The sequence below is a fragment of the Anastrepha ludens genome, chromosome X (assembly GCF_028408465.1).
Source record: "Anastrepha ludens isolate Willacy chromosome X, idAnaLude1.1, whole genome shotgun sequence".
Classification (NCBI taxonomy): domain Eukaryota; kingdom Metazoa; phylum Arthropoda; class Insecta; order Diptera; family Tephritidae; genus Anastrepha; species Anastrepha ludens.
In genome coordinates this window covers 12,309,498-12,370,445 of record NC_071503.1, presented here as the reverse complement: position 1 = coordinate 12,370,445, position 60,948 = coordinate 12,309,498, and the positions used below count along the sequence as shown (strand labels likewise).

Sequence of the window (60,948 nt, the reverse complement as noted above, 5' to 3'; positions counted from 1 at the left end):
GATTCTGTCGAAGAAATAAGAGAATTCAAAACTAAGCTTCAAATACAGTTTGAATATGTAGAAGAAGCTTTTTCTAAAGACTCAATAGAAGAACAAATGGAGGACTTCCGAGAAAAATACAGCGTTAACATTGAGAAGTTAACAGATAAATTGAAAAGGTGCACGCCAACACAAGCTGTGTCATCTACGATGAAACTACAGAAGATTAAGATTCCGATATTTTATGGCGAGATGAATCAATGGTCATCATTTAGCGATCTTTTCCAAGGTTTGGTGCATAATTCGAAGTAGAAAAGATGTTCCGGCTGAAGTCGTCATTAGGAGGAGAAGCTGGAAGATTAATTCAGCATTTACCGGTAACTGAATACAACTATGAAGCCGCTTGGCAAATCCTCCAGGAAAGATATGAAAACAAAAGGCTGCAATCCACAACACAAGTGGACAGACTTTTTGATCAACCAACAGCAAATGGGGAAAGTGCGGCAAGCATGAAGCAGCTTTTGGATACCACCAAGAAATGCATTTATGCTCTAAAAGGGCTTAAATTGAATTTAAATGACGAGCAAGCAATTATAGCTCGGATAGTTGTTCGGAAACTAGACAAAGAAAGTCTCCGGTTATATGAGCAGAATGTCAAGAAAACTAGGGATATCCAAAGCCTAGATGATGTTTTCCGTTTTCTGGAGCAGCAATATCAAGCTCTAGAAGCTATACGAGACAGGAAAACAACTAAATGGAGCAATCAAAAGCAGCCACAACGAGCACCCACATTCTATACAGCTGCACAAAAGACCTGTATATATTGCAAGATTCCTGGGCATCAAATTGTTGAATGCAGAAGGTTCCAGGCATTGACTACGATAAATCGTAGAGGTTTCATAGTAAACAATAAGCTATGCAATATTTGCCTCGACCACGTATATGAAGGCAATTGCAAGAATAAGAAAAAATGCAGTAAGTGTGGAAGAAATCATCATAATTTACTGCATTACAATGAATTCCAGAAGGAAAAAGGAGCAGTTGAAGAAAATGCTATAAAAAAAAAAATCATGATGACAAAAAACTCCGAAACAGCAATAATTCTAGCAACAGCCCAGATAAGAGTGAAGGCGGCAAATGGAGAGTACGTGACATTGCGAGCACTAATCGATCAAGGATCACAGAAGACTACCATTCCTAAAGAAGCCGCTCAAATACTACACTTACCAAAGAGAAGAGAAGTAACTGAGCTACAAGGGCTAGGAATTACTACAGTGGGAGTCTCCAAATTTAAAGTCAACATTGAAATCAGGCCGAGATTCCTAAGCAACGAAGTATACAATGTCGAAGCACTGATTTTGCCGAAATTGGCGAGTGCACAACCTGATAAAACATTTAAATGGGATATAGAACAATGGAGAAACTATACCTTAGCTGATCCCAACTTCAATAGGTCAGATCGAATCGACGTCGTTATTGGAGGAGATGTATATGCTGACATATTAGAAGAAGGCATATTTAAGAAAGATCGAATACTAGGCCAAGCTACGAAATTAGGATGGATATTGTCGGGAGTTTTACAACAACCGAGAAAAAATGGTAGAATTCTAGCGGCGGTGACCACAACGTTGGAGAAGTTTTGGGAAATAGAAGACACCACAGCACCAACATATATAGAAGATGATGATGAATGCATGAAGATATTTGATAAAACGACAACAAGAGATGAAAATAATAGATTTGTCGTCAATCTACCTCTTAAAAAAAAAAAAGACTTAGGCGACTCTCGCAAACAAGCAATGGCGAGGTTTCTTAATCTTGAGAAAAAGTTGGCTTCAGATGACAACCTAAGAAAACAATATGTGCAATTTATGAGAGACTATTTAGAAATGGGCCACATGAAAAAAGCAAGTGGAAATAATTGCGGAAAATACTATTTGCCACATCAAGCCGTAATTCGAGAAGGCAGTCTCACAACTAAACTACGAGTAGTTTTCGATGCATCTGCAAAAACTACAAATGGAAGTAGTTTAAATGACATCCTTTTAATAGGCCCGAGACTTCAAAAAGATATATTTGACATAATTACCAAATGGAGACTTTGGCAATATGTGTTAACAAGTGATATTGAAAAGATGTATCGACAAATTAAAGTAGCAGAAAGTGATCAAGATTATCAACGTATATTGTGGAGAGAAGCGAAGGAAGGGCCGATAGGAGAATACAAGCTGCAAACAGTTACGTATGGAACAGCATCCGCTCCTTTTCTTGCAACGAGAACTTTACAAGAAACTGCCAAATCCTGCGAGCCTTACAATTATTTGCTTTCAAACATCATTAAAAACGACTTCTACATGGACGATTTAATGACAGGAGCAGATTCAATAAATGAATGTAAAGTCATTCAGTTCGAAATTTCGAAACAACTAAAAAAATGTGGATTTCACTTAAGAAAGTGGATGTCTAATAACAGTGAGATTATAACAACAATTCCAACAAATAGCGAAAATGAGGTAATAAAAATAGCAGAAGACGAAACAGTTAAAACATTGGGTATACAATGGGACCCGGCCAAAGACATGTTTGGATTTAATATGAATCTTTCAACGGAAAAGCTAGTAACAAAAAGGAAAGCTTTATCTGATTTGGCGAGAATTTTCGATCCGATGGGGTGGCTTTCACCAATGACTGTTTTAGCAAAGTTGTTTATACAAAAACTTTGGTTGATGAAACTCAACTGGGATGAGTTACTCGACGAAAATTTGGCAAAAGAATGGCAGGAGTTTATGCAGCACGTACCAGCGATAAAAAGAATAAAAATTCCCAGATGGTTTGAAACAAAAAACGACTTTAAAATTGAACTACATGGATTCGCAGATGAGTCAGAAAAAGCGTACGCGGCAGTTGTATATGCTAAAGTTGGATCAGTTATAACGATAATTGCTGGTAAAACCAAAGTGAACCCGATTAAAAATAAGAAGACATTGCCAAAACTGGAGCTATGCGCGGCTCACCTACTTTCTAAATTGCTGCAAAGGATAAAGACAGTTATCAATAGAGAAGTTAAAATATTTGCTTGGAGCGACTCATCTATAACGTTAGCATGGATAAAGAATTCCCGAAGTAAAGATAAGTTCATTAAAACGAGAGTAGAAGAAATCAAATTATATGCTTCCACTGCAATATGGCAACACGTTAGAACAAAGGACAATCCAGCTGATGTAGCATCCAGAGGGATATTTGCGAACAAACTAGTGGAGCACGAGCTATGGCGGAGAGGTCCCAAATGGTTACAAGGAGAAGAACATCAATGGCCAACACAGAATAGCGTTAAAATCGATGCAGTGTATGTCACAACATCAAAAGAATCACATTTTTTAGATGAGGTAATATTAAAATATTCTAGTTTAACCAAATTAATAAGGGTTGTAGCTTACATATTGCGATTTATAAAAAGAATACGAGGACAAAAATATCCTGCGTACTTAGTAAAATCAGAACTAAAAGAAGCTGAACAGAGAATAATAGGATATCAGCAAAGATTACAATTTAGAGAGGAAATACAGAGCTTAGAAATCAAAAAAGAAATTAGCAGTACAAGTAAAATTGCAAGCTTAGATCCAATTTTAGATAACAATGGAATCCTTCGCGTAGGAGGTAGGTTAGGAAATGCAAAGCTTCAGTTCGATCAGAAGCACCCAATAATATTAAATAAATCACATTTGTCAAAATTGATTATTGAACATGTTCATAAAACAACCTTACATGGAGGAAATAAGTTAATGGAAGCAACGATTAGAAGGAATTATTGGATAATTGGATTAAAGAATTCCATAAAAAAAACATTCGAGCTTGTAGTCGCTGCATACGTTACCGAAAGGAAGCAGCTAAACAAATAATGGGAAATCTTCCAGAATTTCGAGTGTGGTTGTCAATTCCATTTTCACACGTTGGTGTAGACTATGCAGGTCCAATACATATGAAATGTTCCAAAGGAAGGGGAATAAAAACATTTAAAGGATACATAGCTGTATTTGTATGTATGGCAACAAAGGCTATTCATTTAGAGGCAGTAAGTGATTTAACAACTGAAGCGTTTCTAGCTCCTTTAAAAAGATTTTTTGCTAGAAGGGGTAAGAGTCAGCATATATACTCAGACAATGGAACAAATTTTGTCGGAGCTTGTAGAAAGTTAGACTTAGATTTCAAAAAGGCAATCAAGAAAAACTCAACAGTAGCTCCCATATTAGAAGCAGACAAAATTCAATGGCATTTTGGGCCGCCGGCAGCTCCTCACTTCGGAGGAATGTGGGAGGCTGGAGTCAAATCAGTGAAATATCATTTAAAAAGAGTGATAGGCGAAAGTAAATTGACATTTGAAGAGATGATTACTTTGCTATCACAGATTGAAGCAGTGCTAAATTCACGACCCTTATGTGCGATCGATAGTGAAAGCGATATAGATGTTTTAACACCTGGGCATTTTTTAATAGGATGCCCATTAATAGACTGTCCTGAAGCAATTGATGACACAACAAGGGGTTCGTTAGATAGGTGGAAACTAATACAAAAAATGAAAAGAGACTTTTGGAAACGGTGGGAAAGCGAATATGTCACAATGTTGCAACAACGAATGAAATGGAAAACCAAACAGGACAATCTAGCAGTAGGTCAAATAGTAATTATTAAAAATGAAGAAAGTCATCCAGCAAAGTGGCCATTAGGCAAAGTTATAAAAACCCATCCTGGAAGCGATGGAAAAACCAGAGTTGTAACTCTGAAATTGCAAAATGGGATACTTAAACGGCCCGTTCACAAGCTGTGCCCACTAGAGACAACAAACAGCAGCAAAACGGAAGAGCCAAATCAAGCTGCAAGCCTGTTGACATCAAGAATAGCAAAAAATTCGGCGGGCCCAGGAGGGCAGAAAAGAACGAAGACATTGATGATGTGGTTCTTTACGTTGCTCATGCTAGCAATGCAAGTTAAGGCATTATACATAAATGATACGGCTAAAACAGGAGCTTCAGTGGCTGAGCTAAGAAATAATACCGCAATATATTTGGATCCGATCGGCAAAATATACATAATAAATGCAAAATGGGATTTAATCATTTATTACGAGTTAGGTTCCTATTACGATCGGATGGATGGAGTAAAAGAATTTATTAACAGACTTGAACATCAATGCAAAATATTGACATATTATGAAGAGGCCTGTGTAATGATTACCGCAACTTTAAAGCATAAATATAATAGCCTTAAGTCAAATAACGAACTGTTCATGAAGCAAGAAAATAGAAAAAGACGAGCACCATTCGAATTTTTTGGCTCAATTTACCATATATTATTTGGAATTATGGATGCTGACGACCGAGAGAATATGGAATCAAATATTAAAAATATTTTTGAAAACCAAAAGAATATCGCAAAGTTGTTTAAGAGACAGACATCAATAGTTGATTCTACAATAAATATATTAAAAAAGACAACCGATGAAGTTAACAAAAATTTTCAAAAAATGAATGAACAGCTAAATAAATTTTATCATGAACTAGTTAAAGATCAAAATGCCGAGCGAATGACCTTGATGTTTCAGATATTAACCATTCAAATAGGAATAGTTATGGACGAATGTGAAGATATCCAAACTTCGATAATCAATTTACTAATTGACATAAATCATGGTCGCATAAATCCAAAACTAATAAAACCTTCACAACTTAATAAAGAAATTGCACTTATCAGAAACAAGCTGCCACACAAATTAGTACTACCTGGAAAACAGTTCGGTAATGAATTAAAAGAAATCTATAAGTCGATGACTGCTAAAGGGTTAATTGTCGATTCACGACTAGTCATAAACATAGAAATTCCCTTAATATCATATGAACCGTCATATGCATACAAATTAAATCCACTGCCAATAAAATACAAAGGGAACATGATTATCCCTGATATAAAAGCAGAATATTTAGTATACAAGTTTGATTTAAATCAATATGTATTGATAAACCAAGTCGATCTAGATAAGTGTTTAAAAAACTTGGAAGATCATTATCAATGTCCAGGGAACTGGGCTTGGAAGTCAGCTACGGACAATTCATGCGAAGTAGCAGCATTGAAACAGTTGGAAAATGAAGTATGTGGATTCAAGCCCGCTACAAATGAAAATGTTTGGATTAAATTATCTTCTCAAAATCGTTGGCTTTACAAGTTGTTTAGCAAATCAACAATACATCTAGAATGTGATAACAACCAACAAATGCGAATGAAAATCCCTAATCAAGGCATTATCACAATAAGAGAAGGATGTACAGCTCGACATGAAGGAGTAACTTTAACAGCATCTCATCACGTACAATCCGAAATCAATAAAGAATTGCTATCTTCTTCTTGGGTAAAAGACATTGAAGATATTTCAGAACTGCGAATTAAACCTTTTGATTCGACCTTAATAAACAACACCAAGATATCCTAACGCTCAAACAGCAAATAGAATTTCTCAAAAAAGAAAATATCAAATTGAAGGGTATCAATTTTCATCACGTTAGTGGTCATGCTTCGCTAACTTTAGTTTTCATAATAGGGTTAATCATAGTTATTTTATATATAAGATCAAAATGTAAAAGAAGAACTGTTGTGGCTGTTCCATTTGAACTACCAGTTAGACATAATCATAATTAAGTAAAATGTCAACAATCACATTTGGCTAATATGTTTAAACAACACAATTTTGGCCCCTGGCAGAATGTTCATAAAAATATGAACATGAAACTCTGCCGCAATAGAGATAGGATTTTATAAATATAACACATTCATACATACATATGCAAACATACGTAAACCGACGAAATAAACAGGAAAAATATACAGTCCACTAAATGTCAAATGCAATGATAAGCAATAGAATTCTAATGTGACCCTTGCTCATAAAATATGTGAAAATTGCTTATCTGAACAAAATACATAACTTACAGTGTATACAGAAAACATAAAGATAATATAAGCATGAAAGAAACACGCATACACCAATATACCAATGCACACAAGCAGCAACTGACAACCGATCATCAATTGTTTTAATACGTGCGTTAGATGCACTTAAGTCAACAGTGAACCTAAACAAATATAAAAGATCAATACGTTGGTCGTTTATCTCCTACCAGGATTTACTGATTCTGCATAAGACACATACATTTTAGTGCACTTAAAATGCATTGGTATCGGATGTATACAATGAAGATAAGAATACACATTTACGCATGTACACACACACACACACACATATATACGTAGTGAAGAAATTAGTATTAGAAAATGTATATAAGAAAGAAATATTCAATAAAGAGGTCAGATTAAATACAGCAATCTCACGGTGTACATTACTCTTGTACACCACTCTAAAGAGGTATTTATATAAAAAAAATGCTCGTAACTTTGAACTTAATATCAAAAAAGCCCCAAAAACTTTTGGCATTACATTCAATCTGTGAAAAAGCGTCAAAAATTCCAATTAATGGTTTTTATAACGGTACTGCTTCCACTATGAGTGAAGCGTCAAATCTATTTGCGGATTTCTTTTCGTCTAATTTTGTGACTGATGACGACTTACTTAAGGATGATTTGATTGACATTTGTGGAAATCACTCAATAAATTTATTATCAGTCTTCAACTTTGGGTCCCTCATTCTTATGAACGAAGACATTATGGAGGAAAGGAGGAAGGTTAAGAAAAATTAAAACCTCGTCTCTGGCTGATGTGGATGGTCTCCCGATCATTTTGCTAAATAATTGTGCGCGTTTGGTGACTCCACTTACATTAATATTTAACAAGTCTTTGTCGTCTTGTTTCTTCATTAATGATTGGAAGTATACCACCATCACTCCTATATTTAAAAGTGGTAATAAGAGTGGCATTCCGAACTATAGACCCATTTCGAAACTACCCTGTCTCTAAACTCTTTGAATGCATTATTAAAGATAAGCTCTATTTTATTGTAAAACAACTGATTAGTCCTAATCAGCAAGCGTTTGTGGCGGTTCAATCTACATCAATTAATTCTTAATTATATACGGCAGATTGCTTTGCGTCTTTTCGACGTGGCGTCCAAATGGATGTAATTTACTCTCATTTCTCTAAAGCTTTTGATACGATTTCCCACAAAATCTTAATAACTAAATTGGCCAGTTTTGGTTTTAATTCTATCTTTTTAGAATGGACTTAATCGTAATTGGGCAACAGGAGTTCTAGTGTTATTATTGTTGGTATTTCATCGGAACCATTTATTGCTTCCTCTAACATCCCCTGGTTAGCATCTTAGGACCATTGCTTTTTATTATCTTCATAAACAACATTTTCTCGTGTTTCTCTTCAACGAGATTTCTCCTATATGCCGATGACTTGAAAATTTACTCTAAGGCTAATGATCTTTATGGCCGCCGTAGCCGAATGGGTTGGTGCGTGACTACCATTCGGAATTCAGAGAGAACCTAGGTTCGAATCTCGGTGAAAGACAAAAAGGAAGGAAACGTTTTTTCTAATAGCGGTCGCCCCTCGGCAGGCAATGGGAGACCTAAGAGTGTATTTCCGCCATGAAAAAGCTCCTCATAAAAAATATCTGCCGTTCGGTGTCGGCTTGAAACTGTAAGTCCCTCCATTTGTGGAACAACATCAAGACGCACACCACAAATAGGAGGAGGAGGTCGGCCAAACACCAAAAAACAGGGTGTACGCGCTAATTATATGTAATAAAAGAGTCCTTTCCTCAGTTTACGTGAAGGAGCTCGAGTTGTGGTTTGAGAAGTCGTTATTGGAGCTTTGTGTGCAAACAATTTTATTGGCTGCAATCACGGATGAAGTAATAATTGGCGTAGACTTCATGCTGCTGCACGGATTTGCCTTGGATTTGGGTAAAAGGGTTCTGTCATGTCAGAATAAGGAGATACCGTTGAGCACTGTGTATGAGCTATGTGTACAAACGTAACCTTAAGTCACCGTCAATGGATTCCACCAAAATCTGAAGCAGTCATATGGGCTAATGTGGAAGGAGGCTGTGGGACAAGGGTAGTGTGAGTCATAGAAGCGGTCTCCTTAGCAACATAATCGTGGGAAGGACACTAGTGAAGGCGCAAGAAGACACGAGGGCTCAAGTAAGTGCCCTAAATAATTTCAAGTCACCAGTTATTTAGGCTAAGGGAGCCATAGTAAACTGCGATGGACCACAACAGGACTTGGTTGCAAGAAGTAAGATAGTCAGAGAGGACGAGAGCTGAGAGATTGCTGGAGAAATACGGCTACCTATTCAACGGCGATTTTGGGAAGTCTGCCACCGTGAAACATTGAATAAATACAGCAATGTAAAGCCAATTAGCCTAATTCCACGTCGATTTCCACTAGCAAATCTGATAATCCAGGATATGCAGCAAAGTGGAGTTATTCACCCATCAATAAGCCGGTGGAGCTCACCGGTTGCGCTAGTTAAGAAAAAATATTTGTACGGTTAACGATTCCAGTTAAGAAGACATCACTCAGCATTGCGCGATTCTTCGTCTTTTCTCCCACTCCTACGCTCTAGTCTAAGTCGTACGACGTTACTTGTATTGTAGGAGCAAGAGAAAACCACGTATACATTATATACAAGACGTTAGAATATAACAAAGAGAATGTTAATGCAATGAGAAGGAGCAAATGTTAAATGAGCTTTTTTCGAGTACTAATTTGTAGATTCATACTAAGGTAATTTCAAATTCAACTTTGCTCACTCGTGGGGAATTGCAGATATTTACCACGCGAGTGACGCGAGTGGAGGGTTTCTATATTTACTTACCACGCTAGGACAGGAATTCAGATTTTTTCTGCGTTTACCAAACTACTGAGGAATTTCATAAGATTTTTCGGCACACTACTAAGGAAATCGACTTATTTCATGCCCACAGCGAAGCGAATAAATTTGCGATTAAGAAGGCCGCGCGGCAGAAGCCAAAAGACGGCGGAATTATTCGTTTTGTTTTTTGGCACGTATTTAATTCAGGTTCAAGTCCTGAAGTCATATTTTTTTTCTTGCACATTTTTTTTTTTCAATTCAAACCAGGAAAGTTTAGTAAAATTTTTGAGTTTATTTTAATTAAAATTTCTTTAAAATACTGTTTTTTTTGTATTTCATAAATGGAAATTTCCTTTCGGTATAAAATAGTTCATACTGGATATGACCTGATTTTTATATAAATCAATCAAAACAGAAAATATGTACATACGTCTTTAATTTCTTTCATCAAATTCAAATTATATTGATGAGAAAATATCATTCTAATATCCGTCCAGAAAGCCAAACGCGCATACACACATACATATGCATATGATTACGCATACAAACTTTCAACTAACGCAGAATATGTGCATATAAAACTGCGAATCGAATAAATGAGTGATTTAGAAAATTTCATTAGTAATTATAGTTTAGCGCAATCGTGAAAGACGTGTCGTGTATGCAGTACGTCGTCCCATATTTGACTCAGGTTCAAGTCCTGTACACACTTTTCTTTGTTCGATATTTTTATTTAATTTTTTGTATTTGGTTTAATTAGAATTGATTTAAAATAGTGTATTCAGGTTTTTCTAATACCTGTTATTTAGAAATTTATTTTCTATATAACATTATTCATACTTCTTTTGAATGGATTTATATGTAAAACAGCCATAAAGGCAATCATATGAATATGCATTCCTATATTTAATCTCTTTAGTCAAATCTGAACTACTTACATACACATATTGATGAGAAAATGTTCTAATATCCATGGGTGCATCCAGAAAGCCAAACGCGCATACACGCATATGTATATAAATATTATATATATAAATATATACAAGCCTTCAACGAACGCAAAATGTATGCATATAAAAAACAACAACTGCGACCGCCTTCTTGTCCGTCAGTGAAAAGATGGGATATGTATACCCTATGAGCAAAAAGGGTAGGTGATGTTGACTGTTTTCTTCGATTGCCAACGCATAGTACACCATGAGTACCTTCCATCGGGCCAGACAGTCAATAAAGAATATTATTTATCCGTTTTGAAGCCTTTGAGAGATGCTGTATGTTGTAAACGGCCGGAAATGTGAGCAAACAATTCTTGGATTTTGCGTGATGATAACGCGTCATCGCACCGATCAAAAAGATCAAAGAGAATACGGCGAAGGAGCTGAAGACCATGTCGGCCTGCCGGGGGTGTTTGGAGGATTGGGTTAAACGTTGGCACATGTGTGTTGCTTCAGACGGGTCATATTTTGAAGGAGATAATATAGATTTGCCTGAAATTTAACTCTGTTATGTTTTATTTAAACATTCCCGGTACTTTTTGATCATAGGGTACATATATGCGGCTTTGCGGACAGAAATGTGTGATTCGCTGGAATTGTTCAAGGAATCTAAGTCGCATTAACTCGCGACAGTCGAACAGTTAGAAGACATATTTACATACATATAAGAGTGCATACATACATACGGAGCCGCGGCCCTCGACATGACAAAAATTCAAGATTTATCAAATACTAGCGAAAACCCGCCCGTTCCGCTGGTCGTCTTTAAAAAAAATCTAGATTAATTAATTAAATTAAGCCGAAAAATACTGTGTGTTTTTTATAAAAATTCTCGTACATAAATAGTAATGAAAGAAGTTTTGAATAATAGTAACAATTAAAAAACGTTTGATGTGATTTACTTTATTACTTTTATATTGTAATGCTCTTTGGTATACAATATTCTTCGTTTTTCCATGCGTTGTTGAATAAATGAACAATACCGATGGCTTACCAACTCTAGAGCATGAAACATAAAGTTGGCCATGAGAAAAGCATGGGTATTCTAAATCAATACCACAAATTGATAAAGTTTGGCCTTGTGACTTATTAATAGCATAACCTTTCTACAAAAAATTAAGGAAACGATCACCAATCACGCCGGCAATGATACAATGAATTTTTCACTATAACTGCCTTCAGATTAACGTTTATATAATAAGCGTATATGTAACATTTTAAATTTTTTTTAGAATTTTTTTTTTTAATTTTTAATAATAAGTGGTCTTCCTCTTTCTCTTCCTCTTCCTGTAGCTATTCCTTTTCCTCTTCCATCTCCAGCTCCATCTCCTTTCTTTATCCCGGGCAGTAAAAATTACTTCACTTCAAAGCTTTCATCAACAGCTTCCCATATTGTACAAACACATCCAAGGGTACCTTGGTCCACCTTTTCGGCTATATTCTCCCCTGGTCACTCAGAGATCTAAAAAATACTCTGTATTAAAGCACTCATCAGTAGCTTTGATTTGATACCCACAATGTAAAAACACATCCTAGGGTTACCCGGGTCCTCGTTTTGGCCTTTGGCAGCGCCACCTGGTGGCGAGTGGAATCAATAAGCATATTATACTAACCTTCACCGTGGAAAAATATATATGGGGCATTCTTTCTCAACGGGAGACCCGTATCCATCCAAAAATATTTTTGTCCTAGAGAGTTCTAATAGGGCTTTAAATTTAGCTCTTTTTATCTACTTTTCAATGCAGAGTGGCCAAAAACTAAATTCAAGATGGCTCATTTAATATGGCTAAATATGTAATCAAAATTCATTAAACTCATTCTAATAACCTATGCCAAAAAAATTCATTTCAACGGAAAGAGTTGTACGAGGTCTCAAAATTTAGCTAATAAAGTTTACTTTAAAATACAAAATGAAAAATTTAAAAATCCAAGATGGCGGCCACAACATGGCGGCTAATTTTTTAAAACTACTCAAATCCACTTAAACCCCTGAGTAACGAGTTTCATGCGAATTCATGAGTTTTTTTAAAAATCCGTCCGCCATATTGGATCCGCCATTTTGGAATTTGCAAATCTAACACCAGATTTGTAATCAGCGACCCAAAAAACCGCGAGTAATAAATTTTAAAATTTGAGTAGTTTTAAAAAATTAGCCGCCATGTTGTGGCCGCCATCTTGGATTTTTAAATTTTTCACTTTGTATTTTAAAGTAAACTTTATTAGCTAAATTTTGAGACCTCGTACAACTCTTTCCGATGAAATGAATTTTTTTGGCATAGGTTATTAGAATGAATGTAATGAATTGCGATTACATTTTTAGCCATATTAAGTGAGCCATCTTGGATTTCGTTTTTGGCCACTCTGCATTGAAAAGTAGATAAAAAGAGCTAAATTTTAAGCCCTATTAGAACTCTCTAGGTCAAAAACATTTTTGGATGGATAGGGGTCTCCCGTTGAGAAAGAATGCCCCATATATATACCAAATTTCATAATAATCGGCCCAGACACACACGACCAAAATGTATTCAATTCTAGTGAATGCTATGTGCGGTACAAAAAATACGTGCGGCAAATAGCAAAAACACACTCACTTAACCGACGCTCCGCACACACACGCGTTATCGGATTTCAACCAAACTTCACAGAAACCTTTGCCAAAGCAACACCAACAATGTGTGAAACTTTCATTGTTTTCCTTATACGCGTTGCTGAGATTACCCCGGACAAATGCACACTTTTTTTCGGCTTAATTTTTATATATATAGATTGGCAAATAATTCCACGCGAAATATTCCAATATTGACTATTTTCGAATGGTCGCGAAAATTGGCATATGGGCGGGTCGTTTTATGAATGAAATTGAAATATGTGCTCGAACTTATGAATGAACTTTTTGTTTTTGTTCTAAATTGTTCAGCGCCGTCGCTGATAGAATCATGGCCGCTGCGACTGCGTCTACGAATGTATTTTGTTTTTGTAGTCGCTAGGCTTAGATTTTAGCTTCGGGCGACATGCGCATGTGAGGTATGTGTTTTTGTTGTGTTCTAGAACATTTTAGAATGTGTGGTGGTAAAGCGGCCATCGCGTTGCGCTTGCTGTTGCATTTGCGTCTATCAAAGTATTGGGTTTTTGTAAGTACAATATTAGGAATATCGACTGGTGAAAGACAAAAGTACACGGAATCAAGAAGGGAGCGCTGTGCTCGCGCATATATGCATGAATGTATGAACGCGCATGGATGTAGTAACATAGGGGGCGTCCATAAATTACGTGAGGTGTTTTTTTCAATTTTCTGACCCTCCCTCCCCCCTGGTGAGATGTCGTGAGATTTTATTCAACCCCCTCCCCCATCCCCCAATCTCACGTGAGATTTTTCAAAATGTGGGTTTCTTATGTAAACGCGTTGGATTGTTATTGTAAAAAGAAAAAAAAGTTGCTTCGTGCTTTTATTTACGACTAGTTAAGACTAGTAATGAATATTGCTGAGAGTTATAAGTGTAATAAAAATTTAACAATAGAAGACTTAAATCGTAACTACTGCGATTAAAAAAAGAATATCTACTCTAATTCAGTCCATGGAGAATCATGCGCGGTTTCAAGAGAGACTATTGGGACCAACATGTCCATAAGATTTTCAGTAAAATCATGTGCTCCTTCAACTTCGTTCTAATCTAGCCACTCTAAGCCGTTGACGCTTGCTCACAGTAACTCATTAGCTCGTCTTGTGACAATCCGTTAGGGTCGCACTTTGCGGAACATACGCGCTTGCTTAGCTGGTGCAATGTGAGCTGCTCGCCTGTGCTCTGCAGCTCTTGTGATAGATGCGAAGTAAATACCGCATGTACTGCAGCATATTTTCTCTAAATCAATTTACACAAACGTGAAAAATGACGAAACACTTATCAAATTCATGAAAGATATCTTCAATTTCGATTGTGCATCAGACGTTAATAAGTCAACAACACTAAGAGGCACCATCATCGATTTGCCTTTTTCAAGACATTTTACACTCGAAACACTCCCTTTCATTTCCTACTTTTTCTATCATCGTCCTATTCTCAACAGAGAAATGGTTCATTACCATGCACACAGGAAGAAGGCATTTGCAAATACAAGTATGTGAATTTATATACAAATGCGCATATACATACATATGCATACATATATATGCTCACTCAAGTAGGACAGAGCCAGATGTCGAACGTTGCCGAACGCGGGGGCCGATTGTGCTCTTTGTCGTTCGTTCCGCGCTCTCGCTTGCAGTTCAAGCACATTAGCTTACATTTGCTTGCATACGGAATAGATTCGTATATTTGATATGTCCATATGATTTGTATGCATCTTTACATATAGATTTGTTCTTTTTGAAAATTGCGCGAAATTGTATATGTACATATATGCATGTTTATATACATATGAGGCTTTCTCTGAAAAAAAAGCCACTTGAAAAAAAAAAGTTCTTTATTTTTTTTGGCAATAATATATCTTATAGTATATGTAAAAACTAAAATAAAAAATATGGTTTTAGGTCCGTGTAATGCGGGGTTGCCATACTGTCAGGGGTCAAAGTTTTTTGCAAAAAAATTTTCGAACCGCCATAACTTCTAAACGAATGAACGGATTTTAAAACACCTTAAGACTCTTTTGTACAAAATTTCTTAAACTTTAAAACTGTGTATCATAAAAAATTTTTAAATTAATATTTCATTGAAAAAAATTAAAAAAAATTGTTTTTTTGAATTTTTAACCACTTCGATTTTTTTCAAAAATACCCCAAAATGTTCCTTATTTCATCACCTTTTTACCCCCCAAAGGGAATTTTGGGACAGCAATATTTGTATGAGTTACAAATAAAAAACCAACTCAGTGCAACGCTCTCAATCTAACCAATCTATTTGTTTGACTACAAATTGCAATAATTTATCAGAAGCTGTGAAAAGGAAGTAAAAAATAAGACAAGCAAACAGGATTCCTTAGATTTCAAGCTGTTGCTATGATGAAAAATCATTGATTTATGGACTTTTATTATCTGCATTTAGCGTAACCCAGGATTAACGACGTGGACGTAGCAGACATTTAATCCCTTTTTTATTTTTTTTATTTTTTCATTTTTTTTATTTATTTTTTTGTTTTTTTATTATTTTTAAACTTTTTTTGTATTTTTTCAATTTTATAATTTTTTTTTTTTGGTTTTTTAGTTTTTTAAGTAAAATAATTATGTATACTGAATCTTAACTTGATGTTCATGTGCTTTTGCGTTTACGTCCACGCTTTGGTGGAAAAACTACAGATTCTTCAGAGAAACTAAATGTTTTTAATAACAATTCTTCGTTACCGATAGGGATAAATGCGTGATACTTTTGGGTACCTTTAATTCTGTTTGCTAAAGAAAATCTGACTTTCAAGGAATTTTCGAGCACATTTTGTTCTTTTTTTGAAGAAAAATACACGAAAGTTCGTTCAAGATTTTTCTTTGCCCAATTGAAAAGAGCTTCTGCTGTCAAAATTTGTTGGGAAGGTGGAAGTTGTAAGCTCGCTCGAGCTGCCAATCTTTTTAAATTTCCACCAATACCGTCACAAGGACCTTTCCCATGGGCAGTTTCATGGAAGTGCCATTCAGCATCCACTCCAAAGTCCTTCTTATGATTCAACAAATTAACAAAGTTAAATCGATTCTTATAATGTTGTGCTGCTCCATCAGTAAAATAATATATATTATTTTATTTATCGATAAACTTTGCTCCTTTAAATGTTTCATAAGAATCTTCTGGAATGCATGCACAGCTACAGTATTATGCGTGAGATCATCAGAAAGAACAACTATACTGTTATGTTCAAGTTTCTGATTTTTAACATAATAGTACACAGTTGTATGAGTGGAAACTTGATTGTTGTTCCAGTGGAATGACTGAGCAGCATTTTGAGCAACGAATGCATAATTCTCTGCAAAATCGCATAATAATAGCAATTCTCCTTCTTTTAGATTTTTTTTCAGATGCTCTAAATAGCTTGCTTGCTGTCTAGCAATAAAATCGTGATTCCTCAAAACTGTCAATTTCTCACACAAAGTTTCAACAAATTCATTACTATCCTGAACTTGAAATATCAACGTTGAACGGTCTGTGCTTTCCCAAATTTGAAACTCAATTTTATTAATTCCGTTAGACTCGAAAATCTCATTTAAATGGTCTTTTATAATATCAATATTATTTTCGCATTTTTTACATTCTCCAGAATGACATTGAGGTGTCGCATTTTCCCAGACCATGATTTTTAAGCAATCTTTATAAGAAGTAAGTTTTAAAACACTGGATTCAGTCAAAGAAGGTATAGATGCTCCGTCAATCATTAAGTGCACATTTTCGTGGTAAGTACATACACAAACCGAATGTGTTCCACATGATCCCGCAAGAACACAATGCTTCGGTCGCAATCGGGCGAAGGTGGAAAATCCTATCTTACAATTCGGATGTTCTAATTTAAAAAGATAATAAAGTTCCGAAAGGTTACATAAAATTAAACGCTTTTGTACATGAACACGTTTTCCATCGGATTGCTTTACAGGAACGAAATCTTTTTTACCTGGCAAAAGACGACTATTTGTGTCCTTTTCATAAAAACTAATAACCAACGTTTTAATTTCTTCAGATAATGAATTTCCATTAATTTTATCGCTTTTTCCTTCTCTTGCTTGTTTGACGAGTTGGCGTGAACATCCAAATATCTTTGCTACTTTTCTTTCTCCCCATGAATCTGGTACAAGTTTTAATAATTCATACTTTTCAAATCTACTAATCTGTGGATCATTGAATTTATTTTTTAATTTTTCAATAATTTGCAACAAATCAGCGGAATCATTACCGTTATTAGTAGATTTATCATCTTTAGCAAAAGAAAAATCTGAATCAGATTCGTTCTCACAATCAGATTCAGATTTATTCTCAGACTCAAATTCGTTCTCAATCTTAAATTCTTCCAAATTCTTTAAATCTGTAGACGATGCAGAAGATTTAGGTTTAGATTTACATTTACCAGTAACTTTAGGCCAACCTTCTTTCACAAGCTGTTTACGACATTTATCACACAAATACAAACTGTGAGGTACGTTTTTTCCAACAATTTTTCCACTATTGACCTTACGTACATTCTTATTTTTATGATATTCATATTGAAAAGGATTATAGCACTTAGTAAAAGGCATAATTAAAAAAAAAACCATATAATAAGTAGTGAAAAAAAAATACTTACTGTAGAAAACTCTTTCAATGCGATAATCGTAGAAAATGTTACACTTTGTTAGGCACGGTACTTATAATACGCGTGAATAAACTCGGTTGTAAGAAGGCATACAGCATAGCCACCTAGCGGAATTTTAGGGTACTTGAATTCTCCAATTTAAACTATGTAGTTAGTATTGGACAATTATCAGTTTTGGACAATTTTAAGGACTTTGTTTTCCATTTATGGACATGAAATCTCTTTAATTTCTTTTACAAAATTCCTAAATAATAATTTTTCTTACATTTAGTAAAGTATGATGGAAAAAGATAATAATATAATGCAGTAGGGATGATAGTAGAGCATTTCCTTGGATTAAGAGCGTTGCACTGAGTTGGTTTTTTATTTGTAACTCATACAAATATTGCTGTCCCAAAATTCCCTTTGGGGGGTAAAAAGGTGATGAAATAAGGAACATTTTGGGGTATTTTTGAAAAAAATCGAAGGGGGCATAAGTGGTTAAAAATTCAAAAAAAAAATTTTTTTTAATTTTTTTTCAATGAAATATTAATTTAAAATTTTTTTATGATACACAGTTTTAAAGTTTAAGAAATTTTGTACAAAAGAGTCTTAAGGTGTTTTAAAATCCGTTCATTCGTTTAGAAGTTATGGCGGTTCGAAAATTTTTTTGCAAAAAACTTTCACCCCTGACAGTATGGCAACCCCGCATTACACGGACCTAAAACCATATTTTTTATTTTAGTTTTTACATATACTATAAGATATATTATTGCCAAAAAAAATAAAGAACTTTTTTTTTTCAAGTGGCTTTTTTTTCAGAGAATGCCTCATATATTAGTATACAACATATCTTATACGGTATACGGTAAATATTACCATACATTTTTTCCTTCATATATAATAAAAAAATTAATAATAATAACATTAAAACAACAGGTATTATTAACAAACTTGGTTTTATTTTAAATTCTTCAAGTAAATCAAATTAATAATAATCAATAAGGAGGCATATGCAAGTACAAATACGTGAATTTATCAAATTAATAATAATCAATAAGGAGGCATATGCAAGTACAAATACATATGCGCATATACATACATATATACGCTCACTTAAGTAGGAGAGAGCAAGATGTCGAACGTTGCCGTTCGTTTGCTTTGTTCGTTCCGCGCTTTCGCTTGCAGTTCATTCAAGGTAACGGCAATGAGCAAGGTAACGACAAATGAGCAAGGTAACTACAAATAAGCAAGGTAACGACAAATGAGCAAGGTAACACTAATGAGCAAGGTAACGACAAACGAGCAAGGTAACACTAATGAGCAAGGTAACACTAATGAGCAATGTAACGACAAATTTTTTCGTGCGTGCAGCCGGCTAAATCGAATTATAAGACGTTATCACGTCAAAAAGCTCACAGTAACATTTGCACCTTCTCATTGCATTAACATTCTCTGATATAATATTACTATAGTACCCAATTGATGCTGTTGTACGCAAATCCAATATAATAATGCTATCAGAAACGTGGTTGCGTGATGACGAAGATGTCAGCGTACCAAACTTCAACTGCGATATCAAATTTAAACGGCCGAATGTTCGAGCAGGAGGAGTGGCAATATACCATAATCAATATGATACTGTAAATATTGTAACACCAAACATAGAATTGACTGCCATGCAATATCAATTATATTCATCAACAATAACACCAGTTGGCGATATTTGTATTGCAGAGTGCCAAACACCAAATGGACAAATCATTATTCTAGAGGCTATTTACATATCACCGAACCAAAAAATAAACGATATATTATATTTTATACACCGCACATTATTAGTCTACAGTCACGCTGGTGCTAATGCTCTTGGTGCTCGCAGTAGAGGAGAAGATAAGATGCCGCTAATTTTCGGGGGTGATTTTAATGTTAATTTTGCATCTAATGATGCAGTAGAATTAACAAATTTTCTACGCGACACATTTGGTCCACATATAAATAATAATATAAATGAATCGACTACTAAGTCCGGAACTAAAATATGTTCAATTTTTTCTCGTAATATCGATAATGTACAATCAAAGACATTGATATATATTTTAGTTATCATAAACCAATCGTAACATTAGTCCCTATTGAAGCATATAACGATAACAATGTAAATAATAACACAGGCCTACAAAATGTCGCTTTTTTATAGTTTCTAAAACCGCTATGGGTGTTTCCTGAAGGTTTTTTGACGTGATAACGTCTTATAATTCGATTTAGCCGGCTGCACGCACGAAAAAAAGTGTCGTTACCTTGCTCATTAGTGTTACCTTGCTTATTTGTCGCTACCTTCCTCGTTTATCGTTACCTTGCTCATTCGTCGTTACCTTGCTCATTTGTCGTTACCTAGCTCATTTGCCGTTACCTTGCTCATTGCCGTTACCTTGAATGAACTGCAAGCGAAAGCGCGGAACGAACGACAAAGCAAACAAAGCAAACGAACGGCAACGTTCGACATCTTGCTCTCTCCTACTTAAGTGAGCGTATATATGTAAGTATATGCGTATATGTACATATATAAATTCACGTATTTGTATTTGCATATGCTTTCTTATTGATTATTATTAATTTGATTTACTTGAAGAATTTAAAATAATTCCAAGTTTGTTAATAATACCTGTTGTTTTAATGTTATTATTATTTTTTGACGTGATAACGTCTTATAATTCTATGTAGCCGGCTGCACGCACAAAAAAATGCGTCGTTATCTTGCTCATGCGTCGTTACCTTGCTTGAACAGCATGTTATGTTATGTTATGTTATGTTATGATATGTTATGTTATGTTATGTTATGTTATGTTATGTTATGTTATGTTATGTTATGTTATGTTATGTTATGTTATGTTATGTTATGTTATGTTATGTTATATTATGTTATGTTATGTTATGTTATGTTATGTTATGTTATGTTATGTTATGTTATGTTATGTTATGTTAGGTTATGTTATGTTATGTTATGTTATGTTATGTTATGTTATGTTATGTTATGTTATGTTATGCGCACTTGCTTGCACTTGCTTGCTCAAGAGAGCTGCTATTTTCTGTGGTAGTGCAAATGACAATGTTTCATCAAACGTTGGTGTTGAGTAAGTATGCTGCCCGTTTCGTGTCCGGATCTCGTATACCTCGCTCAATCTCTGTCCCGTGTTCCTGCAAGCTCTCGTTTGTCTTCTGATAGTGTTTCCTAAGTTCCATCTGGAACATTTGTTGTCAACCAATGCAGCAACTTTGTCAGCAGTACTCCAGTGATTTGTTGTTGCTGTTGTTTCGAACTGGAGCTTAAATATCGGGAATGGTACAGTGCCGTCGAATGATGGTGCTTTTGCTTTCGGACCACTAGTTAACATACTCGGAAGATTTAGTTGTAGTTCACAGAGGCGAGCCTTCACTGCATCTACCTGAGCCTCAATCGTTTCCAGTTGCGAATCCTGTTTCTCCAGCCGGGCATTTATCTTCGACGACAACTCCGCTGACGTTTGTGACGTCTGTGCTGAGATCTGTGATATTTGCAATGCCGTTTGCAAAGACCGTTATTGCGATCCCCTCTTTTTCAGTTAGTACTAACCTTAAAAAGACAGCTGTTAAAATTACATGAAATTCTATGAATTAGTTTGTGAGTTATTGTGCTAAGAATGACGCTATTTTTGTTATTCTCTAAACAATGCATCAAAAAGAATTTCGTGTTTAAATTTTACACTGCTCTTTAATGGAAAAATACTGTTCAAGCAAAATAATGGCTTGTAAATTGTTATAGGGACTCCGCTTCAGCAAAAACAACAATAAAACTATGGTCTACTGACTTCAAACGTGGTCGTAGAGAAACCAATGATGCACAACGCAGTGGACGTCCAAATGGGGCGGCAACACCAGAAAGCATAAAAAAAATCCCCAAACTCGTTTTGAATGACTGAAAAGTGAAGTTGCGTGAGCTGGCTGACATCGAAATGATATCAAAAGAACGTGTTGGCTTTATATTGCATGAGCATTTGACTATGAGAAAGCTCTATTTAAAGTGGGTGCCGCGTTTGCTTACTGTTGACCAAATCTTGTTCTCTTATACCCACTTTCTACCACATTTGTGGTTCTACTTTATCCAATCGAAGTGAATTTATTAATCTAGGTGTGGGTTTTGACTCTAAATTCTCTTTTCAAAGACATTTAAATCACACTATTTCAAAGTCTTATTCCGTACTTACGTTTATTCGACGCTTTAGTTCGGATGGTTGTTGATCCATATACTCTATTTATTATATACGTCTCTAATGCGTTCGAAGTTGGAATACAGCGTCTTTATTTGGAGGCCATATTATGCTTGTCATATTAGTAGGCTTGAACGTGTGCAAAAAGCTTTTCTGCGTTATGCTTTGTGTTCTTTATATTTCACTGATCCAATTCCATCCTGTAAAAGTCGGTGCTTGTTCACTAATCTAAGATCACTAGAAATTAGAAGGATTATTCTCTCCATTACTATCCTTTTCGATTTGATACATGGTACATGACTACTGGCTGTTCGCAAGCCCAATAAAAATGGCCGCCGGTAAGAAATTTCGCTCGAAAGTAGAGGTTAAATAAAGCTAATTTTGAACAAAAAAAAAAATGTGTTCCCTTTGTTAGGGCCGGGACTTTTCAGCCCATGTATTATACATATTACGAATTTAGTTAATAACCGTGAAGTAAAAGCATAAAAAACAAAAGATATCTTGAATGCTTTCGATTTGAATTTCGGAAACTGCAGCAACGAAGGCTGAGGCAGTGGTTCAGAAGTATTTGGCCGATTCTTATGACTTCAAATAAACTTTATACATTTTATCAAAATTATATTAGGTGCGCAACTGAGTTCCCGCTGTTTGTCAATAGATGCCGCCAGCAGTGTGTGCTAGTCGATTCTAACTTAACCTAAACGCCATAAGCCAAGCTTAGACATATGGTAAGAAAACTGCCTCGACACATTAGTGATTTTGTTTTGGTATCATATACTTTTGGTTTTGTGAAAATGTCTGATTTGTGCCGAATAATCGTCATTTGCGGGAAGTGTTGATTTTCCTCTTTCATTCGAAAAAAACGACGGCTGACGCGCATCGAAAGCTACAAAAAGTTTATGGAGATGTTTCTTTAAGTGACAGCGACAACGTGCCGAGATTGGTTCCGTCGCTTCAAAGACGGGGATTTTAATGTTGACGACCGTCCGCGTGAAGGAAGGCCAAAAACCTTCGAAGACGCTGAATTGGAGGCATTGCTCAATGAGGATCCGTGTCAAAGGCAAGAAGAGCTTGCTTCAGTATTAGGAGTTATCCGCCAATCCATTTCCAAGCGATTGCTTGCTTTCGGAATGATTCAGAAACAGGGGAACCCAGGGTTCCTTATGAGTTAAAACCAAGGGATGTTGAACGTCGTTTTTTCGCCTGTGAACAACTGCTCAAGCGGCAAAAAAGGAAAGGTTTTTCCATCGCATCGTGACGGGTGATGAAAAATGGATTCATTACAGCAATCAAAAGAAAAGAAAGTCATGGGGACTGTCCGGTCATGCTTCTACGTCGTCGCCTTGGTCGAATATTCACGCTGTGAAGGTTATTCTATGTATTTCGTGGGACCAAGTTGGTGTTATTTATTATGAACTGTAAAAGCTAAGCGAAACCATCACTGGGGATTGGTTTCGACCTCAATTGATGTGAGTGAGCCGAGCACTGCGCGAGAAGCGGCCGCAATACGCGGAGAGGCATGAAAAAGTGATTCTACAGCATGACAACGCTCGGCCTCCTGTTGCAAAACCCGATAAAACCTACCTGGAAACACTGAAATGGGAAATCCTACCCCACCCCCCATAGTCTGCAGATATTGCGCCGTCCGATTATCACCTGTTCCGATCGATGCCACATGGTCTAGCTGACGAGCAGTTGCATTAATATGAAAAAATAGCTTGATCCGTGGATACCCTCAAAAGATGAACAGATCTACCAGAAGGATGGGGAAAAGTAGTAGCCAGCGATAGGCAATTTTTTCAATGATTCACTTGTAACCATTTTTTTCAAAATATAGTTGAGTTTTCATCAAAAAAAAAAAAAAAACAGCTAGAATCAATAATTAATCAACATTTTTTTTTAATTTAGAACATTAACTAAATTCGCAAATTTTAATTCGTGTTTATTTTTACTTTGCGATCAGCTGATTCGTAACTCGCAGTTTCGTACAAGTAAAAATTTATAAAAAAACTTGCAACTTCCCATCAAAATGATATATGTCATTTTGCTCTCTCACTTTTCCCTACCTTGTAAGTTGTTTGTATATATGAACACAAAAACTTGATAGTTTGCACAATTGTTAAAAATTGTTTGCCTAATGAACAGACGTGATATCTGTTCTAAATTTGTGCCTACCATTCTTAAGGCAGAAAAGATATCGGCTTCCGTGGCGCTCGAATAAGCTGATGCGTTTGAGGAACTAAGTCTTTAAAAAATACAAGCCATCTAATAAACGTCACTTTTATGACTTCTTTATAACGCACAGGAAAAAGTTCTCCACTCTAAAGAGGTATTTACAATATATAAAAAAAATGCTCGTAACTTTGAACTTAATATCAAAAAAGCCCCAAAAACTTTTGGCAGCACATTCAATCTGTGAAAAAGCGTCAAAAATTCCGAATAATGGTTTTTATAACGGTACTGCATCCACTATGAGTGAAGCGTCAAATCTATTTGCGGATTTCTTTTCGTCTAATTTTGTGACTGATGACGACTTACTTAAGGATGATTTGATTGACATTTGTGGAAATCACTCAATAAATTTATTATCAGTCTTCAACTTTGGGTCCCTCATTCTTATGAACGAAGACATTATGGAGGAAAGGAGGAAGGTTAGGAAAAATTAAAAACTCGTCTTTGGCTGATGTGGATGGTCTCCGATCATTTTGCTAAATAATTGTGCGCGTTTGGTGACTCCACTTAAATTAATATTTAACAAGTCTTTGTCGTCTTGTTTCTTCATTAATGATTGGAAGAATACCACCATCACTCCTATATTTAAAAGTGGTAATAAGAGTGGCATTCCGAACTATAGACCCATTTCGAAACTACCCTGTCTCTAAACTCTTTGAATGCATTATTAAAGATTAGCTCTATTTTATTGTAAAACAACTGATTAGTCCTAATCAGCAAGCGTTTGTGGCGGTTCAATCTACATCAATTAATTCTTAATTATATACGGCAGATTGCTTTGCGTCTTTTCGACGTGGCGTCCAAATGGATGTAATTTACTCTCATTTCTCTAAAGCTTTTGATACGATTTCCCACAAAATCTTAATAACTAAATTGGCCAGTTTTGGCTTTAATTCTATCTTTTTAGAATGGACTTAATCGTAATTGGGCAACAGGAGTTCTAGTGTTATTATTGTTGGTATTTCATCGGAACCATTTATTGCTTCCTCTAACATCCCCTGGTTAGCATCTTAGGACCATTGCTTTTTATTATCTTCATAAACAACATTTTCTCGTGTTTCTCTTCAACGAGATTTCTCCTATATGCCGATGACTTGAAAATTTACTCTAAGGCTAATGATCTTTATGGCCGCCGTAGCCGAATGGGTTGGTGCGTGACTACCATTCGGAATTCAAAGAGAACCTAGGTTCGAATCTCGGTGAAAGACAAAAAGGAAGGAAACGTTTTTTCTAATAGCGGTCGCCCCTCGGCAGGCAATAGGAGACCTAAGAGTGTATTTCCGCCATGAAAAAGCTCCTCATAAAAAATATCTGCCGTTCGGAGTCGGCTTGAAACTGTAAGTCCCTCCATTTGTGGAACAACATCAAGACGCACACCACAAAGAGGAGGAGGAGGTCGGCCAAACACCCAAAAACAGGGTGTACGCGCTAATTATATGTAATAAAAGAGTCCTTTGCTCAGTTTACGTGAAGGAGCTCGAGTTGTGGTTTGAGAAGTCGTTATTGGCGCTTTGCGTGCAAACAATTTTATTGGCTGCAATCACGGATGAAGTAATAATTGGCGTAGACTTCATGCTGCTGCACGGATTTGCCTTGGATTTGGGTAAAAGGGTTCTGTCATGTCAGAATAAGGAGATACCGTTGAGCACTGTGTATGAGCTATGTGTACAAACGTAACCTTAAGTCACCGTCAATGGATTCCACCAAAATCTGAAGCAGTCATATGGGCTAATGTGGAAGGAGGCTGTGGGACAAGGGTAGTGTGAGTCATAGAAGCGGTCTCCTTAGCAACATAATCGTGGGAAGGACACTAGTGAAGGCGCAAGAAGACACGAGGGCTCAAGTAAGTGCCCTAAATAATTTCAAGTCACCAGTTATTTAGGCTAAGGGAGCCATAGTACACTGCGATGGACCACAACAGGACTTGGTTGCAAGAAGTAAGATAGTTAGAGAGGACGACAGCTGAGAGATTGGTGAAGAAATACGGCTACCTATTCAACGGCGATTTTGGGAAGTCTGCCACCGTGAAACATTGAATAAATACAGCAATGTAAAGCCAATTAACCTAATTCCCCGTCGATTTCCACTAGTAAATCTGATAATCCAGGATATGCAGCAAAGTGGAGTTATTCACCCATCAATAAGCCCGTGGAGCTCACCGGTTGCGCTAGTTAAGAAAAAATATTTGTACGGTTAACGATTCCAGTTAAGAAGATATCACTCAGCATTGCGCGATTCTTCGTCTTTTCTCCCACTCCTACGCTCTAGTCTAAGTCGTACGACGTTACTTGTATTGTAGGAGCAAGAGAAAACCACGTATACATTATATACAAGACGTTAGAATATAACAAAGAGAATGTTAATGCAATGAGAAGGAGCAAATGTTAAATGAGCTTTTTTCGAGTACTAATTTGTAGATTCATACTAAGGTAATTTCAAATTCAACTTTGCTCACTCGTGGGGAATTGCAGATATTTACCACGCGAGTGACGCGAGTGGAGGGTTTCTATATTTACTTACCACGCTAGGACAGGAATTCAGATTTTTTCTGCGTTTACCAAACTACTGAGGAATTTCATAAGATTTTTCGGCACACTACTAAGGAAATCGACTTATTTCATGCCCACAGCGAAGCGAATAAATTTGCGATTAAGAAGGCCGCGCGGCAGTTAATTTTTTGTGCAGAAGCCAAAGACGGCGGAATTATTCGTTTTGTTTTTTGGCACGTATTTAATTCAGGTTCAAGTCCTGAAGTCATATTTTTTTTCTTGCACATTTTTTTTTTTCAATTCAAACCAGGAAAGTTTAGTAAAATTTTTGAGTTTATTTTAATTAAAATTTCTTTAAAATACTGTTTTTTTTGTGTTTCATAAATGGAAATTTCCTTTCGGTATAAAATAGTTCATACTGGATATGACCTGATTTTTATATAAATCAATCAAAACAGAAAATATGTACATACGTCTTTAATTTCTTTCATCAAATTCAAATTATATTGATGAGAAAATATCATTCTAATATCCGTCCAGAAAGCCAAACGCGCATACACACATACATATGCATATGATTACGCATACAAACTTTCAACTAACGCAGAATATGTGCATATAAAACTGCGAATCGAATAAATGAGTGATTTAGAAAATTTCATTAGTAATTATAGTTTAGCGCAATCGTGAAAGACGTGTCGTGTATGCAGTACGTCGTCCCATATTTGACTCAGGTTCAAGTCCTGTAAACACTTTTCTTTGTTCGATATTTTTATTTAATTTTTTGTATTTGGTTTAATTAGAATTGATTTAAAATAGTGTATTCAGGTTTTTCTAATACCTGTTATTTAGAAATTTATTTTCTATATAACATTATTCATACTTCTTTTGAATGGATTTATATGTAAAACAGCCATAAAGGCAATCATATGAATATGCATTCCTATATTTAATCTCTTTAGTCAAATCTGAACTACTTACATACACATATTGATGAGAAAATGTTCTAATATCCATGGGTGCATCCAGAAAGCCAAACGCGCATACACGCATATGTATATAAATATTATATATATAAATATATACAAGCCTTCAACGAACGCAAAATGTATGCATATAAAAAACAACAACTGCGACCGCCTTCTTGTCCGTCAGTGAAAAGATGGGATATGTATACCCTATGAGCAAAAAGAACCGGGAAGGTGATGTTGACTGTTTTCTTCGATTCCCAACGCATAGTACACCATGAGTACCTTCCATCGGGCCAGACAGTCAATAAAGAATATTATTTATCCGTTTTGAAGCCTTTGAGAGATGCTGTATGTTGTAAACGGCCGGAAATGTGAGCAAACAATTCTTGGATTTTGCGTGATGATAACGCGTCATCGCACCGATCAAAAAGATCAAAGAGAATACGGCGAAGGAGCTGAAGACCATGTCGGCCTGCCGGGGGTGTTTGGAGGATTGGATTAAACGTTGGCACATGTGTGTTGCTTCAGACGGGTCATATTTTGAAGGAGATAATATAGATTTGCCTGAAATTTAACTCTGTTATGTTTTATTTAAACATTCCCGGTACTTTTTGATCATAGGGTACATATATGCGGCTTTGCGGACAGAAATGTGTGATTCGCTGGAATTGTTCAAGGAATCTAAGTCGCATTAACTCGCGACAGTCGAACAGTTAGAAGACATATTTACATACATATAAGAGTGCATACATACATACGGAGCCGCGGCCCTCGACATGACAAAAATTCAAGATTTATCAAATACTAGCGAAAACCCGCCCGTTCCGCTGGTCGTCTTTAAAAAAAAATCTAGATTAATTAATTAAATTAAGCCGAAAAATACTGTGTGTTTTGTATAAAAATTCTCGTACATAAATAGTAATGAAAGAAGTTTTGAATAATAGTAACAATTAAAAAACGTTTGATGTGATTTACTTTATTACTTTTATATTGTAATGCTCTTTGGTATACAATATTCTTCGTTTTTCCATGCGTTGTTGAATAAATGAACAATACCGATGGCTTACCAACTCTAGAGCATGAAACATAAAGTTGGCCATGAGAAAAGCATGGGTATTCTAAATCAATACCACAAATTGATAAAGTTTGGCCTTGTGACTTATTAATAGCATAACCTTTCTACAAAAAATTAAGGAAACGATCACCAATCACGCCGGCAATGATACAATGAATTTTTCACTATAACTGCCTTCAGATTAACGTTTATATAATAAGCGTATATGTAACATTTTAAATTTTTTTTAGAATTTTTTTTTTTAATTTTTAATAATAAGTGGTCTTCCTCTTTCTCTTCCTCTTCCTGTAGCTATTCCTTTTCCTCTTCCATCTCCAGCTCCATCTCCTTTCTTAATCCCGGGCAGTAAAAATTACTTCACTTCAAAGCTTTCATCAACAGCTTCCCATATTGTACAAACACATCCAAGGGTACCTTGGTCCACCTTTTCGGCTATATTCTCCCCTGGTCACTCAGAGATCTAAAAAATACTCTGTATTAAAGCACTCATCAGTAGCTTTGATTTGATACCCACAATGTAAAAACACATCCTAGGGTTACCCGGGTCCTCGTTTTGGCCTTCGGCAGCGCCACCTGGTGGCGAATGGAATCAATAAGCATATTATACTAACCTTCACCGTGGAAAAATATATATGGGGCATTCTTTCTCAACGGGAGACCCGTATCCATCCAAAAATATTTTTGTCCTAGAGAGTTCTAATAGGGCTTTAAATTTAGCTCTTTTTATCTACTTTTCAATGCAGAGTGGCCAAAAACTAAATTCAAGATGGCTCATTTAATATGGCTAAATATGTAATCAAAATTCATTAAACTCATTCTAATAACCTATGCCAAAAAAATTCATTTCAACGGAAAGAGTTGTACGAGGTCTCAAAATTTAGCTAATAAAGTTTACTTTAAAATACAAAATGAAAAATTTAAAAATCCAAGATGGCGGCCACAACATGGCGGCTAATTTTTTAAAACTACTCAAATCCACTTAAACCCCTGAGTAACGAGTTTCATGCGAATTCATGAGTTTTTTTAAAAATCCGTCCGCCATATTGGATCCGCCATTTTGGAATTTGCAAATCTAACACCAGATTTGTAATCAGCGACCCAAAAAACCGCGAGTAATAAATTTTAAAATTTGAGTAGTTTTAAAAAATTAGCCGCCATGTTGTGGCCGCCATCTTGGATTTTTAAATTTTTCACTTTGTATTTTAAAGTAAACTTTATTAGCTAAATTTTGAGACCTCGTACAACTCTTTCCGATGAAATGAATTTTTTTGGCATAGGTTATTAGAATGAATGTAATGAATTGCGATTACATTTTTAGCCATATTAAGTGAGCCATCTTGGATTTCGTTTTTGGCCACTCTGCATTGAAAAGTAGATAAAAAGAGCTAAATTTTAAGCCCTATTAGAACTCTCTAGGTCAAAAACATTTTTGGATGGATAGGGGTCTCCCGTTGAGAAAGAATGCCCCATATATATACCAAATTTCATAATAATCGGCCCAGACACACACGACCAAAATGTATTCAATTCTAGTGAATGCTATGTGCGGTACAAAAAATACGTGCGGCAAATAGCAAAAACACACTCACTTAACCGACGCTCCGCACACACACGCGTTATCGGATTTCAACCAAACTTCACAGAAACCTTTGCCAAAGCAACACCAACAATGTGTGAAACTTTCATTGTTTTCCTTATACGCGTTGCTGAGATTACCCCGGACAAATGCACACTTTTTTTCGGCTTAATTTTTATATATATAGATTGGCAAATAATTCCACGCGAAATATTCCAATATTGACTATTTTCGAATGGTCGCGAAAATTGGCATATGGGCGGCTCGTTTTATGAATGAAATTGAAATATGAGCTCGAACTTATGAATGAACTTTTTGTTTTTGTTCTAAATTGTTCAGCGCCGTCGCTGATAGAATCATGGCCGCTGCGACTGCGTCTACGAATGTATTTTGTTTTTGTAGTCGCTAGGCTTAGATTTTAGCTTCGGGCGACATGCGCATGTGAGGTATGTGTTTTTGTTGTGTTCTAGAACATTTTAGAATGTGTGGTGGTAAAGCGGCCATCGCGTTGCGCTTGCTGTTGCATTTGCGTCTATCAAAGTATTGGGTTTTTGTAAGTACAATATTAGGAATATCGACTGGTGAAAGACAAAAGTACACGGAATCAAGAAGGGAGCGCTGTGCTCGCGCATATATGCATGAATGTATGAACGCGCATGGATGTAGTAACATAGGGGGCGTCCATAAATTACGTGAGGTGTTTTTTTCAATTTTCTGACCCTCCCTCCCCCCTGGTGAGATGTCGTGAGATTTTATTCAACCCCCTCCCCCATCCCCCAATCTCACGTGAGATTTTTCAAAATGTGGGTTTCTTATGTAAACGCGTTGGATTGTTATTGTAAAAAGAAAAAAAAGTTGCTTCGTGCTTTTATTTACGACTAGTTAAGACTAGTAATGAATATTGCTGAGAGTTATAAGTGTAATAAAAATTTAACAATAGAAGACTTAAATCGTAACTACTGCGATTAAAAAAAGAATATCTACTCTAATTCAGTCCATGGAGAATCATGCGCGGTTTCAAGAGAGACTATTGGGACCAACATGTCCATATGATTTTCAGTAAAATCATGTGCTCCTTCAACTTCGTTCTAATCTAGCCACTCTAAGCCGTTGACGCTTGCGCACAGTAACTCATTAGCTCGTCTTGTGACAATCCGTTAGGGTCGCACTTTGCGGAACATACGCGCTTGCTTAGCTGGTGCAATGCGAGCTGCTCGCCTGTGCTCTGCAGCTCTTGTGATAGATGCGAAGTAAATACCGCATGTACTGCAGCATATTTTCTCTAAATCAATTTACACAAACGTGAAAAATGACGAAACACTTATCAAATTCATGAAAGATATCTTCAATTTCGATTGTGCATCAGACGTTAATAAGTCAACAACACTAAGAGGCACCATCATCGATTTGCCTTTTTCAAGACATTTTACACTCGAAACACTCCCTTTCATTTCCTACTTTTTCTATCATCGTCCTATTCTCAACAGAGAAATGGTTCATTACCATGCACACAGGAAGAAGGCATTTGCAAATACAAGTATGTGAATTTATATACAAATGCGCATATACATACATATGCATACATATATATGCTCACTCAAGTAGGACAGAGCCAGATGTCGAACGTTGCCGAACGCGGGGGCCGATTGTGCTCTTTGTCGTTCGTTCCGCGCTCTCGCTTGCAGTTCAAGCACATTAGCTTACATTTGCTTGCATACGGAATAGATTCGTATATTTGATATGTCCATATGATTTGTATGCATCTTTACATATAGATTTGTTCTTTTTGAAAATTGCGCGAAATTGTATATGTACATATATGCATGTTTATATACATATGAGGCTTTCTCTGAAAAAAAAGCCACTTGAAAAAAAAAAGTTCTTTATTTTTTTTGGCAATAATATATCTTATAGTATATGTAAAAACTAAAATAAAAAATATGGTTTTAGGTCCGTGTAATGCGGGGTTGCCATACTGTCAGGGGTCAAAGTTTTTTGCAAAAAAATTTTCGAACCGCCATACCTTTTAAACGAATGAACGGATTTTAAAACACCTTAAGACTCTTTTGTACAAAATTTCTTAAACTTTAAAACTGTGTATCATAAAAAATTTTTAAATTAATATTTCATTGAAAAAAATTAAAAAAATTTTTTTTTTGAATTTTTAACCACTTCGATTTTTTTCAAAAATACCCCAAAATGTTCCTTATTTCATCACCTTTTTACCCCCCAAAGGGAATTTTGGGACAGCAATATTTGTATGAGTTACAAATAAAAAACCAACTCAGTGCAACGCTCTCAATCTAACCAATCTATTTGTTTGACTACAAATTGCAATAATTTATCAGAAGCTGTGAAAAGGAAGTAAAAAATAAGACAAGCAAACAGGATTCCTTAGATTTCAAGCTGTTGCTATGATGAAAAATCATTGATTTATGGACTTTTATTATCTGCATTTAGCGTAACCCAGGATTAACGACGTGGACGTAGCAGACATTTAATCCCTTTTTTATTTTTTTTATTTTTTCATTTTTTTTATTTATTTTTTTGTTTTTTTATTATTTTTAAACTTTTTTTGTATTTTTTCAATTTTATAATTTTTTTTTTTTTGGTTTTTTAGTTTTTTAAGTAAAATAATTATGTATACTGAATCTTAACTTGATGTTCATGTGCTTTTGCGTTTACGTCCACGCTTTGGTGGAAAAACTACAGATTCTTCAGAGAAACTAAATGTTTTTAATAACAATTCTTCGTTACCGATAGGGATAAATGCGTGATACTTTTGGGTACCATTAATTCTGTTTGCTAAAGAAAATCTGACTTTCAAGGAATTTTCGAGCACATTTTGTTCTTTTTTTGAAGAAAAATACACGAAAGTTCGTTCAAGATTTTTCTTTGCCCAATTGAAAAGAGCTTCTGCTGTCAAAATTTGTTGGGAAGGTGGAAGTTGTAAGCTCGCTCGAGCTGCCAATCTTTTTAAATTTCCACCAATACCGTCACAAGGACCTTTCCCATGGGCAGTTTCATGGAAGTGCCATTCAGCATCCACTCCAAAGTCCTTCTTATGATTCAACAAATTAACAAAGTTAAATCGATTCTTATAATGTTGTGCTGCTCCATCAGTAAAATATATTATTTTATTTTATTTATCGATAAACTTTGCTCCTTTAAATGTTTCATAAGAATCTTCTGGAATGCATGCACAGCTACAGTATTATGCGTGAGATCATCAGAAAGAACAACTATACTGTTATGTTCAAGTTTCTGATTTTTAACATAATAGTACACAGTTGTATGAGTGGAAACTTGATTGTTGTTCCAGTGGAATGACTGAGCAGCATTTTGAGCAACGAATGCATAATTCTCTGCAAAATCGCATAATAATAGCAATTCTCCTTCTTTTAGATTTTTTTTCAGATGCTCTAAATAGCTTGCTTGCTGTCTAGCAATAAAATCGTGATTCCTCAAAACTGTCAATTTCTCACACAAAGTTTCAACAAATTCATTACTATCCTGAACTTGAAATATCAACGTTGAACGGTCTGTGCTTTCCCAAATTTGAAACTCAATTTTATTAATTCCGTTAGACTCGAAAATCTCATTTAAATGGTCTTTTATAATATATTATCAATATTATTTTCGCATTTTTTACATTCTCCAGAATGACATTGAGGTGTCGCATTTTCACAGACCATGATTTTTAAGCAATCTTTATAAGAAGTAAGTTTTAAAACACTGGATTCAGTCAAAGAAGGTATAGATGCTCCGTCAATCATTAAGTGCACATTTTCGTGGTAAGTACATACACAAACCGAATGTGTTCCACATGATCCCGCAAGAACACAATGCTTCGGTCGCAATCGGGCGAAGGTGGAAAATCCTATCTTACAATTCGGATGTTCTAATTTAAAAAGATAATAAAGTTCCGAAAGGTTACATAAAATTAAACGCTTTTGTACATGAACACGTTTTCCATCGGATTGCTTTACAGGAACGAAATCTTTTTTACCTGGCAAAAGACGACTATTTGTGTCCTTTTCATAAAAACTAATAACCAACGTTTTAATTTCTTCAGATAATGAATTTCCATTAATTTTATCGCTTTTTCCTTCTCTTGCTTGTTTGACGAGTTGGCGTGAACATCCAAATATCTTTGCTACTTTTCTTTCTCCCCATGAATCTGGTACAAGTTTTAATAATTCATACTTTTCAAATCTACTAATCTGTGGATCATTGAATTTATTTTTTAATTTTTCAATAATTTGCAACAAATCAGCGGAATCATTACCGTTATTAGTAGATTTATCATCTTTAGCAAAAGAAAAATCTGAATCAGATTCGTTCTCACAATCAGATTCAGATTTATTCTCAGACTCAAATTCGTTCTCAATCTTAAATTCTTCCAAATTCTTTAAATCTGTAGACGATGCAGAAGATTTAGGTTTAGATTTACATTTACCAGTAACTTTAGGCCAACCTTCTTTCACAAGCTGTTTACGACATTTATCACACAAATACAAACTGTGAGGTACGTTTTTTCCAACAATTTTTCCACTATTGACCTTACGTACATTCTTATTTTTATGATATTCATATTGAAAAGGATTATAGCACTTAGTAAAAGGCATAATTAAAAAAAAACCATATAATAAGTAGTGAAAAAAAAATACTTACTGTAGAAAACTCTTTCAATGCGATAATCGTAGAAAATGTTACACTTTGTTAGGCACGGTACTTATAATACGCGTGAATAAACTCGGTTGTAAGAAGGCATACAGCATAGCCACCTAGCGGAATTTTAGGGTACTTGAATTCTCCAATTTAAACTATGTAGTTAGTATTGGACAATTATCAGTTTTGGACAATTTTAAGGACTTTGTTTTCCATTTATGGACATGAAATCTCTTTAATTTCTTTTACAAAATTCCTAAATAATAATTTTTCTTACATTTAGTAAAGTATGATGGAAAAAGATAATAATATAATGCAGTAGGGATGATAGTAGAGCATTTCCTTGGATTAAGAGCGTTGCACTGAGTTGGTTTTTTATTTGTAACTCATACAAATATTGCTGTCCCAAAATTCCCTTTGGGGGGTAAAAAGGTGATGAAATAAGGAACATTTTGGGGTATTTTTGAAAAAAATCGAAGGGGGCATAAGTGGTTAAAAATTAAAAAAAAAATTTTTTTTTAATTTTTTTTCAATGAAATATTAATTTAAAATTTTTTTATGATACACAGTTTTAAAGTTTAAGAAATTTTGTACAAAAGAGTCTTAAGGTGTTTTAAAATCCGTTCATTCGTTTAGAAGTTATGGCGGTTCGAAAATTTTTTTGCAAAAAACTTTCACCCCTGACAGTATGGCAACCCCGCATTACACGGACCTAAAACCATATTTTTTATTTTAGTTTTTACATATACTATAAGATATATTATTGCCAAAAAAAATAAAGAACTTTTTTTTTTCAAGTGGCTTTTTTTTCAGAGAATGCCTCATATATTAGTATACAACATATCTTATACGGTATATGGTAAATATTACCATACATTTTTTCCTTCATATATAATAAAAAAATTAATAATAATAACATTAAAACAACAGGTATTATTAACAAACTTGGTTTTATTTTAAATTCTTCAAGTAAATCAAATTAATAATAATCAATAAGGAGGCATATGCAAGTACAAATACGTGAATTTATATATGTACATATGCGCATATACATACATATATACGCTCACTTAAGTAGGAGAGAGCAAGATGTCGAACGTTGCCGTTCGTTTGCTTTGTTCGTTCCGCGCTTTCGCTTGCAGTTCATTCAAGGTAACGGCAATGAGCAAGGTAACGACAAATGAGCAAGGTAACTACAAATAAGCAAGGTAACGACAAATGAGCAAGGTAACACTAATGAGCAAGGTAACGACAAACGAGCAAGGTAACACTAATGAGCAAGGTAACACTAATGAGCAATGTAACGACAAATTTTTTCGTGCGTGCAGCCGGCTAAATCGAATTATAAGACGTTATCACGTCAAAAAGCTCACAGTAACATTTGCACCTTCTCATTGCATTAACATTCTCTGATATAATATTACTATAGTACCCAATTGATGCTGTTGTACGCAAATCCAATATAATAATGCTATCAGAAACGTGGTTGCGTGATGACGAAGATGTCAGCGTACCAAACTTCAACTGCGATATCAAATTTAAACGGCCGAATGTTCGAGCAGGAGGAGTGGCAATATACCATAATCAATATGATACTGTAAATATTGTAACACCAAACATAGAATTGACTGCCATGCAATATCAATTATATTCATCAACAGTAACACCAGTTGGCGATATTTGTATTGCAGAGTGCCAAACACCACATGGACAAATCATTATTCTAGAGGCTATTTACATATCACCGAACCAAAAAATAAACGATATATTATATTTTATACACCGCACATTATTAGTCTACAGTCACGCTGGTGCTAATGCTCTTGGTGCTCGCAGTAGAGGAGAAGATAAGATGCCGCTAATTTTCGGGGGTGATTTTAATGTTAATTTTGCATCTAATGATGCAGTAGAATTAACAAATTTTCTACGCGACACATTTGGTCCACATATAAATAATAATATAAATGAATCGACTACTAAGTCCGGAACTAAAATATGTTCAATTTTTTCTCGTAATATCGATAATGTACAATCAAAGACATTGATATATATTTTAGTTATCATAAACCAATCGTAACATTAGTCCCTATTGAAGCATATAACGATAACAATGTAAATAATAACACAGGCCTACAAAATGTCGCTTTTTTATAGTTTCTAAAACCGCTATGGGTGTTTCCTGAAGGTTTTTTGACGTGATAACGTCTTATAATTCGATTTAGCCGGCTGCACGCACGAAAAAAAGTGTCGTTACCTTGCTCATTAGTGTTACCTTGCTTATTTGTCGCTACCTTCCTCGTTTATCGTTACCTTGCTCATTCGTCGTTACCTTGCTCATTTGTCGTTACCTAGCTCATTTGCCGTTACCTTGCTCATTGCCGTTACCTTGAATGAACTGCAAGCGAAAGCGCGGAACGAACGACAAAGCAAACAAAGCAAACGAACGGCAACGTTCGACATCTTGCTCTCTCCTACTTAAGTGAGCGTATATATGTATGTATATGCGTATATGTACATATATAAATTCACGTATTTGTATTTGCATATGCTTTCTTATTGATTATTATTAATTTGATTTACTTGAAGAATTTAAAATAATTCCAAGTTTGTTAATAATACCTGTTGTTTTAATGTTATTATTATTTTTTGACGTGATAACGTCTTATAATTCTATGTAGCCGGCTGCACGCACAAAAAAATGCGTCGTTATCTTGCTCATGCGTCGTTACCTTGCTTGAACAGCATGTTATGTTATGTTATGTTATGATATGTTATGTTATGTTATGTTATGTTATGTTATGTTATGTTATGTTATGTTATGTTATGTTATGTTATGTTATGTTATGTTATGTTATGTTATGTTATGTTATGTTATGTTATGTTATGTTATGTTATGTTATGTTATGTTATGTTATGTTATGTTATGTTATGTTATGTTATGTTATGTTATGTTATGTTATGTTATGTTATGTTATGTTATGTTATGTTATGTTATGTTATGTTATGTTATGTTATGTTATGTTATGTTATGTTATGTTATGTTATGTTATGTTATGTTATGTTATGTTATGCGCACTTGCTTGCACTTGCTTGCTCAAGAGAGCTGCTATTTTCTGTGGTAGTGCAAATGACAATGTTTCATCAAACGTTGGTGTTGAGTAAGTATGCTGCCCGTTTCGTGTCCGGATCTCGTATACCTCGCTCAATCTCTGTCCCGTGTTCCTGCAAGCTCTCGTTTGTCTTCTGATAGTGTTTCCTAAGTTCCATCTGGAACATTTGTTGTCAACCAATGCAGCAACTTTGTCAGCAGTACTCCAGTGATTTGTTGTTGCTGTTGTTTCGAACTGGAGCTTAAATATCGGGAATGGTACAGTGCCGTCGAATGATGGTGCTTTTGCTTTCGGACCACTAGTTAACATACTCGGAAGATTTAGTTGTAGTTCACAGAGGCGAACCTTCACTGCATCTACCTCAGCCTCAATCGTTTGGAGTTGCGAATCCTGTTTCTCCAGCCGGGCATTTAGCTTCGACGACAACTCCGCTGACGTTTGTGACGTCTGTGCTGAGATCTGTGATATTTGCAATTCCGTTTGCAAAGACCGTTATTGCGATCCCCTCTTTTTCAGTTAGTACTAACCTTAAAAAGACAGCTGTTAAAATTACATGAAATTCTATGAATTAGTTTGTGAGTTATTGTGCTAAGAATGACGCTATTTTTGTTATTCTCTAAACAATGCATCAAAAAGAATTTCGTGTTTAAATTTTACACTGCTCTTTAATGGAAAAATACTGTTCAAGCAAAATAATGGCTTGTAAATTGTTATAGGGACTCCGCTTCAGCAAAAACAACAATAAAACTATGGTCTACTGACTTCAAACGTGGTCGTAGAGAAACCAATGATGCACAACGCAGTGGACGTCCAAATGGGGCGGCAACACCAGAAAGCATCAAAAAAATCCCCAAACTCGTTTTGAATGACTGAAAAGTGAAGTTGCGTGAGCTGGCTGACATCGAAATGATATCAAAAGAACGTGTTGGCTTTATATTGCATGAGCATTTGACTATGAGAAAGCTCTATTTAAAGTGGGTGCCGCGTTTGCTTACTGTTGACCAAATCTTGTTCTCTTATACCCACTTTCTACCACATTTGTGGTTCTACTTTATCCAATCGAAGTGAATTTATTAATCTAGGTGTGGGTTTTGACTCTAAATTCTCTTTTCAAAGACATTTAAATCACACTATTTCAAAGTCTTATTCCGTACTTACGTTTATTCGACGCTTTAGTTCGGATGGTTGTTGATCCATATACTCTATTTATTATATACGTCTCTAATGCGTTCGAAGTTGGAATACAGCGTCTTTATTTGGAGGCCATATTATGCTTGTCATATTAGTAGGCTTGAACGTGTGCAAAAAGCTTTTCTGCGTTATGCTTTGTGTTCTTTATATTTCACTGATCCAATTCCATCCTGTAAAAGTCGGTGCTTGTTCACTAATCTAAGATCACTAGAAATTAGAAGGATTATTCTCTCCATTACTATCCTTTTCGATTTGATACATGGTACATGACTACTGGCTGTTCGCAAGCCCAATAAAAATGGCCGCCGGTAAGAAATTTCGCTCGAAAGTAGAGGTTAAATAAAGCTAATTTTGAACAAAAAAAAAATGTGTTCCCTTTGTTAGGGCCGGGACTTTTCAGCCCATGTATTATACATATTACAAAAAAAAACAAAAGATATCTTGAATGCTTTCGATTTGAATTTCGGAAACTGCAGCAACGAAGGCTGAGGCAGTGGTTCAGAAGTATTTGGCCGATTCTTATGACTTCAAATAAACTTTATACATTTTATCAAAATTATATTAGGTGCGCAACTGAGTTCCCGCTGTTTGTCAATAGATGCCGCCAGCAGTGTGTGCTAGTCGATTCTAACTTAACCTAAACGCCATAAGCCAAGCTTAGACATATGGTAAGAAAACTGCCTCGACACATTAGTGATTTTGTTTTGGTATCATATACTTTTGGTTTTGTGAAAATGTCTGATTTGTGCCGAATAATCGTCATTTGCGGGAAGTGTTGATTTTCCTCTTTCATTCGAAAAAAACGACGGCTGACGCGCATCGAAAGCTACAAAAAGTTTATGGAGATGTTTCTTTAAGTGACAGCGACAACGTGCCGAGATTGGTTCCGTCGCTTCAAAGACGGGGATTTTAATGTTGACGACCGTCCGCGTGAAGGAAGGCCAAAAACCTTCGAAGACGCTGAATTGGAGGCATTGCTCAATGAGGATCCGTGTCAAAGGCAAGAAGAGCTTGCTTCAGTATTAGGAGTTATCCGCCAATCCATTTCCAAGCGATTGCTTGCTTTCGGAATGATTCAGAAACAGGGGAACCCAGGGTTCCTTATGAGTTAAAACCAAGGGATGTTGAACGTCGTTTTTTCGCCTGTGAACAACTGCTCAAGCGGCAAAAAAGGAAAGGTTTTTCCATCGCATCGTGACGGGTGATGAAAAATGGATTCATTACAGCAATCAAAAGAAAAGAAAGTCATGGGGACTGTCCGGTCATGCTTCTACGTCGTCGCCTTGGTCGAATATTCACGCTGTGAAGGTTATTCTATGTATTTCGTGGGACCAAGTTGGTGTTATTTATTATGAACTGTAAAAGCTAAGCGAAACCATCACTGGGGATTGGTTTCGACCTCAATTGATGTGAGTGAGCCGAGCACTGCGCGAGAAGCGGCCGCAATACGCGGAGAGGCATGAAAAAGTGATTCTACAGCATGACAACGCTCGGCCTCATGTTGCAAAACCCGATAAAACCTACCTGGAAACACTGAAATGGGAAATCCTACCCCACCCCCCATAGTCTGCAGATATTGCGCCGTCCGATTATCACCTGTTCCGATCGATGCCACATGGTCTAGCTGACGAGCAGTTGCATTAATATGAAAAAATAGCTTGATCCGTGGATACCCTCAAAAGATGAACAGATCTACCAGAAGGATGGGGAAAAGTAGTAGCCAGCGATAGGCAATTTTTTCAATGATTCACTTGTAACCATTTTTTTCAAAATATAGTTGAGTTTTCATCAAAAAAAAAAAAAAACAGCTAGAATCAATAATTAATCAACATTTTTTTTTAATTTAGAACATTAACTAAATTCGCAAATTTTAATTCGTGTTTATTTTTACTTTGCGATCAGCTGATTCGTAACTCGCAGTTTCGTACAAGTAAAAATTTATAAAAAAACTTGCAACTTCCCATCAAAATGATATATGTCATTTTGCTCTCTCACTTTTCCCTACCTTGTAAGTTGTTTGTATATATGAACACAAAAACTTGATAGTTTGCACAATTGTTAAAAATTGTTTGCCTAATGAACAGACGTGATATCTGTTCTAAATTTGTGCCTACCATTCTTAAGGCAGAAAAGATATCGGCTTCCGTGGCGCTCGAATAAGCTGATGCGTTTGAGGAACTAAGTCTTTAAAAAATACAAGCCATCTAATAAACGTCACTTTTATGACTTCTTTATAACGCACAGGAAAAAGTTCTCCACTCTAAAGAGGTATTTACAATATACAAAAAAAATGCTCGTAACTTTGAACTTAATATCAAAAAAGCCCCAAAAACTTTTGGCAGCACATTCAATCTGTGAAAAAGCGTCAAAAATTCCGAATAATGGTTTTTATAACGGTACTGCATCCACTATGAGTGAAGCGTCAAATCTATTTGCGGATTTCTTTTCGTCTAATTTTGTGACTGATGACGACTTACTTAAGGATGATTTGATTGACATTTGTGGAAATCACTCAATAAATTTATTATCAGTCTTCAACTTTGGGTCCCTCATTCTTATGAACGAAGACATTATGGAGGAAAGGAGGAAGGTTAGGAAAAATTAAAAACTCGTCTTTGGCTGATGTGGATGGTCTCCGATCATTTTGCTAAATAATTGTGCGCGTTTGGTGACTCCACTTAAATTAATATTTAACAAGTCTTTGTCGTCTTGTTTCTTCATTAATGATTGGAAGAATACCACCATCACTCCTATATTTAAAAGTGGTAATAAGAGTGGCATTCCGAACTATAGACCCATTTCGAAACTACCCTGTCTCTAAACTCTTTGAATGCATTATTAAAGATTAGCTCTATTTTATTGTAAAACAACTGATTAGTCCTAATCAGCAAGCGTTTGTGGCGGTTCAATCTACATCAATTAATTCTTAATTATATACGGCAGATTGCTTTGCGTCTTTTCGACGTGGCGTCCAAATGGATGTAATTTACTCTCATTTCTCTAAAGCTTTTGATACGATTTCCCACAAAATCTTAATAACTAAATTGGCCAGTTTTGGCTTTAATTCTATCTTTTTAGAATGGACTTAATCGTAATTGGGCAACAGGAGTTCTAGTGTTATTATTGTTGGTATTTCATCGGAACCATTTATTGCTTCCTCTAACATCCCCTGGTTAGCATCTTAGGACCATTGCTTTTTATTATCTTCATAAACAACATTTTCTCGTGTTTCTCTTCAACGAGATTTCTCCTATATGCCGATGACTTGAAAATTTACTCTAAGGCTAATGATCTTTATGGCCGCCGTAGCCGAATGGGTTGGTGCGTGACTACCATTCGGAATTCAAAGAGAACCTAGGTTCGAATCTCGGTGAAAGACAAAAAGGAAGGAAAAGTTTTTTCTAATAGCGGTCGCCCCTCGGCAGGCAATAGGAGACCTAAGAGTGTATTTCCGCCATGAAAAAGCTCCTCATAAAAAATATCTGCCGTTCGGAGTCGGCTTGAAACTGTATTTGTGGAACAACATCAAGACGCACACCACAAAGAGGAGGAGGAGGTCGGCCAAACACCCAAAAACAGGGTGTACGCGCTAATTATATGTAATAAAAGAGTCCTTTGCTCAGTTTACGTGAAGGAGCTCGAGTTGTGGTTTGAGAAGTCGTTATTGGCGCTTTGCGTGCAAACAATTTTATTGGCTGCAATCACGGATGAAGTAATAATTGGCGTAGACTTCATGCTGCTGCACGGATTTGCCTTGGATTTGGGTAAAAGGGTTCTGTCATGTCAGAATAAGGAGATACCGTTGAGCACTGTGTATGAGCTATGTGTACAAACGTAACCTTAAGTCACCGTCAATGGATTCCACCAAAATCTGAAGCAGTCATATGGGCTAATGTGGAAGGAGGCTGTGGGACAAGGGTAGTGTGAGTCATAGAAGCGGTCTCCTTAGCAACATAATCGTGGGAAGGACACTAGTGAAGGCGCAAGAAGACACGAGGGCTCAAGTAAGTGCCCTAAATAATTTCAAGTCACCAGTTATTTAGGCTAAGGGAGCCATAGTAAACTGCGATGGACCACAACAGGACTTGGTTGCAAGAAGTAAGATAGTTAGAGAGGACGACAGCTGAGAGATTGGTGGAGAAATACGGCTACCTATTCAACGGCGATTTTGGGAAGTCTGCCACCGTGAAACATTGAATAAATACAGCAATGTAAAGCCAATTAACCTAATTCCCCGTCGATTTCCACTAACAAATCTGATAATCCAGGATATGCAGCAAAGTGGAGTTATTCACCCATCAATAAGCCGGTGGAGCTCACCGGTTGCGCTAGTTAAGAAAAAATATTTGTACGGTTAACGATTCCAGTTAAGAAGATATCACTCAGCATTGCGCGATTCTTCGTCTTTTCTCCCACTCCTACGCTCTAGTCTAAGTCGTACGACGTTACTTGTATTGTAGGAGCAAGAGAAAACCACGTATACATTATATACAAGACGTTAGAATATAACAAAGAGAGTGACGCGTAAACATACAGCACTAATGCCATATTACCAGAGAATGTTAATGCAATGAGAAGGAGCAAATGTTAAATGAGCTTTTTTCGAGTACTAATTTGTAGATTCATACTAAGGTAATTTCAAATTCCACTTTGCTCACTCGTGGGGAATTGCAGATATTTACCACGCGAGTGGAGGGTTTCTATATTTACTTACCACGCTAGGACAGGAATTCAGATTTTTTCTGCGTTTACCAAACTACTGAGGAATTTCATAAGATTTTTCGGCACACTACTAAGGAAATCGACTTATTTCATGCCCACAGCGAAGCGAATAAATTTGCGATTAAGAAGGCCGCGCGGCAGTTAATTTTTTGTGCAGAAGCTAAAGACGGCGGAATTATTCGTTTTGTTTTTTGGCACGTATTTAATTCAGGTTCAAGTCCTGAAGTCATATTTTTTTTCTTGCACATTTTTTTTTACAATTCAAACCAGGAAAGTTTAGTAAAATTTTTGAGTTTATTTTAATTAAAATTTCTTTAAAATACTGTTTTTTTGTATTTCATAAATGGAAATTTCCTTTCGGTATAAAATAGTTCATACTGGATATGACCTGATTTTTATATAAATCAATCAAAACAGAAAATATGTACATACGTCTTTAATTTCTTTCATCAAATTCAAATTATATTGATGAGAAAATATCATTCTAATATCCGTCCAGAAAGCCAAACGCGCATACACACATACATATGCATATGATTACGTATACAAACTTTCAACTATCGCAGAATATGTGCATATAAAACTGCGAATCGAATAAATGAGTGATTTAGAAAATTTCATTAGTAATTGAGGTTTAGCGCAATCGTGAAAGACGTGTCGTGTATGCAGTACGTCGTCCCATACTTGACTCAGGTTCAGGTCCTGTACACACTTTTCTTTGTTCGATATTTTTATTTAATTTTTTGTATTTGGTTTAATTAAAATTGATTTAAAATAGTGTATTCAGGTTTTTCTAATACCTGTTATTTAGAAATTTATTTTCTATATAACATTATTCATACTTCTTTTGAATGGATTCATATGTAAAACAGCCATAAAGGCAATCATATGAATATGCATTCCTATATTTAATCTCTTTAGTCAAATCTGAACTACTTACATACACATATTGATGAGAAAATGTTCTAATATCCATGGCTGCATCCAGAAAGCCAAACGCGCATACACGCATATGTATATAAATATTATATATATAATATAAATATATACAAGCCTTCAAGGAACGCAAAATGTATGCATATAAAAAACAACAACTGCGACCGCCTTCTTGTCCGTCAGTGAAAAGATGGGATATGTATACCCTATGAGCAAAACGAACCGGGAAGGTGATGTTGACTGTTTTCTTCGATTGCCAACGCATAGTACACCATGAGCACCTTCCATCGGGCCAGACAGTCAATAAAGAATATTTGTATGTTGTAAACGGCCGGAAATGTGAGCAAACAATTCTTGGATTTTGCGTGATGATAACGCGTCATCGCACCGATCAAAAAGATCAAAGAGAATACGACGAAGGAGCTGAAGGCCATGTTTGGGCCATGTGTTTGGAGGACTGGGTTAAACGTTGGCACATGTGTGTTGCTTCAGACGGGTCATATTTTGAAGGAGATAATATAGATTTGCCTGAAATTTAACTCTGTTATGTTTTATTTAAACATTCCCGGTACTTTTTGATCATAGGGTACATATATGCGGCTTTGCGGACAGAAATGTGTGATTCGCTGGAATTGTTCAAGGAATCTAAGTCGCATTAACTCGCGACTGTCGAACAGTTAGAAGACATATTTACATACATATAAGGGTGCATACATACATACGGAGCCGCGGCCACTCGACATGACAAAAATTCAAGATTTATCAAATACTAACGAAAACCCGCCCGTTCCGCTGGTCGTCTTTAAAAAAAATCTAGATTAATTAATTAAATTAAGCCGAAAAATACTGTGTGTTTTTTATAAAAATTCTCGTACATGAATAGTAATGAAAGAAGTTTTTAATAATAGTAGCAATTAAAAAACGTTTGATGTGATTTACTTTATTACTTTTTTATTGTAATGCTCTTTGGTATACAATATTCTTCGTTTTTCCATGCGTTGTTGAATAAATGAACAATACCGATGGCTTACCAACTCTTGAGCATGAAACATAAAGTTGGCCATGAGAAAAGCATAGGTATTCTAAATCAATACCACAAATTGATAAAGTTTGGCCTTGTGATTTATTAATAGCATAACCTTTCTACAAAAAATTAAGGAAACGATCACCAATCACGCCGGCAATAATACAATGAATTTTTCACTATAACTGACTTCAGATTAACGTTTATATAATAAGCGTATATGTAACATTTAAAAATTTTTTTAGAATTTTTTTTTTAATTTTTAATAATAAGTGGTCTTCCTCTTTCTCTTCCTCTTCCTGTAGCTATTCCTTTTCCTCTTCCATCTCCAGCTCCATCTCCTTTCTTAATCCCGGGCAGTAAAAATTACTTCACTTCAAAGCTTTCATCAACAGCTTCCCATATTGTACAAACACATCCAAGGGTACCTTGGTCCACCTTTTCGGCTATATTCTCCCCTGGTCACTCAGAGATCTAAAAAATACTCTGTATTAAAGCACTCATCAGTAGCTTTGATTTGATACCCACAATGTAAAAACACATCCTAGGGTTACCCGGGTCCTCGTTTTGGCCTTCGGCAGCGCCACCTGGTGGCGAATGGAATCAATAAGCATATTATACTAACCTTCACCGTGGAAAAATATATATGGGGCATTCTTTCTCAACGGGAGACCCGTATCCATCCAAAAATATTTTTGTCCTAGAGAGTTCTAATAGGGCTTTAAATTTAGCTCTTTTTATCTACTTTTCAATGCAGAGTGGCCAAAAACTAAATTCAAGATGGCTCATTTAATATGGCTAAATATGTAATCAAAATTCATTAAACTCATTCTAATAACCTATGCCAAAAAAATTCATTTCAACGGAAAGAGTTGTACGAGGTCTCAAAATTTAGCTAATAAAGTTTACTTTAAAATACAAAATGAAAAATTTAAAAATCCAAGATGGCGGCCACAACATGGCGGCTAATTTTTTAAAACTACTCAAATCCACTTAAACCCCTGAGTAACGAGTTTCATGCGAATTCATGAGTTTTTTTAAAAATCCGTCCGCCATATTGGATCCGCCATTTTGGAATTTGCAAATCTAACACCAGATTTGTAATCAGCGACCCAAAAAACCGCGAGTAATAAATTTTAAAATTTGAGTAGTTTTAAAAAATTAGCCGCCATGTTGTGGCCGCCATCTTGGATTTTTAAATTTTTCACTTTGTATTTTAAAGTAAACTTTATTAGCTAAATTTTGAGACCTCGTACAACTCTTTCCGATGAAATGAATTTTTTTGGCATAGGTTATTAGAATGAATGTAATGAATTGCGATTACATTTTTAGCCATATTAAGTGAGCCATCTTGGATTTCGTTTTTGGCCACTCTGCATTGAAAAGTAGATAAAAAGAGCTAAATTTTAAGCCCTATTAGAACTCTCTAGGTCAAAAACATTTTTGGATGGATAGGGGTCTCCCGTTGAGAAAGAATGCCCCATATATATACCAAATTTCATAATAATCGGCCCAGACACACACGACCAAAATGTATTCAATTCTAGTGAATGCTATGTGCGGTACAAAAAATACGTGCGGCAAATAGCAAAAACACACTCACTTAACCGACGCTCCGCACACACACGCGTTATCGGATTTCAACCAAACTTCACAGAAACCTTTGCCAAAGCAACACCAACAATGTGTGAAACTTTCATTGTTTTCCTTATACGCGTTGCTGAGATTACCCCGGACAAATGCACACTTTTTTTCGGCTTAATTTTTATATATATAGATTGGCAAATAATTCCACGCGAAATATTCCAATATTGACTATTTTCGAATGGTCGCGAAAATTGGCATATGGGCGGCTCGTTTTATGAATGAAATTGAAATATGAGCTCGAACTTATGAATGAACTTTTTGTTTTTGTTCTAAATTGTTCAGCGCCGTCGCTGATAGAATCATGGCCGCTGCGACTGCGTCTACGAATGTATTTTGTTTTTGTAGTCGCTAGGCTTAGATTTTAGCTTCGGGCGACATGCGCATGTGAGGTATGTGTTTTTGTTGTGTTCTAGAACATTTTAGAATGTGTGGTGGTAAAGCGGCCATCGCGTTGCGCTTGCTGTTACATTTGCGTCTATCAAAGTATTGTGTTTTTGTAAGTACAATATTAGGAATATCGACTGGTGAAAGACAAAAGTACACGGAATCAAGAAGGGAGCGCTGTGCTCGCGCATATATGCATGAATGTATGAACGCGCATGGATGTAGTAACATAGGGGGCGTCCATAAATTACGTGAGGTGTTTTTTTCAATTTTCTGACCCTCCCTCCCCCCTGGTGAGATGTCGTGAGATTTTATTCAACCCCCTCCCCCATCCCCCAATCTCACGTGAGATTTTTCAAAATGTGGGTTTCTTATGTAAACGCGTTGGATTGTTATTGTAAAAAGAAAAAAAAGTTGCTTCGTGCTTTTATTTACGACTAGTTAAGACAAGTAATGAATATTGGTGAGAGTTATAAGTGTAATAAAAATTTAACAATAGAAGACTTAAATCGTAACTACTGCGATTAAAAAAAGAATATCTACTCTAATTCAGTCCATGGAGAATCATGCGCGGTTTCAAGAGAGACTATTGGGACCAACATGTCCATATGATTTTCAGTAAAATCATGTGCTCCTTCAACTTCGTTCTAATCTAGCCACTCTAAGCCGTTGACGCTTGCGCACATTAACTCATTAGCTCGTCTTGTGACAATCCGTTAGGGTCGCACTTTGCGGAACATACGCGCTTGCTTAGCTGGTGCAATGCGAGCTGCTCGCCTGTGCTCTGCAGCTCTTGTGATAGATGCGAAGTAAATACCGCATGTACTGCAGCATATTTTCTCTAAATCAATTTACACACACGTGAAAAATGACGAAACACTTATCAAATTCATGAAAGATATCTTCAATTTCGATTGTGCATCAGACGTTAATAAGTCAACAACACTAAGAGGCACCATCATCGATTTGCCTTTTTCAAGACACTTTACACTCGAAACACTCCCTTTCATTTCCTACTTTTTCTATCATCGTCCTATTCTCAACAGAGAAATGGTTCATTACCATGCACACAGGAAGAAGGCATATGCAAATACAAATATGTGAATTTATATACAAATGCGCATATACGTACATATACATACATATATATGCTCACTCAAGTAGGACAGAGCCAGATGTCGAACGTCGCCGAACGCGGGGGCCGATTGTGCTCTTTGTCGTTCGTTCCGCGCTCTCGCTTGCAGTTCAAGCACATTAGCTTACATTTGCTTGCATACGGAATAGATTCGTATATTTGCTATGTCCATATGATTTGTATGCATCTTTACATATAGATTTGTTCTTTTTGAAAATTGCGCGAAATTGTATATGTAATAGGACTATGAATAAGTTCGTGCGGTTTTACAACAGATGGCGTAACTTGATTATTATTCCATCGATCCACATTTCCAAACATTCATTGGAGAGCCACTGTCGTAAGGCACAAACGTCAGTATAAGTTTTTTATTTGAAGCGTAAACAACAATATTTTTACCACACTTGAAAATGTCGAATTTCGTGCCAAATAATGTGTTTTTGCGGGGAATTCTTCTTCATTATTTTAATATGAAGAAAAAAGCAGCCGAAAGTCATCGTATCTTGGTGGAAGTTTATGGTGAGCATGCTCTATCTGAGCGAACGTGCCAGAAGTGGTTTTCACGCTTTAAAAGTGGTGATTTTGGCTTGGAAGACGAAGAACGCGAGGGTGCGCCGCCAAAGTTCATGGATACCGAATTGGAGGAATTGCTCGATCAAGATCCGGCTCAAACGCAAGAAGAGGTTGCAAAAACTTTGGGAGTTGATCAATCAACCATTTCCAAACGTTTAAAAGCCATGGGAATGATCCGAAAGGTAGGCCATTGGATGCCGTATGAATTGAAGCCAAGAGACGTTGAACGCCGTTTTATGGCATGCGAACAACTGCTTCAACGGCACAAAAGAAAGGGTTTTTTGCATCGAATTGTGACTGGCGATGAAAAGTGGGTCCATTACGACAATCCAAAACGTCGGGCAACGTATGGATACCCTGGCCATGCTTCAACATCGACGTCGGCGCAGAATATTCATGGCCTGAAGGTTATGCTGTGTATCTGGTGGGACCAGCTGGGTGTTGTGTATTATGAGCTACTGAAACCGAATGAAACGATTACGGGGGATGTCTACCGACGACAATTGATGCGTTTGAGCCGAGCACTGCGAGAAAAACGGCCGCAATACGCCGATAGACACGACAAAGTTATTTTGCAACATGACAATGCTCGGCCACATGTTGCACAAGTGGTCAAAACATACTTAGAAACGCTCAAATGGGATGTCCTACCCCACCCGCCGTATACTCCAGACCTTGCGCCATCCGATTACTATCTCTTCCGATCGATGCAACATGGCCTGGCTGACCAGCACTTCCGTAATTACGATGAAGTCAAAAAATGGATCGATTCGTGGATTGCGGCAAAACCGACCGAATTTTTCACAAAGGGAATCCGTGAATTGCCAGAAAGATGGGAAAAAGTAGTAGTAAGCGATGGACAATATTTTGAATATTAAATTTGTAACCATTTTACGTCAATAAAGTTTCAAATTTCGAAAAAAACCGCACGAACTTATTCATAGTCCTATTATATGCATGTTTATATACATATATTAGTATACAACATATCTTATAAGGTATATGGTAAATATTACCATACATTTTTTCCTTGATATATAATAAAAAAATTAATAATAATATTGTAACATTAAAACAACAGGTATTATTAACAAACTTGGTTTTATTTTAAATTCTTCAAGTAAATCAAATTAATAATAATCAATAAGAAGGCATATGCAAGTACAAATACGTGAATTTATATATGTACATATGCGCATATACATACATATATACGCTCACTTAAGTAGGAGAGAGCAAGATGTCGAACGTTGCCGTTCGTTTGCTTTGTTCGTTCCGCGCTTTCGCTTGCAGTTCATTCAAGGTAACGGCAATGAGCAAGGTAACGACAAATGAGCAAGGTAACTACAAATAAGCAAGGTAACGACAAATGAGCAAGGTAACACTAATGAGCAAGGTAACGACAAATTTTTTCGTGCGTGCAGCCGGCTAAATCGAAGTATAAGACGTTATCACGTCAAAAAGCTCACAGTAACATTTGCACCTTTTCATTGCATTAACATTCTCTGATATAATGTTACTATCAGTCTCCGACTGATACTCATCGCGAGTGGACGTGCCTTTCAGACTGTGCTTTTTCTCTTGGTTTCTCACCAAAGTATCTGTTTCCGTTAATCACTTTTCTATCGTACGGGACTTTTTCTTTTACAGTTCTACGTTCATTGCAAGTGTTCTGGTATAAAGTAAGAACTACAATGGCCCCTGGGCCACCTAACTTGGGGGATAACAGGTTTGCTTTGCTTTCCTGCAGCCCCAAACCGAAAAGGAAAAAAACCACACACAAAGCCCTCGACTTCCCCGAACTTCCTCACTCGAAACAAGATAACCCCAAATTTATCACTATTTCTGCTGCTGATGCCGCTAAGCCACTGTCTAAGTACTCATGTTTTGCTGTACACAAAGCAATTGAGGTAATAAGCAAAGAAATAATTTCTATCACCGAATTGCGCGACGGAAATATACTTCTGCTAGTGAAAACTCCCTCGATTGCAAACAAATTTTTAGCTGTCAAGCGATTGAATGGAATATGTGATGTGAAGGTTAACTTTTTTATGCACCATGTTTGAACGATGTGCCGGACGAAAAAATCATAGAAAACATGAAAGACCAAGGTGTGGTAGCAGTGTTTAAATTTAAAAAAATCATAAATAAAGCACATGTACCAACTGGCGTTGTTCTTTTGACGTTTGATCTCTATAAACTTCCAGAAAAAGTTCAAGTTTCATGGCGCACTGCACGTGTAAAACCTCATTTTCCAAATCCCATGAGGTGTAAATCATGCCAACTTTTAGGTCATACCACCAAAAGATGCAACAACAATCCTGTTTGTGTTACTTGCAATTTCCCTCCTCACGGCGAAGAGAACTGCTTGCGTACTTTATGTGCCAATTGTGCCGGAGAACATCCATCGTCATCAAACACTTGCCCAAAATACATTCAAGCAAAACAGGTTTTAAAAGTAAAGACTGAGAATAAATGCTCCATGCGGGAAGCTATAAGAGTATACAAGTCTCAAATACCCTCTCTCCCTAATACCTCTTTCGCTCAAGTTTTAAAAAGCAATGAGCAGCAGAAGCAGACCAATTCTACCGACGCAATTACGTTTTGCGATGCTCCTACAAATGCGAAACTTGCGAGTAACTCTCGGCAGGTCTCTCATTCGAACACAACTTCCGACCTTAAAAACATTATCTTAAATCTTACTCCACATTTTAACAACAACTCAGATTATCAAACTCCCTCTCTGATCAATCCCACCTCGAACAATATTCATAGCAAAAACACTACGTTAATCTCTAACTCACAACCTCAAACCTTTGATTCTCTCCAGTCCACCTTCAACAACGTGCATAATAACACGGCTAGCAACTCTTGCTCATCAATAACTAACACTTTACCACAATTCATCAGCGAACTCCAATCACAATCTCACCATACTCAAAACTTAACTCTCAGCAATACACAAACAAACTCAATATCAATACAACAACCTACTCAACTCGATTGTAAGCACACTATGACGGTTGAAGAGGAGGAAGAATTTTAATTTCTTCACACTTTTTCACTCTTGTTTCTTTATGTTTAAAGTTTTACAGTGGAACCTAAACGGCTTCTACAACAACTATACAGAATTAGAAATACTCATCAAAGAACAATCACCAAATATTATTGCACTGCAAGAAACTCACCTTGCTCTAAATAGAGAGGCTCATGTCCCCAAGCAATACATTGGTTATTTTCGAAACTTAACTCAGAATACCACGAATAAACAAGGTATTGCAGTTTTAATAAAAAAAGATATTACTCATAAATGTTTAGAAATTCAATCAAATATTTCTGTATTAGCCGTGGAAGTCTCCATAGGTCTCAAACTAACCATAATTTGTGCTTATATTCCTCCACAACAAAATTTTACATTAGTGGAACTAAAACATATTTTAAACTCGGTCTCCACACCCATTCTCTTAGTTGGAGATTTTAACTCTTGGTCTCCACTATGGGGCTCCTCTTCAACTAATCAAAGAGGCACTATTTTAGAAAATTTAATACTTACCGAAAGTTTGAATGTCTTAAACGACGGATCTCTACACACTTTTCCACGCATAACTCCTGGACGCACGTTGACCTTTCCATATGCTCTTCAAGTATTGCCCCAAAGCTAAATAGCCATATTCATGATAGCCTATCAGGCAGTGACCATTATCCAATTGTCACGGAATTAGCCACACCCGCAACAAATAAATGTTATCCAAAGCCAAAGTTTTTAACACAAAAGGCAGATTGGTCAAAATTTATGCATATTGCAGCGATTTCTTCTACAGGACTACCTGTTTCAAATAATATTAACAAAGAGGCTGCTAATATTGCTAAGATAATACGCTCTGCGGCACATATGTCTATACCTCAAACAAGTTACAGGGTACACAAAAAAGTAGTGCCGTACTGGTCAAATGAACTAGCTAATTTAAGAAATATAAAGCAGCGCAATTGGACAGAATATAAAAGAACTAGGACAGAAGCGAACCTGATTCTATACAAAAAATCAAATGCAGTTTTTCGTAAAAAATCAAAGGAAGCAAAGCGAAACTGCTTTGAAGCTCTAACTGAGGATATAACTCCCAGTTCTAGTCCTAAAAAGATTTGGTCCGACATAAAACGGATTGCAGGTTCATTCTCTCCAACTTCTATTAATTTTATGAATAGTCCTAGCGGCCCAATTTTTGACTCTAAGCTAATAGCTGAACATTTTGCCTTCAGTTGGTCTAAATTGTCCAACAATTCAAATTTTCATAAAAACTTTACCACTATGAAAAACGACACTCTTAACCGGGTTTATAACAAGCCAAACTCGCAGGCAAGCCTAATAGAATCAGAAATAACCTATTTAGAATTTGAGGCTACACTCTCTACCCTAACAGGGAAAACTCCAGGGTCAGACCGCATTTCTTACGTAATGTTAAAAAACTTACCTAGTGAGGTGAAACAGAGATTAATCAACCTCTTTAACCAAATATTTTTCACTGGAGTTTTCCCTCAAAACTGGAAGAACGCGGTAGTCGTTCCAATTCCAAAATCCAACAATCCATCAGCAGAGGCCTCAGAATTTAAACCTATTTCGCTTATATGCTGCATGAGCAAGTTATTAGAAAAAATCATTTCAAAACGCATAATGTGGTACATTTCGAAAAATCATTTTATAAGTCCACATCAAGTTGCATATAAAGAAAGTCAAGGAACTTTGGATGCGTTTTTATTTTTTGAAAACTTTGCCTCATGTGGTTTATCTAACCGCAATCATATCTCCTGTCTAAGCTTGGATTTTGAGAAAGCTTTCGATCGAGTCGGCGGGCATATTGTTTTGCGCCAACTAGAGAAATGGAGCTTTGGCAACAGGATATATTATTTTGTCAAGGCATTTCTTTCGAATAGGAAATTTAAAACGAAAGTAAATAACGTTTTTTCTAATTTGCACGTTCTGCAGAATGCGATACCGCAAGGTTCTCCACTTTCGGTAACTTTGTTTACAATTGCGTTTGATGAAATTAGCCATATCATTTCCAAATACAAAAACATTTCGCACATTATTTATGCCGACGATGTATTATTATTTTCTAGAATAAGCAACTTAAACTTAGTCAATAAGAAATTTACAGATATTCTGACCGACATCTCAAGATGGTCCATATGCTCAGGAGCGAACCTCTCGCTTAATAAATGTAAATCTTTTCATATATGTAGAAAGCATAAATGTAATAACTTAAATGTAGTTTATAATAATATAAATATTGTAAATGCTCACAGTATACGATTTCTTGGAATTATCTTTGATAAGCGTTTTACTTTTAAGGAACACTGTTTAGATTTAAAAAAGAACTTAGCTGTCAGGTTGAATATTATAAAGTATCTGTCATCTAAACATAGTCTTATACATACCACAAATCTGATAAATATTACTAGGGCTCTCATCTTGTCGAAAATCGATTATGGTTTGCCAATATACGGACACTGCGCCAAAAGTAATCTAAAGTTAATTTTCCCAACATACCACGCGGCCGTACGCAGAAGCATTCGAGCTTTTCCAACATCTCCGATACAGTACATATTGGTGGAAGCAGGGCTACCCAATATTCCGGAGAGAACAGAATACACCACAATGAGTCTCATCCCAAAACTTCTCTATTGCAACAATAACATTCTACATGAGGCCACCTCATCACTATTTGCTGCAAGGAAATTGCAAAATCGCAAGTCAACTATACTAAGAGCACTGGAATATGCTAACAAACTGGGAATAACCTCACGACCACAACTAAGGCCCCCAATTAGCTCACCGCCTTGGCATTTGAGAAAGTCTTCAGTCCTTTTTGGTTTAGCAGCATTTCCTAAATCCAACACCAGTTCATTAGAATACCAGCGCAGGTTTGGAGAATACGTCGCACCATTTAGACCGGAATGGAAACTGATTTACACTGATGGTTCAAAAACTCTAGACCACACCGCGTTTGCAGTAGTGAATGCTGATGGTGAAACAATAACGAAGGGTCAACTACCTTACTACTGTTCTGTGTACACAGCAGAAGCTATAGCAATATACAATGCCATAATAGTTGCATCAAAAACTAATGAAAAAACAATCATTTGTTCGGATAGCAAGTCTACAATATCAGGCATCATGAACATAAGAAACAAATCACCCCTTATTTCAAACATACGGAGCATATTAATTTAGCATCAATATAAAGTCAAAATTATGTGGATTCCTGGCCACGTTGGTATTAAAGGGAACGAGCTTGCCGACCAAAAAGCTAAGGCTGCAGCAATGGAACCGTTGCACACATTTGACTGTATGCTTAAGAAGGACATCTGCGGACTAATTAATAAATATTTGGAAGCAAAAAGAACTGAGACATGGAGAACAGTGCAACACCATTATGCAAGCTTAAATACAACTGGCACTAAACCCAACTATCAAGCCATATGCCGTACCAAGGACATCCTTGCCTTCATCCGACTCCGTATTGGACACACAATCGGTACACACTCCCACATTTTAATTGGTGAGAGGCCACCTCCCTGCCCCTACTGCACCCTGTCAACATTAACAGTTAAACACCTGTTGGACGACTGCACGCATTTTATGAATCTCAGGAACACAAGTTTCAACAACCATCTTGAGAAAACTGATTTAAACCATAAGTCTCTTTACTTAAACATCTATGTAAATATTCTTCCGTATATCCTATGAATTTACCTCCCACATAACTTAATTTCTTTAATTCATGTGTCGATAGAGCCTAATAATCGTTTCCAGAAAATTAACTCTCTAATAGCTTAACTTTTGTAGTAAAAAAATAATCTTATTAGAGCAGTGAGCCGTAAGCCCTGGCAGCTAGTGCTCCTTTTTTTATTGTAAAACTAGCGTACCCTCGCCCGCTTCGCTAGACGATAAATTCAATGATTTGCTGAAAGAGAATAAAATTAATACGAAACAAAGCAAATTCTTTGATACAATTTCATTCGAACTTTATTGTAACACTTTTTGGTAGACAACGTTTTTGGTTTTTTCATCTTTCGCGTGAATAATGACGATGGTTTGCCAACTCGTGAGCAAGCTACATACAATTGTCCATGAGAAAAAATTGGGTATTCTAAATTAATACCGCACATTTGTAGAGACTGTCCTTGCGCCTTATTAATTCTCATAGCGAAGGCAAGGCGAATAGGGAACTGCAAACGTTTGAAATCGAATGGTAAATCCGCCGGAATCAGTGGAATTCAGGGTATCAAAATGTCTTCTCCTTTGTACTTCCCTTTCAAAATTGTTGCTTCGATAACGTTACCCATTAGCTTCTTCACAGCGAGTCTGGTACCGTTGCAAAGTCGGGCACATTACTATTGCGCAGCATAATAATCGGTGCTCCAATTTTTAATCGTAAATTATGAGGTGGTAAGCCTGGCAAATCGAGTGAGTTTAAGAATTCAGTTGGATAATTTACGACCTCATCTTGATCAGTAATAGTGTCCATTGACTTATACGCAACTATGTCACCAGGTATTTGATCTAAAATATCTGAATTTATATCATTGACGTCCTTATTTTTCCCAGCTAAAATTGCTCTTTCGCTGAGTCAATCATGGTTTTTGTAATGTTGAACTATGTTTGGAAATACACTCTGTATCAATGCCTCTTTAGACTGTGCAAAAGGGCAGAAATTGTTAGGCAATGTTATCATTCTTGTTGTTTTTGAAAAAAGGTTTTGAAAAACACTTCGCTCTAACAAATTTCTTCTCAGTTAATTGCTGAAAATTAAATATTTTGAAAAAACTATTTTTTTTTAATTTAACGTTTTTGAGAAAATTTTGTTCTTGAAAAAATTTCATACTTTTGTAAAAGTTTAAATTGATTTGTTAAAAAAGATTTTTTTCCGCTTTGAAAAGCACCCCCTCGAAAAAATGTATTCTCTATTAATAGTGGATACTTTGAAAACACCATTTTTTTTTTAATTTTTTTTGGTTTTCAGAAAATTTTGTTTTGAAAAAATTTCATACCCTTGAAAAAGTTTTATTTTATTTTATTTGTTTAAAATTTTTGAAAATTTTTTTTTTTGTAATTTTAGAAAAACACCTCTTCGAAGAAATTTCTTTTATCTTTTTGAGGAAAATTTGGTTTTGAAAAAATTTCATGCTTTCCAAATTTTTTTATTTTACTTTATTTCTTCAAAATTTTTGAAAACAATTTTTTTTATAATTTTCGAAAAACACCCCTTTGAAAAAATGTTTTCTATGTGTCATAGTGGTATTCCATTAACTTTTAGGATTATAGTCAAATACTTACAAATATCTACGCTTTCACAAATAGCAACAATAAACAAATTTCCTCAAAACCAAAAAATTTACTTTTTTTTTTTAAAATTCTAAACAAGCAACGTAATAAATTTAGAATTTTGTGTTCACGAAAAAACAGTATTGTTTTTATTGTATTAACTGAAAACCAAAATGTTGCAAAAAATCAAAACAAAACTAAATTATTTTTTTGTGTTCATTTGGTCCATATGTTCCATAAAAAGTTGATATGGTAAATAATATGCAGGGTCTGATACGCGCAAATTTCCATTGACCATTATAGTGACAAAATTATCGATCACCAATTCCAACAGGATTTCAAAATCAGAATTGGAATGAGTTGTTGTGTGGTGTACTTCTGAAAAAATGAGAAATAAACAAAATAAATCTAAAAATTCGAATTCTAACTTTATCTTGTGTATGTTCTTATTACCTTTGAATTTTTCCAATGAAGCACCATTCATTTTAAATTTTCCAAGAATTTTTTTTATCATTTCGCGTTTCTTTCCTTTTTCATTCGATTCCAACATTTGTTCATAGCCGAAAACATCGTTTGCAAACGCATTCATTTCCATATAGAATTGGTCAAAGAAAGCATTGCTCAATTGAATTGAAACATTATTTTCATAAATACTTAGGACCTTAACTAATGCACCTTGGTACATACCTAACGCAGATATTCATGGCGACCTTGACATCGATACTATTGATGAAACAATACAAAGCGCTAGCAGAAGACACATAAATAGCCTATTAACGCATACAAATCCTATGATGAGAAGACTACCAAATAAAGAAAAATCTACCCAAAGTCGGCTTAACCGTCAAACACCAACAGATCTTGCAAAATCCTTGTAATCAATTGTCAACTAATCGTATATGTCATTGTTTGTTAACCACTTGTTTTTAAATAATATGCATATATTTCTTCTAAATGAGCTTGGGGGCATTGGCCCTTCAATATCACTCTCATTCCATCTTTTTGTAAATCAAATTACTTATTGTCTAACGACAGGTGTAATATTTTATGGAAGAAATAAAAAAATAAAAAAAATTTTCATTCGAATCATTTGAAATTTCTGTATACAATAACGAAAAATTCAAAAAAAGTTGTACACATAAAATGAATGTCGATTCGAAACTTACTTTAATCTAAGAATCGAGCAAGTTTTGTTTTGTACAATATTTTGATTTTTTCTTTTTTTTATATGAAGAAAATATTTAAAAGAAATTTTTTTTTGCTAAAAACCTTCCCCTAGTGGATCCCTATAATATGAAAAAAGAACGAATAAAATTGGCCTCGTATCGGCCCAAAAAAAATGCGTACAAACGAACATCATTTCATTTTTATATATATAGATAATAATTTATTGTTATTTTCCATATATTAAATAAATAAATAAAAAATATTACTATAGTACCCAATTGATGCTGTTGTACGCAAATCCAATATAATAATGCTATCAGAAACGTGGTTGCGTGATGACGAAGATGTCAGCGTACCAAACTTCAACTACGTTATCAAATTTAAACGGCCGAATGTTCGAGCAGGAGGAGTGGCAATATACCATAATCAATATGATACTGTAAATATTGTAACACCAAACATAGAATTGACTGCCATGCAATATCAATTATTTTCATCAACAGTAACACCAGTTGGCGATATTTGTATTGCAGAGTGCCAAACACCAAATGGACAAATCATTATTCTAGAGGCTATTTACATATCACCGAACCAAAAAATAAACGATATATTATATTTTATACACCGCACATTATTAGTCTACAGTCACGCTGGTGCTAATGCTCTTGGTGCTCGCAGTAGAGGAGAAGATAAGATGCCGCTAAATTTCGGGGGTGATTTTAATGTTAATTTTGCATCTAATGATGCAGTAGAATTAACAAATTTTCTACGCGACACATTTGGTCCACATATAAATAATAATATAAATGAATCGACTACTAAGTCCGGAACTAAAATATGTTCAATTTTTGACGTGATAACGTCTTATAATTCGATTTAACAGGCTGCACGCACGAAAAAATGTGTTGTTACCTTTGCTCATTAGTGTTACCTTGCTCATATGTCGTTACCTTGCTCATTTGTCGTTACCTTGTTCATTGCCGTTACCTTGAATGAACTGCAAGCGAAAGCGCGGAACGAACGACAAAGCAAACAAAGCAAACGAACGGCAACGTTCGACACCTTGCTCTCTCCTACTTAAGTGAGCGTATATATGTATGTATATGCGCATATGTACATATATAAATTCACGTATTTGTACTTGCATATGCATTCTTATTGATTATTATTAATTTGATTTACTTGAAGAATTTAATATAAAACCAAGTTTGTTAATAATACCTGTTGCTTTAATGTTATTATTATTAATTATTTTATTATATATGAGGGAAAAAATGTATGGTAATATTTACCATATACCTTATAAGATATGTTGTATACTAATATATGTATATAAACATGCATATACATTTACAATTTCGCGCAATTTTCAAAAAGAACAAATCTATATGTAAAGATGCATACAAATCATATGGACATATCAAATATACGAATCTAT

The 60,948-nt window shown here is 35.7% G+C and overlaps 1 protein-coding gene across 1 annotated transcript; it reads left to right on the top strand.

Moving 5' to 3' along the window:
• The first annotated feature begins 296 nt into the window (after window positions 1-296).
• LOC128869750 (uncharacterized) lies at window positions 297-19,945 on the top strand. The gene is made up of 3 exons (XM_054112353.1): window positions 297-3,365; window positions 19,513-19,680; window positions 19,880-19,945. The coding sequence occupies exons 1-3, from the start codon at window positions 297-299 to the stop codon at window positions 19,943-19,945; spliced, it is 3,303 nt and encodes a 1,100-aa protein (XP_053968328.1).
• Window positions 19,946-60,948: the final 41,003 nt, after the last annotated feature.

Excerpts from the sequence above, each read along its gene's own strand:
- LOC128869750 (XM_054112353.1), top strand. The coding sequence starts at position 297 with ATGTTCCGGCTGAAGTCGTCATTAGGAGGAGAAGCTGGAAGATTAATT. Across the intron at positions 3,366-19,512 it reads AATCACATTTTTTAGATGAG|TACCCAATTGATGCTGTTGT; the intron begins GTAATATTAAAA and ends ATATTACTATAG. Across the intron at positions 19,681-19,879 it reads ACCATAATCAATATGATACT|TCTACAGTCACGCTGGTGCT; the intron begins GTAAATATTGTA and ends GCACATTATTAG.